The 72,089-nt window shown below is 37.4% G+C and overlaps 1 protein-coding gene and 1 pseudogene across 1 annotated transcript; both read left to right on the forward strand.

Annotated features, from left to right (window-relative positions):
• Positions 1–16,197: 16,197 nt before the first annotated feature.
• Positions 16,198–20,810, forward strand: LOC125877939 (uncharacterized). Its single transcript, XM_049559230.1, has 3 exons — positions 16,198–18,535; positions 18,737–18,881; positions 19,727–20,810. The coding sequence occupies exons 1-3, from the start codon at positions 16,628–16,630 to the stop codon at positions 20,371–20,373; spliced, it is 2,700 nt and encodes an 899-aa protein (XP_049415187.1). The 5' UTR covers positions 16,198–16,627; the 3' UTR covers positions 20,374–20,810.
• Positions 20,811–30,753: 9,943 nt separating this feature from the next.
• On the forward strand, positions 30,754–42,944 carry LOC125877497 (uncharacterized; annotated as a pseudogene).
• The last annotated feature ends 29,145 nt before the right edge of the window (positions 42,945–72,089 follow it).

Raw genomic sequence — 72,089 nt, forward strand, 5'->3', positions numbered from 1 at the left:
CGGGACGTTCCGGAACCGGGCACCACGGGCCGGAACCGAACCGGAACCGGGACGGATCGGAACCGGTAATTCTGGAAAAAAATACCTGTACCCGTCCCGGACCGGTAACGGACCGGACCGGAAACCGGGTCCAACCGTTATAAATTATATTTTTTTATTAAAATTAAAAAATTAGGAATATTACACTTAAAAATTTATACTTTTAAAGTTTTAAATACAAACTTTCAAACTTTTAAAAGTATAAAAGTTTAAATTTCACAATTTAAAACTTTGAAAATTTAAATTCAAACTTTAAAACTATAAAAGTTTAAATTTCACCCTTTAAAAGTTTGAAAATTTAAATTCAAATTTCAAACTTTAAAACTATAAAAAGTTTAAATTTCACAATTCACACTTTAAAAGTTTGAAAATTTAAATTTGAATTATAAACTTTAAAACTATAAAACTATAAAAATTTAAATTTCACACTTTAAAGTTTAAATTTTAAAAGTTTGAAAATTTAAATTCAAACTTTAAAACTATAAAAGTTTAAATTTCACACTTTAAAAGTTAAATTTGAACTTTTGAAGACAATAATAAAAAAAAATTAAGGCGAATAGCCTATACTTTTATTAATATTAATTAAATAGTACAAGTTGAGTTACAAAATATTAGTAGAGTATTAAAAAATCTAATCTACACAGCCACCTTCTAGGAAGGGTTCTGTTTGAATTAGACCTCGAATTATTATACTCATACTAATAGACATTTAAATTTAATAGTTCATGCTACCAAGGAAATCTTTTTTTAAATCATTTAACATTTCTCTAGTAACATGCTCTGGAATTGGTTGATTAGCTAGTTCTTCCATTGCATCAATGCCGTCATCACTAAAATCTAGCATTATTTCATCAACGTCATTTTCAAATTTGGTCGGTAGAGGTGGACGACCATAACTCCTTCTCTCGCCATTAATCCAATCTCTAAATAGTACGGATATCTCCAAGCTATCTGCTGCTAATGAATATCTATGCTCTCCAATTTGAAATCTTGCTGCACTAAAAGCGCCTTCCGAAGCTACTGAAGATGCTTGAATAGCTAACACATCTCGAGCAACCGGTTGTAGTTTTGGAAATCCTTTGCCGCGATTGCTCCACCATTCTAGAAGATCAATAGTAGTAGGTTCTGTATTTTGATTAATATATGCATCAAAATCATTTCTATCATTATGAGAAAGTTCAATAATACAATCTATCATATCATCAATATCATCTTCATTATTATATCTACTCCTAGAACTTTGAGGCTCTTCGTTATGTACTACATTCCTTATATTAGAATTATACAAGTCGTACAATTTTCTAGCTTCAATTTTTATACTATCTTTAACATCTTGACAACTAGGTGTTTCATCATCTTCACTATCAATACCCAAATTAAAATATATTTTATCAACCATTCGTGATGCACCTTCATCTTTGTAATGTGGGTTTAACAAACAAGCAGTTAAATAAATTTGAGGAATAGGAATAAAATATTTTTTAAATTTTTCAATCATTTTCTTAACAGATTGTTCAAATCTTGGTTTATTTTTGAATTTATAAAATTTAGTAGAAATAGCACAAATATTAGGTAAAACAGAGCAAATAGTTGGATAATAAAGTGCAGATATTTTTTTTGTAGTTAAATAAAAAACTTTTAAGAATTCTATAAGTTCTTTTATGTCATTCCAATCATTATCATCAAGTCTATATGTCATATTTGAATTATGAGCATTCCAAACCATTTGTAAAGGTTTCCTATATTCATAAGCAACTTCAAGCATTTCAAATAAAGAATTCCATCTTGTACACACTGATTTTGGAATTTTTCTAGGTGGAAGATTAAATTCACGACAACGATTTTCAAAATCTCTACGTCTAGACTTAACTTGACATTTAAAAATAAAATGACATGCAGTTTCAACTTTTGTGCAACCATCATCATATATTGCTATACCATCTCTAACAATCAAATTATATATGTGTGCAGCACACCTAATATGAAAACCATCAATATAAATAGGGCAAAGAGACGGTTTTAGTATTTCAACAGCATTACTATTATTAGAAGCATTATCTAATGTGACACTACTTATTTTATCACAAATTCCATAGTTTTGCAAAACATCTATAATTGTTTGAGCTATATAACTACCGGTTTTATGCATTTCACAACATTTATAACCTAAAATTCTTTTTTGCAAAGTCCAATTTTCATCAATCCAATGCGCAGTAATTGTGAAATAATCATTACCATTTACACTACGGCCCATATCAGAAGTAATAGCTATTTTACAATTGTTATAATAAAATAAACAACGAAGATATTGAAAATGTTGAGCTTGATAATCAAAGATAGCCTTTTTAATTGTATTTCTAGTAAAACCTTTAAAATGTGGATTATACACAATTTGAATATAATGAATAAAACCGGGATTTTCAGCAAAACTAAATGGCAAACCCATAACAACAATCATTTTAGCTAATTCTTCAAGATCTTTTTCTCTACTATATGACCGTTGTATACTAGAACCAGAAACATTAGAAGGATTTAATTGTGTTTGGACCATATTAGAGCCATCTACTCCTACATTTTCAGGAAGGGTGGTACCATTTTTTTTAGCTTCGGCTACAGCTTTAGCATGCAAAAATTCATTTTTACAACATGACATTAAATGATTACTCAAATGTCCCGTCCCACCCTGTTTTCCTACAGTTTTATGATTCATTCTATGTTTACATTTATTACAAATAGCTTGTGTTTTATCTTCATTCTGAGTCATAAATTGCCACACAACTGATTTTTTAGCGCGTTCTACCTTAGTCCTAGGATGCACGGGGGGAATGGGAGCAGGACAACGAAAGGGAGCGGGAGCCGGGGAAGAGGGATTGGGAGGGGGACTAGTAGCCGACGGTGGCTCAGTTTCATCATCATCATATTCATCAACATTATTATCAAAACTATCAACATAATCATTAACATCATGTTCATCATCTTCAGGTAATTCCTCTTCAAAATTACCAAATCTTCTTTGTAAATGTTCATGATAAGGATCTAATCCACTATTACTATCAATATTAAAAACAGTTTCATCAACATGCGTATAATCATCCGTATTTATTCTTAATTGAGAAGTTTTTTTAGTTTTAGATTGAGAAGTACTACCGGTTTTTTTATTTTTCTTGGATTTTGAGCTAGATAAATTAGTGAACGAATTAACTATGGTTGTTTTACCCTTTTCAATAATGTTTTTTCCAAAATCCATATTCAAAATATAAAAAGTGAGCAAATTATATATAATACGAAAATGATTAGCAAAGTTTTAAACAAATAAACAACTAAATAAGTAGAGACTAGAGATTAATTACTCACAAAATAAATAATTAAATGTAAACAAATAAATAATTAAATGTAAACAAATAAATAACTAAATGAAAAGTGAGTTGGAACGAATGTACCAAACGTCTACTTAAAAAAGTAGACGTGTATGACCGGAAGGCGAAAATTGAAAGTTGAATTTTGAAGCTCCAATTTCCAAAGATCAAATTCGTAATTTTAACGAGAAGTCGAGAATAAGAGAATTTAGAGAGTAGAGAGTAGAGAGATTATAAGATATTTTTGTGAGTGAAAAGAATGAAAGATTAGGGGTATTTATAGTTAAAAAAAAGGTTGAAAATGTAGTTTTAAGAAGTTTGGGGTATTAAAAAAAGTTTGGGGGGTAGGGAGGTGTAAATGGGGGGTTATGGGGTGAAAGAGCCGTTGGTGGGGCCCAAAACCCGTTGCCCAACGGCTCTCAACGGCTATTTTTTCAAAATTTCAGATTAAAAAAAAAAAAAAAAAAAAGTTCCGAACCGGACCGGACCGGGACGGACCGGTAAATCCCGGTTTCCGTCCCGTTACCCCTCCCGGACCGAAACAAGTCCGGATATAACCGGCACTATCCGGAACCGAGATGGAACCGGTAACGGACCGGAACGGACCGGAACCGGTACCGGTACCTCCCGATTCCGTTGCCACCCATACTTGGCGCATCACCCAAAAGACCTTCATCTCGCCCATGGGAAATGCTCCATGATGGAGCATTATAGAAAATTAGGCGAGGCAAGGGTCCATTAGGTGTGTCGCCTAGTGCCCTTGGCGAGGTAAGGGGTGCAATGGGCGAGCTAAGTCATGAAGGTTAGGAAAAAATAAGTTGTAACTTAAAGGGGTCCCTAGTTTTTTTCCAAAATTAAAACCACTTTATTCTACTCTTTTCCCAATAAGTATATAACCTTTTTAGACTTGAAATTCCTTCAATTTAAGTCACTTTTGAAAAAATTAAAAGAAGACCCATTTGCTCTCCAATATTTCTCTCACTAGAGATCCTCCATTGAAGAAGAACAAGAACTTGAAGATTAGGGCTCAAGAACTCACCTTCTCAACTTCAATTCATGAGGAAATCTTCAAACAAGGTATGGGAGTCTTGATTCATGGAAAGCTTTCTTCCATGAAACCCTTCAACTCTCAATTTCAAAATGGTAGATTCTTCAAAACCTAGGGTTTTCAATCTAGTCATGGATTCTTCCTAAAAATGATTTCAATGAGTTAATTGTCTTATATTATGATTGAATTGTTGTTTAATGGTGATTTTTATAGTAATGTCCCCCATGAACCCATGAATTTCCCCATGACCCAAATTTCATGAATTGTGATGGGTGTATTTATGCAAGATGATTACTATGAATTGTGTCTATGGTATTTTAGTTATTGAATCTTGTTTTATCCATGCCTAATGTAGTATTTCTAGGTGTGATTGTGAGACATGATTTATGACCTTTAAAAGGTAAATTATAAAGGTTTGCACATGTTGATGGAAGTTGAGTATGAACTAATGGTTCACTTAGAAAGTGAAAAGCCTATGACTATTGTGTAAATTGTGGTATTGTTGAAAGATCATTCTCTCCTTACCCTTACACATTACTATGTATGAATTGGCTAGGATGATGATAATGTTATTTTGTTGATTGAAAGGCTATTCTCATGAAACACTATGAACATGATGTGAAATGTTTACTCACATGTTAATGTTGATTCCTAAGGTTGATAGTCCATTCTCACCTACTTGAATCTATGAGATATTTTATGAGTTGTATTGAATGAAGGGCAACTTATTCCTTCACACATGTAAATGCAATTCAAGAATAATTATGTATAATTTGGGAAATAATGCTTAGCACCAAGTAGATATGGAAAATGAGGTAGAGTCCCTCCCGTCAATACAACCGGACAATTCATCTAAATTATTCTCATGAGATGGAAGCTCCTCCGCCAATACAATAGGTCGGGTTTCTAGAAGCAATCTCCTTATCCCATAACTATGTTCCCACATAGGTCTTTAGATAATGGATCCACCTAAAAGCTAATGCATTTAGTTCTACCTTAGGAAAGTAGGAGACCTTTTTTTGGTATGGGGTTACACGACACCAGATTCCATGTAGATCACATGGTCTATGTCAGTTATGGCTATTTTCCCTACATGACAAGATAATCAATATGACACGAACTATACTTATGACTTCTTGATGAGCTTTACTTTGTAGGAGTGGGGGTATGAGACTTCACTTTTACATTGCACAAATAGACTTTGAAAGGTATTATGGGATGGTTTCTTATGCTGTGATAATATATGATTGTATACATGTATGTTGAATGTATTGTTGCTATGGATGACTTCCCTTATGTTCAAGTTAATGTACATGACTATTTCTTTGTCTATGAGTATTAACTATGATGAGGTCTATGTATGTTATGTATGATTAGGGTGGCCTTAAGGAGTACTTAGTGTGGTTGGTATTATGGGATGCCAATCATACATGGCACAAGTACTACATAAGGTTACTAAAAGGATAGTTCTATTAAGTTACAATGTTCTTACATGATAAATGTGCTTATGACTTGTGTTTTACATTTAAAGTGCATGGCGATTCTCAAACTTGGCAAATGCATACTTTTCAACCAAAATGTCTTTTTTATCATATTTCAAGGATTTTTATGCATGCTTTCCATACTTAGTACATATTTGTGCTAACCCCTATTTCTTCTGCAATTTCGATAACTGTAGGTTCCGGCTAGGTGAAGTGTACTTCCTTTCTTGACAACGGTTTGGATTACTTATCTCCAAGACTTTTGTGAGTCCTCATGGTTCGAGGACAAGATGTCATTTACTTCTAGTTGCTTTCCATTATTCTATTTTGGGACTTTTGGTTGTAAAAGGCTATGACCCTTCTTTGGCATTCTATTGTAGTAGATGGTTAATGAGACAAGGTCTAGACTTCGCTTTTGATTTTAATAAAAAGATTTCGATTGTATAAATTTTAAGTTTCACATCATATCTATTTTCTTAATTTTATGTATGCTAAGGTCTTGTATGATACCCCTTTGGGGGTCAAGCATACCGTGTTGCATCAAGGGTACCTCTGGGTCGTGAAAAACTTGGTGAAATTGCTCTAATCGATCCCGAACTAGTTTATGAGGCCATTGAAAAGGTCTGGCTCATTAGAGAGAGGTTGAGGACGGCCCAAAGTCGGCAAAAGTCTTATGTCGACAATAGAAGAAGGGATCTAGAATTTGAAATTGGTGACTGGGTCTATTTAAAAATCTCACCTATGAATGGTGTGATGAGGTTTGGCAAGAAGAGGAAACTTAGTCCCCGGTACGTAGGCATATATCAAATCTTGAAGCGTATTGGGAAAGTTAAATATGAATTAAACTGGCCAAATGAATTGGCTCCGGTTCACCCGGTATTTCATGTTTCTATTCTCAAGAAGTGCATTGGTGATTCGGTAACTATCATTCCTTTAGAGGGTTTGGGAGTTGATGAGAACCTTTCCTATGAAGAGATTTCGGTAGAGATTCCAGACCGGTAAGTTAAGAGGTTGAGAAACAAAGAAGTAGCTTCAAGGTTTTATGGAGGAATCACTTAGTTGAAGGTGCTACATGGGAGGCCGAGGCCGATATGAAGTCCCACTATCTTCATCTTTTTCCTTCTACTCTTAACCAAACTCGAGGTAAGTAGTTTTCTTGAGTTTGGTGTTTTGGAAGTCCTATGTGTTGTTATGAGTGTTCTTTATGATTTCCTTATGATATGCATGTTCTTGTGAGAATTCATATTTAGCATAAATTGAGTTTTCATGATTTATATATGTTCCTCATGTTATTGTGCATTGTAGTATGATAATTGCATACTTGACTTCATGAGATGATTTGATGGACATGTTTTGCTATACTTGTGATGATATGGCGTATTGGCTCCATAATGTTTTGTTAAGCTTCTTTTAGATGGAGAAGATAATTCCTCCTATGCTTATGAGAAATGACGAGTCTTGTGCATAATGTGTTGTGGATGTAACTCCTACATCCTTGTGTTGCATTGATTATGTCTTGAGATGGAGTTGATGTTTCCTCCTTCAAATTGTGCATTATTTTGATGTTGTATGCATGTTGGGCTGCTAGTCTTGAGTCTCTTTTTCCGTAAGGTGTCTAGATCGTCATTCAAGGGCGAATGTCCCCGAGGGGGAGATAATGTAACACTCCGGAAATGCGTAGACTTAACTAGAGCTAAAATGAATGGGGTAAGAGTCTAGAGAAAGAGAAAGGGCCTAGATCACCTAAGAAAAATGGAGGAAAACAATTTTTCCTTTGGTCCATTCGACGATGGGGCAGTAGCATTGCCCAAGTGCCTTGGCGATTAGCCAAATGGACTCTCCTCGCCTAGTGGGCACCCTTCCATAGACCTAGCTACTGGAATTTTAGGCGAGCTAGGTCGGGGATCGCCAACCCACTTGGCGCATCACCAAAAAGACCTTCATCTCACCCATGGGAAATGCTCCATGATGGAGCATTCTAGAAAATTAGGCGAGCCAAGGGTCCATTAGGCATGTCGCCCCAGTGCGGTTCGCGAGCTAAGGGGTGCAATGGGCGAACTAAGTCGTGAAGGTTAGGAAAAATTAAGTTGTAACTTAAAGGGGTCCCTAGTTTTCTTCCAAAATTAAAACCACTTTATTCTACTCTTTTCCCAATAAGTATATAACCTTTTTAGGATTGAAATTCCTTCAATTTAAGTCACTTTTGAAAGAATTAAAAGAAGACCCATCTCCTCTTCAATAATTCTCTCACTAAAAATCCTCCATTGAAGAAAAACAAGAACTTGAAGATTAGGGCTCAAGAACTCACCTTCTCAACTCCAATTCATGAGGAAATCTTCAAACAAGGTATGGGAGTCTTGATTCATGGAAAGCTTTCTTCCATGAAGCCCTTCAACTCTCAATTTCATATTGGTAGATTCTTCAAAATCTTGGGTTTTCAATCTAGTCATGGGTTCTTCCTAAAAATGATTTCAATGAGTTAATTGTCTTATATTATGATTGAATTGTTGTTTAATGGTGATTTTTATAGTAATGTCCCACATGAACCCATGAATTTCCCCATGACCCCAATTTCATGAATTGTGATGGGTATATTGATGTAAGATGAATACTATGTAATTGTGTCTATGGTATTTTAGTTATTGAATCTTGTTTTATCCATGCCTAATGTAGTATTTCTAGGTGTGATTATGAGACATGATTCATGACCCTTGAAGGGTAAATTATGAAGGTTTGTACATGTTGATGGAAGTTGAGTATGAACTTATGGTTCACTTAGAAAGTGAAGATCCTATGACTATTATGTAAATTGTGGTATTGTTGAAAGATCATTCTCCCCTTACCCTTACACATTACTATGTATGAATTGTCTAGGATGATGATAATGTTGTTGTGTTGATTGAAAGGCTATTCTCATGAAACACTATGAACATGATGTGAAAGGTTTACTCACATGTTAAGGATGATTCTAAGGTTGAAAGTCCATTCTCACCTAGTTGAATCTATGAGCTATTTTATGAGTTGTATTGAATAAAGGGCAAGTTATTCCTTCACACATGTAAATGCAATTCAAGATTAATAATGTATAATTTGGGAAATAATGCTTAGCACCGAGTGGATATGGAAAATGAGGTAGAGGCCCTCCTGTCAATACAATAGGCCGGGTCATCTAAATTATTCTCATGAGATGGAAGCTCCTCCGCCAATACAATAGGTCGGGTTTCTACAAGCAATCTCTCTATCCTATAACTATGTGCCCACATAGGTCTTTAGCTAGTGGATCCACCTAAAAGCTAATATATTTAGTTCTACCTTAAGCAAGTAGGATACCTTCTTTTGGTGTGGGGTTACACGACACCGGATTTCATGTAGCTCACATAGTGTATGTCGGTTATGGCTATTTTCCCTACATGACAAGATAATCAATATGACACGAACTATAATTATGTCTTCTTGATGAGCTTTACTTAGTAGGAGTAGGGGTATGGGACTTCACTTTTACATTTCACAAGTAGACTTTGAAAGGTATTATGGGATGGTTTCTTATGCTATGATAAGATATGAATGTATGCATGTATGTTGAATGGATTGTTGCTATGGATGACTTCCCTTATGTTCAAGTTAATGTACATGACTATTTCCTTGTCTATGAGTATTGACTATGATGAGGTCTATGTATGTTATGTATGACTAGTGTGATCTCAAAGAGTACTTAGTGTGGTTGGTATTATGGGATGCCAATCATACATGGCACAAGTACAACTTAAGGTTACTAAAAAGATAGTTCTATTATGTTACAATGTTCTTGCATGATAAATGTGCTTATGACTTGTGATTTACATTAAAAGTGCATGGTGATTCTCAAACTTGGCAAATGCATACTTCAACAACCAAAATGTCCTTTTTATCATATTTCAAGGATTTTTATGCATGCTTCCATACTTGGTACATATTTGTGCTAACCCCTATTTCCTCTACATTTTTGATAAGTGTAGGTTCCGGCTAGGTGAAGTGTACTTCCTTTCTTGACAAAGGCTTGGATTTCTTATCTCCAAGACTTGTGTGAGTCCTCATGGTTCGAGGACAAGATGTAATTTACTTCTAGTTGCTTTCCATTATTCTATTTTAAGAATTTTGATTGTAAATAACTGTGGCCCTTCTTTGGCATTCTATTGTAGTAGATGGTTAATGAGACAAGGTCTAAACTTCTCTTTTGATTTTAATAAAAAGACTTTGATTGTATAAATTTTAAATTCCGCATCATTTCTATTTTCTTATGTTTATGTATGCTAAGAGCTTGTATGAGATCCCTTCAGGGTCAAGTACGTCTTGTTGCATCTAGGGGGTACCCCTGGATTATGACATAAACCCGCTCGCCCTAATACAAAAAGAACCTATCTAATAAAAATAACCCTAAACCCTTCGTTCCCAATATACACTTCATTTTCCCAATTTACTTCAATTTTCTTCCTAGTTTAGAAGATCAGTGTTCTTCTTCTTCGATTTGTTTAAAATGTCAGCATCTTCTTTGATTTCTTCTCCCGAAGAACTTCAATCCCGTACATGTAAATATGTATTTATGGCAAGATATTTTATTGCTACAACTCTTAAAAATAGTGGACGTCGATTCTACAGATGTCGTCGTCTTGGGTCAAATTCTTGTGGTTATTGCAATTGGATTTGACAAACTTCCAAGTCATGTGTCAACCATGATTCATAATAATGAAATGCATATACACCAATATTCCTCCATTCATTTTAATATTAAAATAAGAGAATTCACCAATTTAGTTGAAGGTAGACTATTATGCATAATGAAGGTGTGCTCTACATTGAACCTTCACTTAGAGTCAGTAATGGTCTCATACTTGAACTACTATTGCTTAAGGGAAAGAAAGTATCATTTCTTACATAAAACAATCAAGATGTTGACATAAGCTTTAATAGCCATCACATTACAACCTTGTGCTATCTCGATTTTCATAAGTATTTTTTGAGAACAAGTTCATTCTCATAGAAAATGGCCTACTTTCATACTCACATAGGTGAAATCTGTCATGGGTGCTCCTATAATTTAACACCCCACTCATACGAGATATAGGGTAGGTTTCCTCATATATGACTTAGTAATTTGGACTTCAATTTTCATCCCCCTTGATGGGCTTTAGACCCTTATGCCATGACCCGCCACTTTGCCCTTCAAAGTTGGCATAAAAATAAGGAGGAAGAATCTATAGTTATTGAGAGGTTAGTGGAAGGCTCTAGAATTCCGTAGATTTTTCCTTTGAAGACTCTAGAATTCCTTAGAAAATATCTTAGAAAGCTTTAGAATTTCCTAGAACATGTAAAGAATTCTAGAATAGGACTAAAATGTAAATATTCTAGGGACTTGTAAAGTAAATATTATTTACACTAGGCCCCTAGGAAGTAGTATAAATAGAGGGCCTCTCATTTGTAAATGATCCAACAAAGTGTAAGCATTCCACAAGCAATACAAAGCCTTCTTCCAAAACCTTTCTTTCCTTACATTCTCTTGGCGGTCTTAGTTTCAAAGGGCTTACTTGAGCTTACAAGATCTTGAAAGATTAGTGAGTAAGTTGTCAAGTGCCGCACAGAGGCTTAGTGACACTCGAAGTCCATGATACTTATCTTTCTAAGGCCTTAATTTATGAATTTTCAAGATTATCACAAGTTTTAAGACAATTAATATTGATGGTATACCAATGATCAATATGATCTCACAATATTGTGTTTTCTTCTCATGAGTCTGAATCTATCATTATAATAACGATTATGTATTGTACCAATAATATTGGTGCTATCACAATTAACCAAAATTAGAAAAATAAATTTCTCAAACTAAAGTGTTCGATATGATAAAATCAATCCTTTTTTCACTAGTTGAAGCTTAATGTTTTTTTTACTTCAACCTCCATAGTAGAATTAACAAATTATATAATTTTCTTTTCTCATTTCCAACAAATAGCACCAAGTTTTCTCATATGCACCAACAAAACTTTTAAGTATAGCATAATATTTTTTTCTCATAAAACAAGCCACCAAATATCGTACCAAGTAAATTTTCCTAATTTTGCTTGTACATATTATACTTAATACACAATGTCATATAAAGTGCAATTAGTCACATGTCTCATAATTTTTATTAGGCTAGCTAACTCCTTCTTTCTTCGTCACACCATTTTCACTATTGAATCAAAAGGAGTTGCAAGACTCACACAACCAATAAGATTGTCTTTCACAATTTTTTCAATATTATATGTGACTTGACAAGGAAATTTCATCGCATGGTTTATGTTATATTTTCATTCCAAGAACAAAAGTTATCTCACCATACATTTCATGCTAAATGGCTACCTAACATGTTTTTCATAATTTATTTATACCTCTCATAGAGTCATAAGTCATCCCATTATAACCAAACTACAACATGTGATTTATTTCAAAATAAACTCATAATACTCTTTTTAGAGCATTTCTCAAAGATATAAAAAAATCATCGTTTCAAAATGATTTTTTTCATTTTATAAACCTCCACTATTTTAAGAATTTAAATATCATTTTTTTCATGAAACATAGTATCACTTTATGCATGAAATATATCAGGTAAAAAGTGTTTTTGCTTTACCTTTTCTCCGCTTGAATTGAGTAAGTAGAAAAATATTTTACCCGTACATCTCTTCTCTTCTCTTCCAAATATTTTACCCGTACATCTCTTCTCTTCTCTTCCATCTTTTGAAGAGAGTGACGTTGAATGGAATGATGATCTCCTATCTTGATATCTGCACTGTAACAAAAACATGAATCTCCTTAAAATTGTTGGTGTAATATTCCACATATACAATAAATTACAGTTGAAAATAAAATGAATAAAAAATAAATAAATTATAAATCAGGTTGAGGCACGAATATCTCACTATTTTTAAGGAGATTCAAGCCCAATGCGGCATAATCTACATCGATCTAGCAGTATCACTCTTGACTTGTTCCCTCCAAGATACAACAACCCAACAACTTCATACAATTCAAGCAACTCCAGATTAGTTGAAGAGTCCAAAGCTCCACATAAGAACACCTTCCTTCAACATATAATTAATCTCTTTTATATAGTGAATATAGTTGAAGACTTACATATTTTCTTTGTCTCAACTCTCTCTTTTACTACACTAACCTCACTACAATAAATTTCCACACTTTTCATCTTTTCTTTAGATACCCTTCACAAAGGAAGAAACACCACTATTTATAGGTGAAAAAGTCTTTCACATAATCAATGGATAGAATGAGGGATAGTCATGTGGATAGATGAATGTGGTAGATGTTACATAAGTTACCCTGAGCGTTACAAAAAACTAATAGATATCTTTTACTACAATTTATACTCATTAACATATGCACTCAGCGGTTAAAATAGCTTTTGTAGGTAGTTCTTTTAAGGATACTTGTACTAGATATATTACTAACTGTTTTGCTAGATATATCAATAGTATATCTATGCTTTGGAGAAATATGAATATATTCATTCATTAATTTTATAATATTCCAGATTACTTAGAAAATTATGTGCAGTACAATAATAATTTAGCTACTTTCTTCTAGTAAAATGTGTCTAATCAAATTTAAAATATCCCAGTTTATTTATCCAAAATTATCTTGGGAACTAGGTGGGATAGTCCAAGCTAATTTAGATAAAGTTTAACATTCATAAAATATATTTTGTAAGAATTTAGCCGTACTACTTTTCGATAGGAATTTGGGTTCGTTAGCTAGGGGATTTTGTGAGTTTGGTTGGAACCTTGTCCGTTAATCTAAATAGTTGTTCTCTTGTAGTGATTCTACTTCATATACAACAATGAGAAAATTGGGAACCCCAAATAAAGGCATAATACATAAAACATGACTTTTAACATGATTTTAGCAAACTATGTACTCCAACTTTGAGTATCTACAAGTAGACACTTAAACTTGTACATAATACAAGTAGGATGCCACATATGATACAAAATTGCCATATATGGTGCCATGTAGGACGAATCTATCTATTTGTTCAATTTTTTGTATTCAAGTTTAAGTCTCTACTTGTGCACACCCAAAGATAAATGTCATAGTTGTCAACTGACGTCAAGTTATGGGTCATGTTTATGTATTATGCCCTGAGGATGGTTCTTGACTTGTTTTATTAAGTCACATTGAAGTTGAAGGAATTTCCGTTATTGTCCTCCCGTTTTTCTTTATGCAATTATGAAAGCGATGGATTGATGGTACATTTCAATCTTGCTTCTTTCTTCATTTAAATCATTTATAGGTTGGCCACCTAAGGAACGGTTGCGTTTACATTAAACAACTCTACATGGTACAACAATTCAAATGGTAATGCAAGTTCAAAAAAATAATTCCTTTCCAAATAATTATTGCATATTTCGTGTAACAATAAATCAATCTTTTTTGAATTATTTTTTGAAATAGGGGGTAATAACTTGTATTTTTAAATTTAAGGAACAAATAAAAGTGAATATATATTGCTTTGCCGACCAAGGCGTTCAATCCGACTATTACATGCATGTCGGTGGGAATTGAAGAAAGACTGCCGAAGAACTTGACTATTAAACAGGGTTGAATAAGCTTTTTATACCCCTCACAGTTATCAACCATTCAAGCTTTTATCTTTTATCTTAAATTACGTTATGATTTCTAATTACCGTTTGAACATGATTTGGAATCGTTTTAAAATTTCAAATTGTCTAAAAGGTGGAATTTTACATTCCAAATTATTTTTAAAATGTAATGTAATATTTCATATAAGTTTATATTTTATAAAAAGATTTTACATTTTGAAAAAAATATTTTTTTTTTGTAATTGATTATATTAAAGAATAGCTAATTATTGTTGCTGATTAGTGAATCTTTAAAATTAAGAGAATTTGTAAGTTTGTAGCTACAAACTTTTATTTATAAAAGGAATGCTCATTTCATAAGACTGTAAAATCGAGGAAATTTTAATAACTTTCATAAATTATGAAATTTTTATGTCTATAAATACAACTTAAAAAATCTAAATTATATGTGTGCATAAAACTTCAAACCAATTTAATTTCAAATCATGTTGAAATAGTACTAATGCAGGGAAAGAGAAGCATGCTACCATCTCTAGAATCAAATTTTTAATAGAGATTTTCATTTAAAAAAAATTGTTTGCATTGAGAGTGATGAGGTTCTTTTTTTTTTTTTTTAATTTACCACTCGGTGTTAGTAGCGTGCATTGAAGTGTCGACTAAATTTAGATTGTGCATTGCAGGGCTCATTCGGGACTGATAATTCCAACACGATTTTCTCTATATTCAGAGCTCTCAAACCTAAGACCTTTGATTAATGGTGAAGCAGCCTCACGACCCCACCGTTGCAGGACAACCCAAGAGTGATGAGCTATACACCCATGTAAACATAAGTTAGAATTATCACCATTCACTCATCGAGAAGTATTCATCATTCATTCACTCATCGAGAAGTATTCAGGGGGTGATGAATTCAAATTAATGGGGTAAATATGTTTGGGACTATCGAATAGTTAAAGCATAAACGAAAGCTAGAATTATTGAATAGTATTCTCTTTCTCCCATATTAGTTGATCATTTTTTATTTTACATGGGGATTAAGAAATCATAAACAAGAAGATAACTTTACTAATTCACCTCTTAATTTATTTTTTTGGAAATTTTAGAAACAAATGTGAATACTTTTATAAAGAATTAATTGCAAGGGTAATATAGAAAAAAATATTTAATGCTTTCTTGATTTATTAAGGTGATGAACTAATGTCAGACAACTACTTCCTCCGCCCAACAATATTTATCCATTATATTATTTTTGAATTTCCAATAATACTTGTCCACTTTATGAAATTAATGGATAATATTTACACTTAGGTTATCCTTATCTTTAATTATAGTCATATCTCTGTTTCATTTGTCAAGACATTGTATTTATCATATTCAAAGATAATATAGTAAAATTATCATCTTATTTATAATTTCTAAAAAAAATGTGCAAAGTCAACTATGAACAAATATTATTAAACAGAGAAAATATTTATACTATAGTAATCAACTAATATGAAACAGAGAGAGTATTACTCAGTCCCATGAAGGTAACAAAAGAATAAGGATACCGAATGGTTTTATAATTTTTTTTTAGAAAAAGAGTAGATAAATAATTGGGAGAATCGTCCTCAAAAAAACAAGAAGAGTTGGTAGCAGAGGGGAAAGGAAAGAGAGAATTTAATAAATTCACGGGCATTTTTCTCTTTGTTAGTAACTTGCACAGAGAAGCAGTGTAGGTGTCTGTGTGTGATCCAACGCCCTTCACCTCTTTTTCTTCAACTACCACATTTAAATCCCTCTTCCCCCTTTTCCTAATTCAACTTCATCCATATACAGGGAGGGAGCTTGGAATCTTTGTTTATTGATTATTGAATGTGGGATCTGGATTATAAGTTCCTTTTTTTCTTCATTTCCACTTTGATAAACAAGTTGAAGAATCAAGTCTTAACCCCATAACATTTGGATCAAAATTCCTTTGTCTACTTGCAACTTGTATTCTTTAATATATGGACAATGCCTCTAATCTGAATACTTCATTTGTCTAGTCATACACCCACCCCAACTACTGAAAATTTAATTTGGATATATATGCCTCCAGACAGTCTGAGATCAGCTGTGTACAGATCCTTTGTCACTTGTGATGATCCCAAAGGTGTTGTGGAATGTACGACAATCAGAAAATCACAAATGGAAAAAAATGTGTATTGTTCATCAGACAAGGAAAAAGGAAGAGAAACAGTCAGCAAAGATAATCACACATCTTCGTTCCAGCTAATGGAGGTGTCCAGAGAAGCTCAAAATCTGAACCAAGTGATCCACTCATGGTCTAAGGGTATGACCATAGAAAGACATTCGAATGATATCATCGCTAAAGATTTGTTGAAAGGAGCCCTTGATTTACAGGAATCACTTGTGATGCTAGGGAAGCTGCAACAAGCTTCACAACATATGGCAAAGTTGAAGAAGAAGAAGCAGAAAGATAAGCCTCAACTTGATGGAATACCCATTCAAAGAACCAAGTCTGAAAGGATTTCAGAACACAGGCTTGAGTTTCAAAAACCAAGATTTTCTGTTGATGGAGATTGTTTTGATGAGCTTAGGGAAGTCATAAGAGACAACTTTGCTAGACAAAATCTGCTGCAACCAAATTGTGCTTCACAAAAGTCTCGGTTTCAAACAAGTGAAAAGGCGTCTGTTGATACAAGGAACATGATTATATCATCACATGTCCCATCCACTAGTTCAAGCCAGTCCTCCATTGTTCAATCCCAACAAGTGACCGCTTTTGATTATTCCCTGCTGCAGGAGAAGCCAGACGGGCCAAATTTAATTGCCAGACTGATGGGTCTTGAAGAAATTCCTAGAAAGCCCCAGCACCAAACTACCCAGAAGCACTATGAGAAGGACAAGGTTGTCAAGCAGACCAGACCTATATTTGAAATAGATTTGCCAAAAGCAAAGAAGCCAACATTCATCAGTCACAAGGTGGATCCAAAAAGAAAAACATTGGATGAAATAATTGAAACCATGCATTTTAAGGGGCTTTTGAGAAGCAAGTCTACACATAAATCTAATAGTGTTTCAGGTTTGCTAAATAAGTTTGTTGATTCTCCACCCATTGTGATCATGAAGCCTCTATATTCACAGGGTGAAATGTTTCCTGCCTGTAACAATGAACAAAATCCATCAGGCTCTAGAAACAAATGGGAAGAAAGTTCATCTGATGATCAGAAGGGAGCATCGAATTTCACCATATATAGGAAAATGCAGACAGGAAAAGATCATAATAATAGATACAGCAAAGAAAAAGGGCGGAAGGACCATGGTGAAGCACCTTCAAAATCAAAGACTCTTCAAGTTTTGATTCAGCCTAAACCAAAGATTATAGCTTCTTCTCCTGGAAAGTATCGTGGTGAAGCAACTGCAAAATCAAAGACTTTTGATGTTCTGAGTCAAGAAAAACAGCCTAATACAAAGATTAGAGCTTCTTCTCTGGGCAAGGATCTTGGTGAAGCACCTTCAAACTCAAAGATGCTTAGAGTTCTTCTGCAAGAAAAACATCCTAATGCAAAGATCAAAGGTTCTTCTCCTGGCAAGTATAGTGGTGAAGCAACTGCAAATTCAAAGACTGTTAAAGTTTTCATTCAGGAAAAACAGCCTAATACAAGGACTAGAGCTTCTTCTCCTGGAAAGACCGGGAAACCAAAGAAAGAAGCAATTGGAAAAAGAGAGGACGTGACTCGACGAGTAGCTCCTGCTATCAGAAACTCTAAAGAAATGAAAAATGCCAAAATAGACGACAGTGCTAAATTTCAGGACCAATGCAAGATGAGCACTGTGAAAGTGAGAAAACCAGAGAGAAAACCATTGGTTGCACAAGCAAAAAGTACTATATATGATCCTCAGCACATCACAACCACTGCATCTCATAACTCCATTAAGAGGAAGAAGAATGTTAAAGCTGACAAGTCCATCAAGAGTACCCCCATTGCTACAGTGAGTACATAGTTATAAATTATATTTTTGAGTTTTAACCATCTTTCTTCTGGAAGCTATGTTTCTCGTCTCTGTGTTATTATTTATTGTACAAGTTCCCTTTTTTAACACACATTTAGGGGAAACTATTCTGTAGATGTTGGTCCTCATGTGGAGGATTTCTTTGGTATTGTCCCAGACTAATGGAATATATTGATACAGGTTGACAACATAGAACACAAGGATGAAAGTATAGAAATGGTGCAGGCAGTAGATAAAGACACAGATATAGCCATATCCGAAGTTACATTCTCAGAAGAGCTTCAGTTAGAAAAAGGGACTAATATCTTTGAGGATCTTGTCACCGGTAGGCACTTACTTCATTATTTTGCCAGTTTTATGCATACGTTCTGGTAACTATAGAAACATTTTTTCAATTATTCATCATACAGAGGCTTGTCGAGTAACTATAACGTTGAGTGTTGCAATGTGGTTAGATATATATGCTAGACATTGTTCAACAAACAAGAATGATATTATCTCCATATCTAAGAGACCAAATATGAATAGTATTTATATTCTTCTTTTGCAGCTTAGAATATTTTCTTTCTTCTTAACTTGGGAATAATGATATATATGATGATAATATAGTAGTTTAGTTGACAGCACAGCAGCTTTATATAACCAAAACATTAAATGAAAGATCTGGCGGACTCAAAAGCTTCCATAAAATCTTTAAGTATACGTGCAGTTGACAATGAAGATGTTCTGATATTCTTGAGAAGTTATAAGAAGTTGTTTTCTAGTAAGACTTATGAATATTTATATCTTGACAACTCAATTACTGTCTTTCTGTGAGGAAGTTCCAAATCTGTAATGAGATACAATCTACTAGCTAGACTCTTAAAGAACAAGTGTTGAAGTAACCTGCTAGAAGTAATTGAAGTGTTCTAACGCACTTCAACCTATTAAAGCCACACACGGAGTGTTATAATAATTGTACTTCCCTGCCTCTTTCTTCTTCCATACCTTAAGAACCACGATAGAAGATGTTACACATGGAAGTAGCTACTTATAGTCATCACTCAAGCTTCAATAGCCCTTTTGTTATCTTATAGGAAATAAATTCTTCACCCAACTTGTGGTTGATCCAAGAAGATTAATCAGTTCTCATTGTGAAAATATTCTAAAATATTACTTCTTCAATTGCAGATAATGCTGTCAATGGTGAAAGTGTCCCTTGTGAATCTAGCGTTCTATCAACCTATTGTCTCGGTGACATCAAATTAGTGGAGCAGATTAACTGTAACATCAATCTAGACTTCTCTGAGAATGAAAACTTAGACTCCGGAGCCACTACAAGGCATTTACTGTTGAGCAGTGAATTGTTCCTCTGTCAGTGCGAGGAGCTTTTTGAAACAGATGTGTGGGAACCAACTGTATGGCAGACAACTAGTGTAGATCATGAAATTGCTGATAGATCACTCTTACTTGATTGTGCTAATGAGTTATTAGAAAATAAAAGGTCCCAATGTGCACTGGCAGTTAATCCGTTATCACTGAAGGCCATTAAGATGAGAAAATATTATATATCCTTTGACAAGTTGATGAATGAAATTTGTGATGGGATTGAAGTTCTGCGATGTTACAATAAGGTGGCTGGCAAGAACCTTTCAGCTGATGCTCTTTATCCACTGCTAGAAAGAGATCTATGGTGCAAGGGGGTGGTCCGCAATGCATGGGATCTGGCTTGGAGAACTGGATTAACTAACAATGAAGTTGAACAAGTGGTAACTGACATTGAGAAGTATCTTTTAGCTGCATTTATCGATGATTTGTTGACCGACTTCATGCTATAACACTAGTACATATTCAGGTGGGCGATTTAGGAACTTGGCTTATATAATCTGTAAAGTTGGAGAAACTTTAAAGTTGTCTCCGTGTGACCTATTGGTCATGGGTTCGAGCTGTGGAAGCAGTCACTGTAGGTCTACATCACACCCCTTGGGGGGCGGCCGTCCCTGGACCCTGCTAAGGCAGAATGTTTTGTGCACTGGACTGCCATGCCCCACTTATATAATTTGTAAATAAGAATCCAATAGAGGAGTTGAAAAAAGGTTTTAAGAAGCTGAGGAGTAGAAGTTACTAGCTCAAATTACGTTTTAATGCTGAGTTGATCTTAAATTTGTACATTTCTTGCTGATATAGTTATGTAAATGTATTGAATCTAGATATGATTTGTTCTATTGCAATTTCGAAGCTTGATCAGCTTTGTAGAGTTTGTCAAAACAACCAAAAGCAGCACTTGGATCACAAACTTGATGAGAAACCACGTTTCTGCAATAAAATAATTGAATTACACTTTATTTAGAAGGTTGCAATATATGTTTTAGTTTATAAACTTTGTAGAAAAAAATTCTATTACGGGCGAGGCATACCAAGTCATACTTGTATGAGACATTATTTGATTGACAAATGGACAACTATGAGACCCGCATCCCAAGTTGTCAAAGACCCATTGTTCTTTTTCATACTAAAATTAATTCCCCTCCACCCCCTCCTCTTTATCTTCTTCCTTGTTTAATTCAACCGCTATTAGTTTTCTTTTTTTCTTGGGAAAATGACGCTTTTAGTCCTTGAGTTATCGCGTAATTTCTCTTTTAATCTCTGTGATATCTGACTAAGCACTTTTCGCGTTCAATTAAGAGATGACAAGCAATTATCTGTCATGATAAGCCTCAAACATATATGCAATTGAATACCCTATTTCTAGGAATGCTTCGTATTTATAGAATCTAATAAGGAGACTTTTCATGAAGTCGTTCATTTTCTAAATAGGCACAACCTTTAGTTGTTCTCTTTCTGAATAGACAAAACTTTTTTTTGCTTCCCTATCTTAACCGACAAAACTTTTTGTTTGCTCCTTTTATGATGAGACAACACTATTTGTTTAATTTAAAATTTAAATATTAAATAAACAATTTTTTTCAAAAATAAATTACAAAAAATAAATCTTTTAATTTAATTTTAAGATCCGACCTGACCAAAATAAAGAAATATACGACTCAATTAAATATAACAAATTCAAGTCCAATCATTTATATATATAAGTAGACTTAAAAGGACCTAAAAAATGGCTTCTTCCACCAATGTGAAAACTTTTTCTTTATATATACACCATTGTTTTCTTCTAGACAAGATTTCGTATTTCTGTTCTCATTCCTAAGATCACCATTTGTTTAATCATCAACATTACAAATAGGCCACAGAACATCCTGATCCCCTTCATTTCTCATCCTTGATCAATCTCTTGAACTCCTAATAAACTACTTTGTTTGAACTATTTCCTTGAACTCTAGAAATTACCTTGAACATTTGATAATTATCTTCGATAGCTATGACATATTAATTTCTTTAATTTAGTTAGCGTATGGTCACAAATTTCCAAGTATTTTTGGTAACTCAGTTTTGGGTGAAGTTTTGTCATCCGTTTGATTATATAGACTAGTAAATGGATCCGCGCTTCGCACGGTTAGAACAGTCTTCTATAAATTTTTGTAGAATATAACTTTTCTTGTATTTTGATGTTATAGTATTTTTATATAAATCTGTTTTTAAGAGTATAGAGGTTATTCAATTGTAGTTTACCATTTGTTTTATTAAAAGAAAAGGCAAAATTACAAATCATAACACTATTTTAATTTCTCCTAGTTTACATAATTTCATTTTACAGATTCATTAATTTGCTTTTGAAATTTTTATCATCTATATGCATGGTTACATAATGTCTTTAATTAGAGAGTCAAATAAATATTTTTCTCAATTTTCTTCTTTGCAAATTTCGTTAGTATAACACTATTAATTACTTTCAAAATATTAAATAATTTTAAAAAATATAGATGTATAACTAATGTGTTTATCAAGAGCAAAGGTTCCATAATCATATGATATACCAATAAGTAATATGTAGTCATTATGTGTTTTAAAATTAAAATGCAATCTTCCAAAATCCAAATTTCGTATGTAATATAGTTATGATAATGTTTTGAAATTGAAGTTGTGCACAAACAAAACATTATGGATCCTTGAAAAGGATGAAAGAGAAGTAAGGGATAATGGGAAAAAGTTCAAAAAAGTACTTTTGTGTGAGAGATTAGTCATCATTGTGTATCATATAATTGGAATTAATTGCTAGTTTTAATTCTATCATTTGACTTTCTATTTTTTTAACTCATGTTAATATTAACATTATTATGACAACAACAAAAAACATATAAATTTTTAGGCTTGATCTCTTGGAGAAGAAAAGATTTCTTTGCAGATTGTTGTAAATAAATGTATTATGTAAAAAGTTATTTGTGAATCTGCAGTAGTTGGATTTATATAGAGTCTGTACTAACACATACTTATAACAATATCTTTACAGAAACATAAACAACAAAGTTTAAAACATGTACTCAAAAATAACAATTAATATCATAAGCATAGATTATGACTGTAAAAAAAACATACTAGAATCTGTAACAATATAATGAAACAGAAAGAAAAAATAAAGTCCACTGAATGCACAGTGTCTCCTTAAGAAAATCACTCCCCTCTGGTACCTGAGGTTTATAGAAACCGATCCTCTCAGGATAAAACTATTTTATTCACCAGTGTATTGATACAAAAAATAATAGTGTCAGTGAGCCACTGAACAGGAGCAAAGTACACAAATAGAAGAAGAAGAAGAAGAAGAAGAAGAAGAAGAAGAAGAAGAAGAAGAAGAAGAAGAAGAAGAAGAAGAAGAAGAAGAAGAAGAAGAAGAAGAGGAAGAGGAAGATGAAGAGGAAGAGGAAGAGGAAGAGGAAGAGGAAGAGGAAGAGGAGGAGGAGGAGGAGGAAGAAGAAGAAGAAGAAGAGGAGGAAGACGAGGAAGAGGAGGAAGAGGAGGAAGAGGACGAAGAGGAAGAAGAGGAGGAAGATGAAGAGGAGGAAGAAGAGAATGAAGAAGAGAATGAAGAAGAGGAGGAGGAAAAGAAGTCACGACCCAAGGGTACCCCTGGAAGTAATAAGGCACATAGAACCCCGGAAGGCACCATGTAAGCCACTTAGCATATCATAACATAAAGCATTAGAACAATAAGTGTACAAGCGCACTTAAGTCCAAAAAATCTTTATAAAGGAAAGCGGAAGTTTAGACTTGTCTCAATTAGCCATCTATTACAATAGTTCAAATGAAAAGGGACATTGCCCATACAACATTGTTTGGAAATGAAATACTAGAAACGAAACTCAAAGTGAATCTCCCGTCCTCGAATCATGAGTACTCACCACAAGCAAGGAGAATAGTTGAATACAAACTTGAACCCAATGATAATCGACTCAAGAACCGGACCCTACACTTGGGAAAAATGTAGGAAAATATGGGTTAGTACAAAAATGCACCAAGTATGATAGCCATGCATAAAATCATGAAAACATGCTAAAAGGGACATTTTAGTTGAATGCATGCCATTTACTAAAATTCTTGTTCATATTAATGTGCTAGTGGGAATAAGCCTTAACCAACATAGACCATGTGAGCTAACATGGAATCTGGTGTCAACCCCACACCGAAAAAGGGTTACTATACTTGCCTAAGGTAGAACCATACTCTTAGCTTAGGTGGATCCACTAGCTAAAGACCTATGTGGGCACATAGTTATGGGATAAGGATATTGCTACTAGAAACCCAGACTCAACTAAGGTATAAGGTTTCCATCTCATGAGATGCATACCTTGTGAACCCGGACTCAACTAAGGAAGAAGGAACCCATTTGGGAAGCCAGACTCAACTATTGTATAAGCTTCCATCTCATATTCATATCCACTCGGTGCTAGGCATTAATTCCCATAGATTACATATTAAGTCTTGACTTAAGTTCATATTCATGGAAGAATTTCTTGACACTCAATCCAACATAATTCATACTATAGCTCATAGATTCAATAGGTGAGACTAGTCTTCCAACTTTAAAATCACTACATGTGACAAACCTTTCACATCACATCATATTCATACATAAGTGTGTACATGAGAATATCTTCCAACAACACAACAATTATATCATAATCATATTCACTTTACTCTCAAAGTGTTCATAAAGCATATACCTTAATCTTATATTCATTCATAATTCTCATACTTTGCCCTTCAAGGACCATAAATCACAATCCATCAACACATCTAGAATTACTACATTAGACATGGATGATAACATTATTCAAGTAATTCAATTACTAGATGCATAATTCTATCATATTCTATTTGCATCAATCAATACCCACCCTTTGAGATCCAAATTGGGAAAATAGGAGAATTTATGGATTCTTGGGGAATTCAAGATAAAACCATATAAAATCATCAATATATCCATAATAAAACATAATTTAGTAATTAAAAATGAATTTTAAAGGAATCCATGAGATTGAAGTCAAACCCTAACTTTTGGGATTTCTAGCTTTGAGATTGGGGTTTTTGAAGGGGCTCCATGGATGAAAACTATCCGTGGATGAAGAGATACCATACCTTGGTGATGAATCCCTAAGAAATTGAGTGAAAAAGACTTCTTCTTCAAACCCTATCTTGACTTTCTTCTTCTTCTTCTTCCTTGGAGTTCTAGAGAGAGAGTTTTGGGGGATAGTGGGTTTTGATTTGGGAGATTTAGAATCACGAGGAAGATAACTTGATTTGGGGGCCTTAAAACTATATATAGTTAGTCTAAATTAATACAAAATGATGTTACTTAATATTAACTTAAAAAGGAAAACCCTATAATGCCCCTAACTAAAACTGCCTTTTGGCAGTTACAGGCCTCACCCACGACACACGACCACGGTCTGTGGGTGGACTCACGTGGCGTGCTGTCCATCCATGGAATGGGGTTCTGGGGCCTGTTTTGCAGGCTTGACCCATGACCCCTCACTGACGGACCGTGGTTGGACCCACGACCAGTTTTGTTGAGGCGTGGTCTGGGTTTAGATATTGGCCTCTCAGGGTCTTGACCTATGCCCCACACCCACGAGGCGTGGGTGCCCTTTGTGGGACACTGCCCAGGCAGCCTCTAATGGTCTTCCTCAAGGACCCCTGTTTGGTCCTTGGGGTTTGAACCTTGACGTTTCTAACACAAAAACAATTGTTTTAAGGTACATGGAGGTACATTCAAGGCTCTAACCCTAACGTCAAGCTCTAGTCTAACTTACTAGTTTCCAGGGCGTTACAATATCTCCCCCTTGGAAACATTCGTCCTCGAATGATGATCTAGACACCTTACATAAGTAAAGACTCAAGACTAGTAGCCTATTATGCATGAAACATCAAAATAATGCACAATTCATAGGAGGAAAATTCAACTCCATCTAAAACATAATCAATGCAATATAAGGAAGTAGGAACTACATCTAACAACCAATATGAATGAAACTCAATATTTCTCATATTCATAGGAGGAACTACCTTCTCCAACTGAAATCATGCTCAACACAACATCATGGAGCCAATATGCAATTACTAAAGGACTAAACATAATACTGAAAAAACACTCATGACTATTGTCCTCGGAGAATGATGACTCACCACTGATTCTACTGAACTGGAGATCGGGAACTGATCTAAGCGTGATCTGGATGCTGATAACCTGAACCTACATCACGAGAAGATGTAGTGCACGTATGCGTTAGTACTTGAAAGGTACTGAGCATGAAGGATATAATACAACTTAAATAACATATAATTGAACATAGCAAATAAGCAATGATATAATCTGAACAGGATATAGATACTGAATGCAGTGACCAATTTATAACATACTGAAACTGAATACTGACTATACCGATAAATGGTCAATGCAATAGAATCTGACTGAACCGTGGGAGCTACTAATAACCAATAATAAAACCACATGAGCTAAATGTGGAGTCCGATGTATACGCCCTATCAAGAGGACCCAATATACCCTGCCAGAGGTATAGAGGCATGCTGGCGTGATCACTAAAATGATGCCCACAGAGGGTACTTACAACCTACTTGGCTAGTAGTTTTGGGACTATTTGGGTATGCTGAACCCTAGTCCAACTCGGTATTATGCTACTCCCAATGGATTAAGTAATTAACACATTATGACTAAATTTTTGCAAGTTACTGGATAGCTCGAACTAAACATGCAAACTGAGTATGCAACAATTAAACTGATATTGATGTATTAATAACTGAGGCATGTATAAATGAATAACTGAAATATCTGACCTAACATGTATAATTCAAGAACTAAAGAATTACATAAATAGGGTTCTGAAATTCATGCAATAAACTGAATATTAACATACTAATCTAATTTAGATCATTCTAACAGCTAAGAAACCAATAATTCTAACATTCAAGAAACCCTAGGTCTAGTCATAATAAGAGAATCAAGAAACTGACTGAAAACTAGGGACCTATGGGTGAAAGGAACCCACTAGTGAAATCCCACATACCTGGTGTCGAATTTCACGGAGAAATCCTTTGATTTCTAGGCTGGAACTGAAGAAAACTTGCTATGTTCTTGAACTAGGGTTCTTGACTTCTTTCTCCTCTTAGCATTCTAATTTTTCTAAGTTTTGATTAATGATTTGACATAGGTAAGTTCTAGTTATGTTTCTAGGCTTAAACTGACTAAAACGTCATAATTTAGAGTCTAAACGACGTAGCTTAGGGGTCCAACAAAATAGGAAAAGGACCATAACAAACCTAACTTAATTCTAGAGAAGCCCATCCACGGAAGGAACGACGGTCCGTCGTTTGATCTACCGGCCATCATTTGGGTCCTTTGGTCAAGTCTATCCGATAGGTCTTCACTAAAATGAGCATAACTTTTACTCGGAGGTTAGATTTTAGTAAACTTGGTGGTGTTGGAAAGAAAATTCAATTATATATCATATCATAGGTCATGTGACACAATTCATTTTGTGCTAAGAGTTATGACCATTTAAAGTTGACCCAATCAACAATTTTCCTCTAATTGGTTGCTGGCCCTCATCTACGATCAGACCTACGGACCGTGCTGGTTGACCGTAGTTCATGTCCGAGGCTGGGTAAAGGAGTCTTGATCCACAGACACAGACCACAGACCGTGGTCTGACTTACGGACCATGGGTCTATTCATGGATCGAGACTTAGCCGATTTTCTGAGCTGGGTTTGGGGAGGGGTTGCAGTGGTGAACCATGGAACACCAACACGGGCCGTGGTTTGACTTACGGTTCGTGGATGGCAACCGTGGGTTGCACCTACAATTTCTCAAAATCTGCATTTTGGTCTATCTAGGATACGGGGTGTTACATTTGAGAATCAATTATCCGACTGCCCAATCATTCCCCCATTCCCCCAATGATCATCCACTGAAGCTCTAGACATCCATCGCCTTTGCTTAATGTCAAGTTCAGCCTTCATTCAAGAAAGCACTTTTCCTCCTCATTTCATCTTCATTCAATGTCAAGAGGTTGTCCCGTATCTACATATGAGAAGTGGTTCATCTTTATGGTGTGCCAGTCTCTACTATATAATATTGGGGATGCTTAGTTCACTTCAAGCTTTTGGAGGACCTTTTTGGAGGAGTTAGATATTCATGTCTACCTTAGCACAACTTTCCACCCATTGATTAATCATTAGAGCGTACTATTTAGGTTTTTGAGGATATGTTCCAGGCCTATATGTTGGAGTTTGGAGGTAAGTGGGACCATTTCTTACCTTTGGTAGAGTTTGCGTACAATAACAACAATTACTAATGTATTCATATGGCTCCGTTCGAGGTCCTATATGGTATGCGTTATCGATCTTCGGTTGGTGGGTTTGATTCTACAAAGCCTATACCGTATGGAACAAACTTGATTCAGGAGTCTTTGAACAAGGTGAGGGTGATTCAGGATAATCTTCGAATAGCTCAGAGTAGGAACCATAGTTATGCTGATCGTAGGCATTGGCCTTTGTGATTTTAAGTTGGTGATCGAGTATTGATATATCGTGAGTTTACGATATTTTTAATACATTTCACTTAAGAGTTGTGTGTGTCCAAGGCCATTTTGTATTAGAACTACGGTGTATTGTGCTAAATTTGTAGGAAATAGGCTTGGATGAGGTTGAGAGAGATACAACTGAAATTCTGTAGAAGTGGCCACCTACGGAAGTGATCTACAGACCACAGGTTTAGTCATGGTACGTCAGAGGGTAGGCGTGGATTGATCATTTGGGAAGTCTGACTAAGTGTGGAACTACAGAGGTGAGTGAAAGACCGTAGGTCAACCCATGGGCCGTCCTGCACGTCCGTCAATGATCACTGAGAGTTGAAGTTCCAGTACCTGATGAAAAGTTCTAAGTGTGGAGCCATGGACCGTGGATCGACCCACGGTCCGTACTGCACGTCCGTCGATTGCAGTTGAGAGTTGAAGGTTCCAAACTTCTGAGATATTGTCTAAGTCTTGAGCCATGGAAGGGACCCACAGACTGTACGTCAGTCCACGGTCCGTAGGTCAGTATCGTCAATTGAGGCCGCGTCTAGAAAAGTTTATTTCCTTATTTCATTTCTTTTTTGTTTAGGACATTTTTTTCAATAAATAGGGCATGTAAACCTCATTTTTGGGGGTTAGACACCATAGTATTATTTTAGTTCTTGGTATTTCTTTTAGAATTAACTTGCAAACTTTGGCAATTTGATTTCCTAATTTCGGTTTATAAGATTTAGATTTTTGCTTTGAATTTCAATTGGAGATTACGGGTTTCTTCTACTCAATACGTTCTTCTTCTACAATTATGAATTGTGTTCTTTCAAGCACGAGTAACTAAATCCACAACTAGGGTTGTGGGAACCATGATCAATTAACAACGTATGAATAATATCTAACTAATTCTTGACTAGTATTGATGCATGCATTGATAATTCTTTCGTTTAGAAGTCTTTTTAACGGTGGCCAACGTTAGAACTCACCTTGTTGCTACTTGTCGGACCAATGAGGTAGTTAATAAGAAAATAATTATCAACAGAGATTTAGTGTGATACTATCTAATAGTCTAATGTCAATTGGTGTGAGGGTGAAAACTAAGCCATACATTGATGTGATGTCTAATCTGAGGTAAAGGTAAGGGTTAGTAAATTATACACACGTAGCCGGACCAAGGTGCGAGGTGAAATTTTCTATTTGGCGGACCAAGCACTTAGGGATACATAACTTACCACTTTCCATGTGACACACTACGAAAGGATTACTATTATTAGGATTACCGCTTTAAGAGCTTATGGGGAACACATACACCCTAGTTTTTCTCTCTCACTGATAACAACAAAGTTCGAATCTTGCTCTTTTGTTACTTAAACAATAATCAGTTATTTGTTTCACAAACCCCCCTTTTACTTACTTGTCTCATAAATAAGTTGACTAAACGAATATAATCATAAGTTAAGTTTAAGTCTAAACCATATTCCTTGTGGGATCGACCCCAACTTCCAAGTTGGGTTCTTTACTTGATAACGATCGCTTATACTTCTTTAGGGAACTGTAATTTGAGAGTATCAAATTTTGGCGCCGCTGTCAGGAATAAGGCTTTTAGATTAAGTTTAATTACATTATTGAACTTTAGTCAATTATTTCCTAATTTTACTTTTATTTTTGTTTTTGTTTTCTTCAGGTTTCCACTCTAGTTTATGCGAAGTACACGGAGTCAAGGCAAACTATTGACCCCATACGATCCAGAGTTGAGGAAAACTTTGAGAAAGATGAATAATCAAGGGGTCTTGGATAATCCACTCATAGAAGTGCTTGAGGAACAAGTGAATAATGAGAATGCTCAGGTTCATGGTGATAATGTACTTGGAGATGCATTGAGGGTGCAGGATCCACCAGAACGAAGACTGCATGATAATTATAGGGTCAAATTTAATACTGTTGAATCTGAAGGACCCATTGTTCTCCCTCCACTACCTTCGGGGCATACATTCGTGGTGACTAGCAGTTTGATGCAGATGCTTACAGTGAGGGGTTTGTTTTCTGGTATGGCTTCGGAAGATCCACATGTGCATATTGCGAAGTTGAGAAGTGTTTGTAAAAGTTGTGTGGGGAGACCGTAGTTGGATATGAACATCATAGGGTTGAGAGTCATCCCTCTATCATTAATCGGTGAGGCTGATGTATGGTTTTCTGAGCTTCTGTACAACTCTATTCATACATAAGATCAATTGCACAAGGTGTTCATGGCCAAGTACTTTCCATTGTCAAAGAAGCTGAACCACAAAGATAAGCTCAACAACTTTGTGGCACTACCTGGAGAGTCTTTGAGTAGTTCGTGGGACAGGTTCACTGCATTCATTAGAAGTGTTCCGAATCACAGCATTGATGATGAGTCACTAAAGGAGTATTTCTACAGAGGTCAAGATGACAATGGTAAGGCTGTGCTTAATACTATCGCTGAAGGATCATATGATGAGTGCACTTTTGTGGAGATCACTGAGAAATTGGAAAAGATTTCCCAAAACAATAAAACATAGAGCACTCAAAAGTCTGACACTGGAAGAAGCACATTTGTAGTTCAAACTGCTCCTAGTCAATCAGCTGATGACATTCGTGAGGAGATGGCGCACATAAGGACAGAACTTGGGTTGGTATTGGAGCATGTAAGCGGAGGTCCGAAGTAAATGCAGTGAATTACTTGACTAGGACTCCACCACCAACGGAGGAGGAATGTTACTATGAGGAGGATGCTTGCCTCGTGAATGATCAGACGGGGGGTTTCCGAACCAACACTCAAGGTTCCAATTCGGATAATTGGTACCAAGGTCAAAGAAACCAAGGTCGAAACTATGGTAACTACAATCGAGAGGGTCAATATGTCCGGGATGGGAACTACAATCACAACAACTACTACAATCGGAACAACTATGGCAATAGGAACGATAGAGTTGAGCTTTACGTTCCTCCAAAAAGATGGGAATCTGGTAATAGGGAAGCTGGAGGTAGTATGTCACGGATTGAGGATATGATGTAGAAGATGATGAAGAGGTTTGATTCGACTGATGAGAATGTGAAGGAGATGCGGAATGACTTGTCTTGTTTAGGTTAAAAAGTTGATTCCCATGCAGTGTCGATCAAGCAACTTGAGCAGTAGATGAATCAGTTGTCCACAACAGTAAACCCATGTCTACCTGGCACATTTCCTAGCAACACCATCTAGAATTTGAAGAATGATGGGCATTGTATGACAGTCACTACTCGAGGGGGTAAGCATACTATTGATCCACCTATGCCGTCTGGGGTTGAAATTGTACTTGAGAAAGATGATGATGAGATTGAGGTTACTGGAGAGTCCAAGAATGCTACAGAGAAGAAAGCAGAGATAACCCAAAAAGTTGTCCCTATGCCTAGACCTCCACCTCCATTTCCACAGAGGTTGGTAAAGAAAAATGAAAAATGGAAATACCGCAGGTTTATTACTATGTAAAAACAACTTTCCATCACTGTTCTATTGATAGAAGCTTTGGAGCAAATGCTTGGGTATGCGAAGTTTATGAAAGATCTGGTGACTAAGAAGAGGGCCGTGAGTTTTGAAGATGATGATAGGTTGCAACATTGTAGTGCTATTTCCACAAGGTCACTTGTGCAGAAGAAGGAGGATCCTGGTGCTTTCACTATTCCATGTACCATCGGGTTGTTGCATTTCGCTAAGGCGTTGTGTGATTTGGGTGCTAGCATTATTCTGATGCCATTGTCTATTTACAAGAAGTTGGGTTTAGGGGATCCAAAACCAACTGCGATGCGATTACTCATGGCGATAGAACTTTGACGAGGCCCATTGGTGTTCTCAAAGATGTGCTTGTAAAAGTGGAGTCGTTTATTTTTCCAACGAATTTTGTGATAATTGACTATGAGGTTGATTTTGAGGTCCCCATCATCATAGGGAGACCATTCCTTGCTACTAGGTGCGCCTTGGTCGATATGGAGAAAGGGCAGATGAAGTTCCGATTGAATAGTGAAGAGGTAACTTTAATATCTATAGGTCTATGAAGCAGGAAAGTGATCTCAAGTCAGTGTCCGTGGTGAATCATATTGTGGGTCAAGGTTCTGATGTGTCTATTGAAGAGCGGTTGGGTGTTGATGCACTTGCAGCGGTGATGATGAATTTTGTGGGTGATGGTATTGAAGACTATGATGAGTTAGTTGCCGTACTTGATAGGTTCAAATTCCATTCCAAATCGAAGAAATTGGAGTTAGATATGAAGAATCGCGACTCACCACCCACAAAACCGTCTGTTGAAGAGGCTCCAAAGTTAGAGCTTAAGGCCCTACCATCACATTTGAGGTATTTATTCTTGGGGAGAGATGGTACTTTACCGGTCATCATTGCGACCAATTTGAATGCGAAGCAAGTTGAGGCTTTAGTTTCTCTATTGAAGAGGTTCAAGAAGGCTATTGGGTGGACTATTGCAGACATTATTGGGATTCCTCCTAGCATATGTTCTCATAAATTCCAACTCATGCCAGATCACAAGCCTAGTATTGAGCACCAAAGGAGACTAAATCCGCCTATGCAAGAGGTAGTGAAAAAGGAAATCATCGAGTGGTTGGATACTGGAGTCATTTATCCCATTGCAGATAGTAGTTGGGTTTATCCTGTTCAGTGTGTGACCAAGAAAGGTGGGATTACTGTGGTACCGAATGCGAAGAACAAGCTTGTTCTGATGCGGCCCGTGACTGGATGGAGAGTATGCATGGACTAGGAAATTGAATGCTTGGATAGAAAATGACCATTTCCCTATGTCGTTCATGGATCAGATGTTGGACCACCTTGCTGGTAAGGGTTGGTATTGTTTTCTTGATGGTTATTCGGGCTACAATCATATCAACATAGCACCGTAAGACCAAGAGAAGACCACATTCACTTGCCCTTATGGGACTTTCGCCTTCAAATGGATGCCATTTGGGTTGTGTAATGCTCTAGCGACCTTCCAGCATTGCATGATGTCTATCTTTTCTGATATGGTGGAGGACACTATTGAGGTATTTTTGGATGATTTCTCTGTGGTAAGTGACTCATTTGATGGTTGCTTGGATCATTTGGACGAGGTACTGAAATGGTGTGAAGAGTGCAATCTTGTGCTCAATTGGGAAAAGTGCCACTTCATGGTGAAAGAAGGGATCGTTCTGGGTCATCGGATTTCTGAGAAGGGTATTGAGGTTGATAGAGAGAAAGTCGAGGTAATAGAAAAGCTTGCACCACCTATCTCTGTTAAAGGTGTTAGTAGTTTTCTTCGGCTTGCAGGCTTTTATAGTAGGTTTATCAAGGATTTTTCCAAAATTGCACACCCATTGTGCAAATTGCTCGAAAAGGAGTGTAAGTTTGATTTTGATGATGCTTGTCTGAGAGCATTTGGAGAGTTGCAGGAAAAGCTAGTTTCCGAACCTATCATTATTTCACCGGATTGGGGGTAACCATTTGAAGTGATGTGTGATGCGAGTGGAGTGGCTATTGGGACAAAAGCGAGAAAAGATTCTTTATCCTATTTACTATACCATCAAAGCTCTAAATGTGGCTCAAAAGAACTATACAATGACTGAACAGGAACTCCTTGCTGCGGTTTTTGCATTCGAGAAATTTTGATCTTGCTTGTGTGGTACTGAGGTCATAGTGCATACAGACCATTCTGCATTGAGGTATTTGATGGCTAAGAAGGGTGCAAAACCGAGGTTGATTAGATGGGTATTGCTGCTGCAAGAGTTCAATTTTGAGGTGAAAGAGAGAAAGGGGACAGAAAATCAAGTTGCCGATCATTTGTCCAGATTAGAGGAGGAAGCTATGCTCAAGCTAGGAGATGGGGCTGAAATTAATGATGCGTTTCCAGACGAATAGGTATTGGTGGCTTCTCATGATCTTATTCCTTAGTTTGCAGACTTTGCTAACTACTTGGCAAGTTATCTGGTTCCATCAGATTTGTCTTTTCACCAAAGGAAAAAGTTTACGCATGATGTGAAGAAGTTCTTTTGGGATGAGGTTTATTTGTTCCGTATTTATGCTAATGGGATTATTCGTCGCTGTGTTCCCGAGGTTGAGATGATGAGTATTCTAGAGGCGTGTCAATCTTCGCCTATTGGTGGGCATCATAGTGGTATTCGGGCTGCGTATAAGATTTTGCATTCTGGGTATTACTGGCCTACCATCCACCAAGATGCTCATGAATTTGCCAAGTCTTGTTATCGTTGCCAAAATGAAGGAGGAATTTCAAAGAGGCAAGAGCTTCCTATGAATCCGATATTGGTGATTGAGTTGTTTGATGTATGTGGTATTGATTTTATGGGTCCATTTGTGAGCTCACATGGGATGACTTGTATTCTCGTTGTGGTTGATTATGTGTCAAAATGGGTGGAAGCAATTGCACTTTCCAACAATGAAGGTAAAAGTGTCACCGCATTCCTGAAAAAGAATATCTTCTCCAGATTTGGTACACCTAGGGTGATTATCAGCGATGGAGGTTCCCACTTCTGTAAAAAGTTGGTCAAGGCGCTGCTTGAGAAATATGGCGTCCGCCACAATGTTGCCACTCCTTACCATCCGTAGTCTAGTGGGCAAGTTGAAGTGTCCAACAGAGAGATCAAGCAAATCCTTGCTAAGACTGTAAATGCTAATAGAACCAACTGGTCTAGGAGGCTTGATAATGCTCTATGGGCCTATCACACCGCATTCAAGACTCCCATAGGTATGTCCCCCAACCAACTCGTATATGGGAAGTCTTGCCATTTGTCGGTAGAGATAGAGCATAAGGCTATGTGGGAACTAAAGAAGTTGAATTTGGATTGGGGCGCCATATCGAATCAGAGAGTAAATGACCTGAATGAGCTTGATGAGTTTCGCCTAAAAGCTTATGAAAGTGCAGCCTTGTACAAGGAGAAGATGAAGAAGTATCATGATCAAAAGATTGAAAAGCGTGAATTTGCTGTGGGTGATCAGGTGCTTCTATTCAACTCTAGGTTGCGCTTGTTCCTAGAAAGCTCAAGTCCAAGTGGACTGGACCATTCATAGTCACTCAAGTGTTCCCACATGGATCGGTCGAGCTCGAGAACAAGGTTCAAGGTGAACGGTCAAAGGATCAAGGTCTACATGGGCAAATAGGAGAATGTTCAAGAGGTGGTTGAGGCCTACTATCTTGATGAAGTATGAGTAATCAAGAGGCCTGCATCGTGCCGCGACGTTAAATCAAGCGCTGCTTAGGAGGCAGCCTAAGATGTACAATCTAGCCAACTATATGTTTTTCTTTTCGATTTAAGAGTTTTCCTTGTTTATTTGATGTTCTGTAATTCCTTAGATTGGTATTTTATTTTTGTTTTTGTGTTGGCTAGATATAGAGTAGGGTTTGTGTCTAAAAAGTGTCCAGAAAATGTAAAAAGAAACTCCTAACGGATGCTACATGTGCAGGGATGAAAAGCCAAATCTGCAGAAAATGTCTATTGCAGAGGTCTACGGACCCCATCGATGTTCCGTGGTTCAATCCACGGCTTGTGAATGGTATCCGTAGATCCCCAGGTAAGTCCTCAAATTTTGGTGTTCGTCGATCCCCAGGTAAGTCCTTAAATTTTTCTAAGTGTTGAGTGGCCTACAGACCCTACCCACGGTCCATAGGTCGACCCACGGCCCGTAGGCGAGGTCTCGTGGGTCCAACCTAGGGTTAATGGAGACCCGACCCGGACCCTTCTAATAAAAACTCTTCTTTTTTAAATTCATCCCCCACATCCCATATTCCCTCCCAACCGTTTCTAACCCCTCCAAATCCCAAAACTTCTATATTATCTCCCTATATCACTCCCATTTTCCATAATCATTTTCCCATCTCTATAATCCTCTTCCTCTCTCCAAAATCACTCCCATTCTCCCTTTACATAGAGAGTTCAAGGTCCGGGTTCGATGTCACAAGGTCCAATGATTCTTTTGCATCACACAATCACCCACTTCCAATACTTGTAAGGTAAATGACTTCACCTTAACTCTGAATTTTGATATTCATTGTTCAATACATGAAGTCACGAAGTGAGTCTTGACCTTGGGTTTTTTTGTATGAAATTGCATGATAAGCTATAGTTAGAAACACCCTTAGAATGATAAAATGTGATTGTGTTGTCTTTGTAATCAAATAACTCAGGGTAAATAGTCTAAATGTAAGTTTCGACTTAGGTTCCTAATTTGTATGCTACAAAAGTTGAATAATAAGTAACCGAAACCCTAGGGATGACAAACTATCATAAATTGTGTTGAAATGCATGATTATGCTTAGGTTGATTGATTTAATTGTTGAAAAAATGGTTTAAAAATGAGGCATGTCTGATACCTGGCACAGACCTGACCCACAAGACCCGGTCCACGGACCGTAGGTCAACCAACAGATCGTAGATCAGGCCCGTTAGTATGTTGCACATGAAAAATCCTCTCAGTGAGGAACCACAGAGGTAGACTACGGTCCGTAGGTCAACCTACAGTCCGTTCTGCACATCCGTGGTTCCCATCAGATCCCAAATTTTTGGGATCTCTGACCTACGGAGGGGATCCACGGATCGTAGGTAGCCACCGTAGGTCGCCACTGATGCTACTGTACATAAATTTTTTTAGTTTTTGTTTTGGTTCTTTCTTTTGTCTAAATTTTTTTTTAGTGTGGTATTGGTTTTATTTTGGTACTAACCATGCTTACACAGGTACCATGGCTCTTAAAAAGGCTTCGACCTACGCCGTAAAGGGCAAGTCAAAATTGGTGGCACTAAAATTTTGGCTTATTGATGAAGATACTGATGCGGAGAAGGATCCCGCCTATGTCCCACCTATTACTAGGACATCCCCAACAGCACCACGCACCACAAGAAATCAAGCCCGGCAGGTGATTTCTGATGTGGTCACTGCCTCCTAGTCTGATGAGAAGGATACATCGATCGGTTCATCGGCTGGTTCTGAGTCCGATTTTGATTCCAGCTCTGGCTCCACATCTGGCTCTAGTTCTAATGGCGCCAACACCTCATCCTCTGAGGCTAATAGTGCAAATGTCATTCCAATGCCTCCGAGTACCGATCCTGCACCAGTTCGTGAAGAGCCCAATAGATTGTTCATGAGTGGTCAGTTCCAGATCTACCGAGACTCCAAAATGCTGAATGAGAAAGAGAAGATGGCATGAATGGTCACCGAGGAGCACCAAGTTTTGACATGCAGCCTCCACACTGCACCCGCCATCCATGATCTTTTCAAAAGACATAAGTGTGAGTGGATGGCCCGTAGCCCAGGGTCTTTCAGTGAGGAGATCGTCAGGGAGTTCTATACTTCCCACGTAGCAACCCTCTGAGGTTCCATTGACAGACGGGCCAAGCCTGCCGCCCATCCTCCCTTTACATCGAAACTGGTGCGTGGGTTTGTTGTTGATATATTCGAGACCACCATTCGCAATCAACACGGCCGAGTATGATTATCGCTGGGACACCATTAGGAGTGGGGAATTTCAGAGGAATGCCGAACAAATGGAGACTTTATTGCGCTAGTTGGCCCGTCACCTTGCTACAGACGGAGAGCGCGCCGAGTGGGTCAGCATCTCGAGCTTGGCTACAAACAAGGCCACCCTGACATTTGTGGCTAAATTTTTCTGGTTGTTGGTACGGAACCGGGTGTCTCCCACTCAGGCTGATAATGTACTCATTTGGAACCGCGCAGTCTTGGTTGCAGGGTTGGTGATGGACTTTTCCCGTATGCTGATTGTGGAGATACACGAGAGGTCCTTCAAGGACACCACCACCTATCCCTTCCCATGCCTCATTTTCCAGCTGTGCAGGGATGCTGGCATACGGGGCTGGCATTGTGACAAGTTGGTTCAGGCGAACAAGACCCTGGATATCGGCTTGATTCGAGATGAGGCCAATGTGGCTGCACCGTGCAGAGAGCCGCATATTGAGGTGCCACCATTGGGAGCGGAGTTGGTTGATGATGTGGTGCATTTGTAGGGTGAGGAGCCTGCCATTCCAGCCACTACTGAGGATGCCCCGTCTTCCCATTCTCCAACCGCCAGTCAGTCCCCTAGAGCCTCCAGAGCCACTCACTCTTCAGGGTCTGCTACCGTGCCTCTAGCCCGTGTTCAGAAGTTGGAGGTTCAGATGGCTACACCACTTCAACATGTGCGGCCTTGGATGCAGCGTGCGATTGAGGAATCCGCGACTAGGGTTGAGCATTGGATGGAGCAGATGATGGACCGTAAAGTTCAGGCCATACACCAGCGCTTTGATGCATTTAAGCTGCGTGTCTTAGAGTGACCAACCCCCACCACTGATGTTTCTTCCTTCCAAACGGAGTTAGCTAGTCTCCGGGCTGATCTTGATGCCCTCCTCGCTCAACCTGAGTCTGAGCCTGAGTAGCCCCCACAACAGTGGGTTATAGTACAGTGATGGATGCATTATTCGGCGATGAGATATTGCCATTGGCTTCTTCCCATCATGCTGGGAAGTGCCATCGCTCTAGGCGGACTTCTGATGACACTGAGGGTGGGAGAGCTCGCAAGAGGGAGTGCCAGGAGCTTGAGGTGGCCCGGAAGGCATCCATAGTTGATGAGGAGATGCGCCAGCATCGGGCTAGGAAGGTAGGTGTTGGTGCCTCTAGCAGCGTGAGCACTACTAATGGTGCAATGACAGTTGGCGTGAGCACTATTGATGATGCGGCGAGAGTTGATGCTAGCACTACTAATGGTACTGAGATGGTAGATGCGGGTACTACTGATGGTGACCCAAGTGTTGATCCAGCGGGCATCGAGAAACCGGACCCACCCGCTTGTTGATAGGTCTTCGGCGTTATTCGCTACAGGTTTGCTTCACCCGATCCTTTATTCTTTAATTTTTGTGCATCGGGGACAATTGCACTCTATTTTGTTGTGGGTGGGGTAAATGGGTTGTGAGTGATATGAGGAAGACTAAGTAACCCAACTCATAATTCTCTCTTGGGGTTTTCTTGCCTGTGTTCTTTTTCCCCAAGAGATTGCTTTTAAATTTCTGTTGAACTGGCATGTGTTAGGGTTGTATGTGTAGAAGCATGAGAGAGAATGATGCATGATGGCATAATTAAGAAAAAAAATGATCTCTGTCCAAAAGTTGTGATATGTGCTAAAATCTATAGGCTAGAATGAGTTGAATGTGTTGGCTTTGAGTATGACATGATAAAGAACCAATTTGATCTCATTACTTAAAGCTAAAACTTGAACTGGGTAATCGGATAATTTGATAATGAAACAATGTGCCAAGAGTGTGTGAGGAAAGTTGATTGTTCAGACAGTTTGTGCCAATCTAGAACTTGCCCCATTGGTCCTGCTAAGATGATCTAGGCTAGAAGTTGGGAAGTGATCATAGATCCTTGTTCAAATTAGTCCACATAAGCCTAAAAGAATCTAACCAAATGAAATCAATGTTCCCTTTGATCCAAATAATTGAGCCTAAAATTGACCATTTCTTTTGTTTCACCTTACTCACCTTCTCTAAAATAAGTGTTTTCGCCCCGGTCCCTCCTTGGACATGTGCACCTTGACTTAGGCCAAAAGCCTAAGTTGAGGGTGGCTAATGCTAAAAGTGACCTCAATCTTGGCCCTGGTCTGACAACGGATATTGTGCACATTTACTAATAGAAAATCCATAAGTTGAGGGAGGCTATGAAAGAGGAATCCGAAAGAAAAATGGGTATGAAATGAGTTTTATGTTGAAAAGAGAAAAAGAGAGGATAGAAGAGGATGTGACTTTGTGCCAAAGAAAAAAAAGATAAATAAAAGTGCTGAAAAATAAAGAAAAATAAAGTGAAGAAAAAGAAGAAAGTGAAAAATAAGAGCTACGAAGTCAAAAGTCACATCCATGGTGAAAAGAGTCAAGGGAAAAGAGGTGAAAAGCCAATGTAATGTCAAGGAGGGAAGAAAGTAACCAAAAAGTACCCAAATGAACCACACCTGACCCTGAGCCTACGTTACAAGCTAAGAAAGTCCTATAGTGATCCTAGCAACTAGTTTGGAGAGTCTAAGCAGTGAAAATAAGGACAAGCCTGTGACATTGAGCACTAACTGTACTTGAAGTTACTTCTGAGCGTGAGTGTTGAATGAATCCTTGTACTAAAAATCATATTCATTGTGTGAAAAAGGGATTTCATTTGAAGTAAGGGCACTACTTACATTGTCAGAGAATTGGTACCTTGGTGATAGTGAAAAAGTGCATGTTGTGTGTCTATTGGTCGATCTTTGTCATATCTTGATCCACATGAGTTAGCTTGCTGAGTCTAAGAGAAAAGATTTACACTTGAAAAGGGAGTCGGAATAGAAAGCCACACGATTGCTTGTGTTTGAATGTGTGCTTCTATACAAGTGTCGTTTAGAGTCTTAGTGCGTCGCTCGAGGACAAACAATGAATTTAAGTTGAGGGTGTTGATACACCATGAGTTTACATTATTTTTAATACATTTCACTGAAGAGTTGTGTGTGTCTAGGGCCATTTTGTATTAGAACTAATGTGTATTATGCTAAATTTGCAGGAAATAGGCATGGACAAGGTCGAGAGGGATACAACTGAAATTCTGCAGAAGTGGCCACTCACGGAAGTGACCTACAGATCGTAGGTCCAGTCACGGTCCGTCAGTGGGTAGGCATGGATTGATCATCTGGGAAGTCTTACTAAGTGTGGAACTACGGAGGCGAGTAACGGACCGTAGGTCGACCCACGGGCCATCCGACACGTTTGTCAATGATCACTTAGAGTTGAAGTTCCAGTACCTGATGAAAAGTTCTAAGTGTAGAGCCACGGAAGAGGACCCACAGACCGTGGACAGACCCACGGTCCGTACTGCAACGTCCGTCGATTGCAGCTGAGATTTGAAGGTTCCAAACTTCTGAGAAATTGTCTAAATCTTAAGCCATGGAAGGGACCTATGGACCGTAGGTCAGTCCATGGTCTTTAGGTCAGTATCCTCGATGAAAGCCGCGTCCAGAAAAGTTTATTTCCTTATTTCATTTTCTTTTTGTTTAGGACATGTTTTTCTATAAATAGGGCATGTAAACCTCGTTTTTAGGGGTTAGACACCATAGTATTATTTTTGTTCTTGGTATTTTCTTGGGAATTAACTTGCAAACTTTGGCAATTTGATTTCCTAATTTCGGTTTATAAGATTTTTGCTTTAAATTTCAATTGGAGATTACGGGTTTCTTCTACTCAATACGTAAGTTCATGAATTCTTTTTCTAGAATTATGAATTGTGTTCTTTCAAGCATGAGTAACTAAATCCACAACTAGGATTGTGGGAACCATGATCAATTAACAGCGTATGAATAATATCTAAGTAATTCTTGACTAGTGTTGATGCAAGGATTGCTAATTCTTATGTTTAGAAGTATTTTTAACGGTGGCCAACGTTAGAACTCTCTTTGTTGCTACTTGCCGGACCAAGGAGGTAGTTAATAAGAAAAGAATTATCAAAAGAGATTTAGTGTGATACTATCTAATAGTCTAATGTCAATTGGTGCCAGGTTGAAAACTAAGTCATACATTGATGCGATGTCTAATCTGAGGTAAATGTAAGGGTTAGTAAATTATACACACGTAGCCGGACTAAGGTGTGGGGTGAAATTTCCTATTTGGCGGACCAACCACTTAGGGATACATAACTTACCACTTTGCATGTGATACACTAGGAAAGAATTACTATTATTAGGATTACCGCATTAAGAGCTTATAGGGAACACATACACCCTAGTTTCTCTCTCTCATTGATAACAACAAAGTTCGAATCTTGTTTTCTTGTTACTTAAACAATAATCAATTATTTGTTTCACAAATCCCCCCCCCCCCCCCCCCCCCCCCCCCCCCCCCCCCCCCNTCGGAAATAAGTTGACTAAACGAATATAATAGTAAGTTAAGTTTAAGTCTAAACCATATTCCTCATGGGATCGACCCCAACCTCCGAGTTGGGTTCTTTACTTGATAAATATCGCTTATAATTCTTTAGGGAAGTGTAATTTGAGCATATTAAGTATTCCTCCGTGTGTTATCCTTGAAGGGCATGATGAGATTTGCGAGGCGGGTCAAACTTAGCATCAGGTATATTGGTCCTGTTGAGATCCCGAAGACAATTGGTGAGGTTGCTTATGAGCTGGCTCTACCTCCAGCATTATGAATTATCTGCCTTGTTTTGTATGTTTAGATACTACGTCAGTATGTTACTAATGAGTATCATGTGCTCCAGTATGATGCAGTAGGGTTGGATGACCGTTTGATGTTGGTGGAGGAGCCAATTGCCATTCTAGCAAAAGATGTGCAGTGGTTGTGCTTGAGAGCCATTCCTATGGTTAAGGTCCATTGGAGGCATCGTCCAGTTGAGGAGGCTACTTGGGAGACTCACAGAAGATATTTGAGCCTTTAGGTACTTCTTCGCTCTTATTTTCACAGACGAAATTCTTTTTTATTAGTTGATGTTGTAATGACCCTCTAGATCATTTTTGTGTTTATGATTTCTGTTAATCATTTAGACCACTCCTATAGCGACCTCAAGTAATTTATGACTTGCTGGAACTGACACTCCGTCCACCTAGTAGTTCGTTTAGTTTAGTTTTATGCATGTTTTTATGTTTTGGAGCTTTTAAACCTTGAACGGTCATTTTTATCAAAAGTTTAGAAAGATGACCTTAGAATCAAAATTGGCGATTCTGTCAGCTCTAGAAGGGTCATTTTAGGGTATTACCATCATCGACAGAACTTTTTGAGTCTTTTAATGCGAGTCAATGTGATTAGACATTTTAACTTTCAAGTTAAGGCCAAAGTGTGACTTTAGACAACATTCTGGGTAAACGAGCTTGGATAAAAATTCCATGAACACAATTAGCTATAGAAAGTCTAGTTTGGTCTAGAGCGACCCTTTATGCAGATCTTGATGCTTCTGGGCTAATTCTCCCCTTTATGGTTTTTGTTCAAGATGGAGTTTGAGGGTGGGAATTTTGTTTCTAAGATGACATCGTATGGGAATTTCAAAAGCTTAGTTAAGTCTAGATTAACAAATATGGTTGGGTAGCATATCTCGTTTGCGTGCACGACGTTCAGAATGATTTGGAGTGCCCTATTGGAGATTTGGAAACTTGCCAAACCAGTTGATATGCATCAGCTGTTGCATATCAAAATTGATCTTCGTGTTCGTGGACCTTGGGTTGCGTTTGTAGAGACCAGGAGAGTTGGTAACCACGTTCGTGGGGTCATGCCTATATTCGTGATGTGTAGGACCTTTGGCCTTCACATTCGTAGGGGCCGACCGCGATGGTGCACCCCAAGTTTCTTTGGTCTTCACATTTTTGGGCTCCTTGCTGTATTCATGATGGGAAATTATCAAAAGCTCTACAATCGCGGACCCGATGGGTCCCCTTTGCGAAGAGTAAATTTGTCTGGTCTTTTATTTAAAGACCATACACGAGGCATCAAAGTCATCAATATTCAAATAGCGATTTCTCCTATGATATAGCTCAAAATTTAATGATTCAAAGTCTGGTGGATCTGTGAAGGTTGTGGCTACACCGTGGAGTTATTGGAAGTCATTGGAAAACCTTATTTTGTTGTACAATCACGTTATATCTGGTCTTTTTAGCTTATTTATTGCTTTTAAATTATGAATTTTTGTATGTGTCAATTGTTAGATGTTCTAAGCCCAAAATTGTGTTCCATTTCGGGACACAAGTTTAGGTTCTATTTAGGACCTTTTGATGGAGTCAATTTTGGAAATTCCAGCATGTGTCCCGTAATTCCTATTTGATTCCAAAATTGGTGATTCTCTAGTTTATGTGTTTTGGTGTCTAAACGACTGTACTGACATTGTGTTCCTACTTTTGATAGCGTGGAAGCATTTGGAGGCTGTTGATAAAGCAAAAACTCCAGCCTTGCAATTTGGAAGCGTGTGTGGTCGGCCTACAAGTAGGCTACGACTTACTTCTATTAGATTGAGCTTGAATTAGTAAATGTATGTTGATTTGAATGAATTAGGGGCGGGTACCTAGATGTTCTTCTTTTCCTTTTCTTAGAAACCATGCTCAGGCTTGACTAGCCACATTTTTGGTGTAAAACTATGCTACTTGGGGATTGTATGTGTTCCAGGTTGTTATCATTTGATTTGTTTTTGAGCTTGTTCGACTTTAGTCTCGGATTATATTAGTGTTGCCTTAGACTTGTGATCCTTTTGGCTTGTTAGCCTTGTTTCTTCTTTGACGTCAATTTTGACGTACTAGATCCCTATAGACTGGAGTAGCAGACTTGAGTCTGATAGTATGTGCCTTAGCTTAGGTGTTTTCAAAGCTTTATTGATCTTCCGTTCTCTCCCCTATTTCTACAACTCTGATGCGTTACTAGAGATTTTGTGCTTCCTCGAAGGCATGGGATTGTGTTATTTTAGGCTTTGAGCCTTTTAGTTATTCTATGTGACTGGATGTCATTCCACATTTTCTTGGTATTAATATTTGAGATCTTCTTCAGAGTCGACACACCTTCGAGTCACTCTTGCTAGCTCGATGACTTATGTCTTGGGAGTGGACTGGCTGGTTGGGTAACCTTGATAAATAAGATCCTCTTTGGAGTCGACACACCCCTAAGTCACTCTTGCTAGTTGGACTGGGAGTGGATTGGTTGGCTGGCCAAGATTTATCGTCATTATTGCTAGCTAGGCTGGGAGTTGACTGAATTGTTGGATATTTGTGGTTACTTGGGCTGGGAGACTAACTTTAACGTCGTGGTATTTTTCTCAGTAGACCTAGCTATTTTGTGTACCTGTCAGGCTTAGGAGGGTCCATTGGGGTTTTATTTAAACTTGCACACGAGTGTAACTTCTGGGCTTAAGGGGTCCAGTTAGGTTTAGTTTAGCTGTATTTATATTTACTTTTTGTATGATCGTGTGCTTTCTTTCATATCAACTTTGACCTTTGTTTCTTTATAGATTCTGTCTTTTCTTATTGTTTTTACCTTCCTTGCTCAGTTCGCCTATGAGGCCTACTGAGTACCTTTATTTTGGACTCATGCTACTCTCTCCATCTATTTTGTGATGCACGTCCTAGTACCAGCAAACATCGGTGATTGTTCATGCCATCTTCTATAGCTTTTGGATTGGAGACGTGGGTGAGAACTTGGCGTCGTGGATCAGCCTATCTTGTTCTTTACTTATTTAGCTTGTCTTCTGCTTTTTGAGACAAGCTTTGTTTGGGTCCTCTTTTGGGGACTTGTAGGTTCATGTTAGACAACGTTGTACTTATGACTTTTAGGTTCTAGGAGTAATTCTCTTGTATAAGGTTTTTGATTTGCTTCCATTTTTGTTTGGTTCAGTTCTTATAGTGTTATTAATGATTAGTTCTACCCTTATATCCATTACTTATTGTTCTAGGTTATACGTTGGCTTAACTACTTATGGATTATAGTAGGTGTCATCATGACTTGAGGAATCGGGTCGTGACACATCCTCTCGAAACACTGCTTAATAGGAGAAATGATTTCCAATGCCATTTAGCATGAAGTTGTACATAAAACTATTGTTACTTGAAGATTAGAGCATAAAGGAAAATGACTAACAAGATCCCCTAGATATATAGTTTATAAAATAGGTGCTTTACATAGGGATTGGTTGTTCTATCTTTCAAATAACAAATAAATTTTTTCAACCCTTCTGTACCAACTAAGTTTTCAACCTTTAAATATCTAAGTGAATCACCTATGCATTGTATATCATGAAAGTTGACCCAAACACAACCAAAATTTCACCTTAAGTTTCCATGTCAATATTTTTGCCCAAGATTTTCATACTTGACTTGATCCTCAAGATACTTGATGGTAAGCTTTTTTGTCCAATTTTACCTGGGCTTGTCAATAAATTTGTTAAAACAAGTACCTTTTCATTTTTAAAAAAATTTAGCTAAAAATAATAAGGGAATAGACTCAAATATGCCACCGAAGATTGAGGAAAGATTCATCTATGCCATCCGTTAAAAGTTTGGATCATCTATGTCATTTATGTTTGAGAAAATCCATGCCATTATATGTACCCTAAAGATATAATTTTTTTGGTGCAAATTAAAGAATGTAGCATTTTCTCTATAGGCTTAGCCTGCTTTATCTGTTTGTAAATCTGCACTGTCTCTCTGCTGTTTTGCAAAAGAAGTAGAGAGATGCATATGAAGTTCAATTTCGAAGAGCAACCACACTTTATTAGTAACTTGTTCTCTATTCTTCTTATGTGTCATATACTTAATATGATTATGTTCTATTTGTTCAATGAAGGGAAGCATTGGAGCAACACTAAATTAAGTTCTCTTTGTGTGATCTATAGATCTCATATTTGAGTCGTGTTATCGACCATTTGTGTAAGGGTGCGTCAATATTGTTTGTGTTAGGGTAGATCACTTCCTGCATTACACTCCATTGGGTTTCCTTTTGTTTTCGTTTTCAATTTGTTACAAAGTAAAAATAAAACCTTGAATGACATTATGTAACGTGCAATGTGTGGATTAGACGCACGTCACAACTTCGAACTCTGTTTCAAGAAAAAACTCTAGTATTTAAATAGAGAAAGATAAACTAACGAGCTCATTATCCTCCACAATTTCATTGGAATGTATGACTTCTAATAATTTTGCCTATAACATAACTCAGTAATTCCTTGGGAATGTTAAACTGAAGAATCAAAAGCTCATTAATGATGTTGTAAATATATGAAATGGACTTAATCATTTGATAACTTTGGGGATTTTCCAACTCTATAGAAATTAGATAAAGTTATAGAGTAATCAGTGCGACTTGAATCTTCTTAAGAAAAAGTTATGCATCAACCTGAAAAGTTGTTCTTATTTTTATTGTACTTATACTTTCACCAGCATATACAAATATGAAGATTGATTTATGATATGTTCACTCAGCTAATATTTATTATATCAGAAAATCATCTTTCTTCTTGATTCTAATTTTCTTCAACAAAGAAAACACTTTTATGTTATAATTAATTAATAGTAACAATTAATTAGTTGAGTGACTATCTGAAAAATTTAAGATATGGATAAAAAGACAAAAAATATACTTCGAGTTTAGCCAGTCAATAAACTTTAGTCAAATTCAATTAAATTGTTGTAATCATTTACATCAAAATGCATATGACACGTCTTAGCTTAAGCTAAAGAGAACTTTCAATTAAATGTTTTACCTCTACCAAAGAATTGAGAAAATCAAAACTCAGATTTTGTTTCAATAACACAAATTCTTAACAAAAGAGATCTCTTTTTACACTCAAAATAAAATTATGCAAGCAATCCTTGTTCTTGAACGTTAAGCTTTATTAACTCGTTAAAAAGCCTTAATGCAAGAAATTACTTAAAAATAATTTTAAAACTTTAAGCTTTATTAACTCGTAAAAAACCTTAATGTTTTATTCTTGTTCCTGAACATTGTCTTCATTACGAGAATAAATTGAGTTGTTTGAAAATGTAGAATTGAGAGTCAAAACTTTGTTTGATCTCCTTGAACCTAGCTCTTGGGATCTCCACTCTGCTAGGTAGAGTTACCTCCATGATGACCTTTCCTAAGCCTTAAACTCATTCCCTTAGATGATATTTCAACCCTCTCTCTAGTTATGCCTTTCTGTAAATGGATCCGACACATTATCCTTTAAGTTTACATAGTCAATTGTATGATAATTTCACTAGAGTGTAGTTTTCTACTAGTATTATGTTTATATCTTATAGGATGGGACTTCATGTTATACATTATGCTCCCTGCCGTACATATTGCATCTTGACTATCAAAGTGTATCCATAATGATGCCAAAGGTTTGGTCCGAAAAAGAATATCTTTCAAGAAATTTTGGAGACATTCAACATATTCACCTGCCTTATCTAGAGTGATAAACTCAGATTCCATTGTAGAGCTAGAGATACATGTCTGTTTGGAAGATTTCAAAGAAACTACTTTTCTACCAAGAGTAAATACATATACCCTTGTGGATTTTACTTCATTTGACCTGGTGATCAATTTGCATCACTCTATCCTTACAATATTACTGGATTTTTGTTATGATGCAAAACATAGTTTTGAACGCGCACACACGCGCGTGCACACACCCGCTCACACACACACGTGCACACGCTCACATGTGCACGCACACACACACGCACACACGCACGCACGTGCGCGCACACCCATACACACATATATATTTCTGTTGTAACCACAAATGCATCAGAGGGAAATACGATCATAGTTCCTCGAGTTCTTTCTACTCTCTTATTTTACATGGTATATGAGCCTCTATTTTTTCTCTCTGTCTCTAAACAATGACAAATCCAAGAGTTCTTGCAACTTCTTCTACTCTTGCAACATCTTTTATTTCTACTAGTCCCATATCTACTGTTTTCTCCTCAACCAATTCCTTTTCTTTGAAACTTTCAACCAAAAACTACCTAGCATGGAAAACTCAATTCATTCCCATATTAAACTATCGAAATCTTCATGATTTAATAGATGGTACTTGTCCAGCTCCATTGAAAACCAAACCGTCTTCCACTAATCCATAACTACAAGAACCTAATCTGATTCCGGGTTAAAAAGGATCAAATGCTTATTTCATGGCTCTTCTCCTCTTTAACGGAAGAAACATTTCCTTATGTCATTGGATTATCTTCCTTGCATGAAGTCTGGCAAGCTCTTGAAAATTCGTTTGGTTAGGTATGCTCACTTTCAAGAAAAGATTTTTCCATATATTGATGCAAATGCCAAGACTTCAGAGACTGAAACTGTCACAACTCCTAGGCTGCAAGTCTCCAGCATAGAACACTCCTCATTGGACTCTGCCTCAATACCATCTTCAGGTAATTATCTTAATCTCTCTCAGATTCCCTCTTATTCTCATATTATTGATCATTCTTCATCTGCTTCCTTAAATACTCAACTAAATTTATCACCTAATTCTACCCCATGCTCAACCCCAACAACAAATAGAGCCATAAATCTTCCTGTTGATCTCAACCAATATTTGCCCGAACCACCTCAACAATCAAGTAAATTCATGACATGATCTTGCATCCTACCACCATGTCCAAATGACGTGCCTTCATAACTATAACCATTCCAAATTACCTGTACACAAAGCCAACAACATTAGCGCAAGAAAAACAAATTTTAGAATGGAGAGAAGCAATCCAAGATGAGCTAAATGCACTCCTTCAAAATAAAACATGGACTTTAGTTTCACGACCACCTGGTAAGAATATTATTGGGAACAAATGGATATTCTGAATCAAGAGGAAATCCAATGGTGATATTCATAGGTACAAAGCTCGCATAGTGGCGAAAGGCTACTCCCAACAATGTGGTGTAGATTATCAAGATACTTTCTCTCCAGTTGTTAAATTTACCACTGTTCGCACTGTGGTCTAGCTAGCAACAATTCATCAATGGCCTATAAGACAAATTGATATTTCAAATGCTTTCTTGCATGGACATCTGGAGAATGAGATTTACATTGAGCAACTAGCAGGTTTCGTGCTCTCTTCCTATCCGGATCATGTCTTCCAACTACATTAGTCACTCTATGGCCTCAAACAAAGTCTGCGAGGTTGGTTCCATCTCTTATCAACTTTCTTAATACAATCAGGATTCACTCCATCAAAAGCTGATAGGTCCCTTTTAATCTCTGCCAAGGTGATTTGAAAATTTTCATTCTCGTTTATGTTGATGACATATTGTTAACATGTTTAGATCCTAGCAAGTTGGACTCCTTCACTGGTTCTATGAAAAAGGTCTTTTATGTTAAAGACTTGGGTACACTACATTATTGTTAAATATCGTACTGCAAAATCTATTTTTCCAACAAAATAACTTCAAACAAATAATGAAATATAACATATGAAGTTGAATAAATTTTGGAAACAAAAAATCATATAATGACAAGATGAAAGGAATATATCCTTCCAGGATAAAATGACTCACGACAAACAAATAGTGGTACATCAAATTTGTTGTCCAACGAACCACTCAATGGCTTGTAATCACACTTGAAGGTTTTTTTGGAAAAGGAGAAACTTTTTTCTTACTATGTAGTATTTTTCTTCTTGTAAACTTGTTTCAAAACTTGTTCCAATATCTGAGTAAGAATTAGATATTTATAGCCTATAGGTGAGCACAATGATTCATGCATGATATGTGATAAGGTAACCTAGAAATACGAACGGTTGCATGAAAATACGAAAGGTTGCATTCAACTGTCATGAGTATTCATGAATGGAATAACTCCATTCATACTTGCAGCACGTTCACATTTTTAATTAATCAATCTTTATTCTATGTACCATTATCCATTCACACACATTATACAATGAACCCAAAAATCCCCAGCATGAATGGGAATGGCTATAACACGAAAGATAGATATACACGGACTGGTGTGTGATTACAAACAAAGACTAGTTGCATTGGGATAAGTGGTTTTCCCTTTGAACTTTCTGTAGTGAACTTATATCGGATGCACTCGATCAATCGGTAGATGAGATATCTTTGAACCGTCAAACTTGAATATACACCTAGACAGTATAAGTCACACAACCAGCCTTTTATCATATATGGTTCTCACGATTTTGTTCGTTTTAGTCATGAACACTTCCTGGTTTTATGAGAGCTTAGAGAATTGACCTTTACTAACATTCTCCTTGAAGCGGCTTCCACTTCACTCCCACATAGGTGATTCCTAAATGTTTACTCTTGTAGAGAAACTATTTGGTCATGCCTTGCCAAACTTAGAAACCATTAAAATGCTTCAATACAAGCTTTATCTGTGGTTTCTAAACATTGTCTTCATCGTGAGAATGGGTTATCTTATTTGACAATGTTGGACCGTCGAACACAACTTTGTTTGATCTTTTTAAACCTAGCTCTTGGGATCTCCAGTCTACTAGGTAGAGTTACCATCATGCTTGACTTGTCCTAGGCCTTAAACCCTTCATCTTAGATGACCTTTCAACTCCCTCTCTAGTTAGGCCTTTTGTAAGTGGATCCGATACATTATCTTTTGACCTTACATAGTTAATTGTGATAATTCCACTAGAGAGTAGTTCTGTAACGGTATTATGTCTTAGTCTTGTGTGACGAGATTTACCACTATACATCATGCTCCCTGCCCTTCTTATTGCAGCCTGACTATCACAATGTACATACAAGTGCCAATGATTTAGGCCAATACAGAATATCTTCCAAGAAATTCCAGAGCCATTCATCTTTTTCACCGGCTTTATCTAAAATGATAAATTCAGATTCCATAGTGGAGCGACCAATACATCTCTATTTGGATGATTTTCAAGAGAGTACTCCTCCACCAAGAGTAAATACATATCTACTTGTGGATTTTACTTCATCTGATCCGGTAATCCAATTTGCATCACTATATCCTTCAATTACTGCTGGATATTTGTCATAATGCAAAGCATAGTTTTGAGTATGTTTTAAATACCCTAAAACTCTCTTCATTGCCATCTAGTGAGTTTGATTGGGATTGCCCGTGTACCGACTCAACTTACTAATAGCAATGCTATATCTTATCGTGTACAGTTCATGGTATACATCAAACTTCCCAATACTCTCACATAGTCCAATTGTGAGTCACTTTCACCTTTATTCTTTTGAAGTGCAAAGCTCACGTCTATTGGAGTCTTCACAATATTGAAATCCAAATACTTGAACTTGTCAAGTACCTTTTCAATATAATGAGACTGTGACAAAGCCAAACCTTGTGGAGTTCGAAGAATTTTTATCCCCAATATAACATCTGCCGCTCCAAGGTCTTTCATTTCAAATCTAATAGTAAGCATTTGCTTAGTAGCATTTATGCCAGCTAAGTCTCTACTAATGATTAACATATCATCCACATACAAAGAAACAATGACCTTATGATTTGGAGTGTCTTTAATGTAAACACATTTGTCACACTCATTAATCTTAAATCCGTTTGCCAACATTGTTTGGTCAAACTTTGCATGCCATTGTTTGGGTGCTTCTTTCGGTCCATAAAGTGACTTCACAAGTTTGCACACTTTTCTTTCTTTACCAGGAACCACAAACCCCTCGGGTTGTTCCATATAAATTTCTTCCTCTAACTCTCCATTTAAAAAAGCTATTTTTTACATCTATTTGATGGATTTCAAGATCATATACTACTGCTAGTGCAACCAACATTCGAATAGATGTAATCCTTGTCACTGGCAAGTATTAATCAAAGTAATCAAGACCTTTATTTTGTTTGAAGCCTTTGACTACAAGTATTGCCTTGTACTTGTAAATAGTACCATCAATCTTCATTTTCCTTTTAAAGATCCATTTCGATCCTTAAGGCTTATTTCCCGGAGGAAGATCAACCAACTCCCAAGTATGGTTATTCAAGATTGATTCAATCTCACCATTGACAGCTTCTTTCCAAAAAGATGAATTCGTAGAGGACATTGCTTTTTGGAAGGTTTGAGGCTCATTATCAATGAGAAATTTTACAAAATATGATCCGAAGGAAGTAGCAGTCCTTTGACGCTTACTACGCCTTGGATTTTCTTCATTTTGTGTATTTTCCTTTGGTTCATCTTGAGGTCGTTTAGACACCGCCCCCACTAGACTCTTCTTATCTAGCTTTATGCGGGTATATGTGTTCAAAGAATACAACATTATCTGATTCAATTACCATATTGTCATGAGTATCTGGATGTTCAGATTAATGAACCAAAAATCGACATGCCTTGCTATTTACAACATATCCAATAAACACACAGTCCACAGTCCTTGCTCCTATTTTCAACCTTTTGGGTGTAGGAACTTGGAATTTTGCTAGACACCCCCACACTTTAAAATATTTCAAGTTGGGTTTCTTTCCTTTCCATTTTTCATATGGAATAGATTGTGTCTTTCTATGGGGCACTCTATTGAGTATTCGATTTGCTGTAAGGATAGCTTCGCCCCACAAGTTTTTTGGTAACCCTGAACTTATAAGTAAGGCATTCATCATTTCCTTCAAAGTTCAGTTTTTTCTTTTTACAATCCCATTGGATTGTGGTGAATAAGGGGTAGTCGTTTGATGGATAATTCCATTTTCCAAACATATTTCTGCAAAAGGAGATTCATATTCTTCACCCTTATCACTTCTTATCATTTTTATGTTTTTATCTAACTGATTTTCAACTTCAATTTTGTATTGCCTAAATGCTTCAATTGCTTCATGCTTACTTGATAGCAAATAAACATAACAATATCTAGTGTAATCATCAATAAAAGTTGTGAAATACTTTTTCCCACCATGTGTTCGTGTTGATTTCATATCACAAATGTCCGTGTGAATCAAATCTAAAAGATTGGAATTCCTTTCAACAGATTTATAAGGATGATTAGCAAACTTAGCTTCCATACATATTTGACATTGTGTTTTATTGCCCTCAAAATTAGGCAATACTTCCAAACTAATCAGTTTTCGTAAGGTCTTATAATTGAGATGTCGCAAATGTTCATGCCATAAACCACTTGGCTCAAGCAAGTAAGCAGAACACAAACTCTTATTATTAGCAATATCTATTCCATTGAGCTTAAACAAGCCCTCGCAAAGGTAGCCCTTTCCAACTTACACTTCATTTTTACTAATTACAACTTTGTCAGAAACTAATACACATTTGAATCCATTTTTAGTAAGAAGTGGAGTAGAAACCAATTTCTTTCTTAAATATGGAACATGTAGCACATTCTTGAGAGTCACCATCTTGCCATATGTCATCTTCAAGAGAACTTTGCCCGTTCCTTCAACCTTTGCAGTTGTCGAGTTTGCCATGTAAATTATGTCATCACCTTGAGTAGGCTCATATGATGCAAAAAGTTCTTTGTTGGCACATACATGGTGGGTGGCATCAGAATCTATCCATCACTCTCTTGGATTGCCAACAAGATTGCATTCAAAATGCATAACACATAGATCATCATCTTCAAATTCAGCAACATTTGCTTGATCTTTCTTCTTCACTTTCTTGGGAGCCTTACAATCTGCAGCCCTATGACCATTTTTTCCACAATTAAAGCTACTACCTTTGAATTTCTTCTCAAGTTGACTACTTTGCTGTGCAGAGTTTGCCTTTCTCTTTTTAGACCTTCTATCTTCAACAATGTTGGCTTCTTATATTGTTGAATTTCCACGAGGCCTCTTCTCCGTAGCCTTATTATCCTTTTCAATTCTCAATCTTACAATGAGATCTTCAAGGGACATCTCCTTTATCTTATGCTTTAAGTTGTTTTTGAAGTCCTTCCACAGAGGAGGTAACTTGTCAATCATAGCAGCTACTTGGAAGGCCTCATTAATCACTAGATCTTCCGCAAGGAGATAATTGATAATCAATTGCAATTCCTGAACTTGAGTAACAACATATTTGTTATCTATACCATCTCTAAGTCCAAAGACTTTGCCACGGATGAATTTCTTCAACCTGGCATCCTCCGTCTTATACTTCTTTTCTATAGCATCCCAGAGATCTTTGGAAGTTTTCATATTACTGTACACATTGTAAAAGTCATCATGAAGCCCATTCAGAATATAGTTCTTGCATAAGAAATCAGAATGCTTCCAAGCTTCAATAACCATAATGCGTTCACTTTCTGGAGTAGAATCTGCTAACTCAGGAACACTTTCTTTGATGAATCTTTGTAGACTCAAAGTAGTTAAATAAAATAGCATCTTTTGCTGCCACCTCTTGAAATTCATGCCAGTAAATTTTCACGTTTTTCAGCCGGTGCAACGCTTGTATGACTCGACGAAGCAATATTCATATTAGCCATGACTTCAGTTTCGTTAGTCATCTTGCTGTCAAAAAAGACAAGCACACTTAGTGTCTTCAAATAAAGACTTGATCTTTATTTCCAGTTTTTTCTAGTTTAACGATGAAGTTTATAACTTCCAATCGTTCACCGAATGAACTTTGATTTTCTGACAAACTTTTTAGGTTCTCCAAGTCAGTGATTTCACGTATCAGGACACTACCTCCAGTTCAAGTGCCAACGATCATGTGTAGTAATATAACCAAACTAGTGAGTTAGGGTCGAGTCTCAAGGGAGCGGTTCAAAATTGAGAATCAATAGAAAAGCATAAATGTGTTCAAGTCAATTATATCTATAAACATTTGCAAAGAAAAAAATGATAAATTAAAGGGTCACATAAGTGTCAAGTATTAAAACGGGGTTTCGTAATCAATTATCAACTAAAACGACAACTAAAAATGAAAATACAAATATGGAGATGGGATTCTTGGGATGTGATAGGATTATGGGCTAAGGTAAACAGCTGGGTAATTGCTATTGATAGTAAATTGCTATAAATTGGTAACTAAGCTAGATTATAATGGGGGTAAACTTTCTCTCCAACAATTTACCCCGAACCAAATCGGTTCCTCCCGAACACCAATAAGTGGCAATGAAGCACATCCTTCGCCTTAGTCCATTCACTCTCTCAAACTAAATGTGTGGGAGAGGGTTTAGGATTCACTCTCTGGAGTTGAACCCACGACAACCTAATAACCAGAGACCATCGATTCAATAGTTTTGGTTTTAAAACCTCTCTCTTGAGAAAGCCAAAAACACTAAGTTAAAATTGTATTTGAAACTACAATCCAATTAAATTCAAATACAACCATTGAACGAAATCACCTTTAAACAGAAAATGAACTATCATTAGTAATACCCAACAGTAAATTCATCCAATATTCACATAATCACACCCTAAGAATTAGGGTTTTAGCTAGACATAGTAAAGAGAAAGAAAACGATACCAAAAAGTGTTTCCATCAAGTGGGTACGATTGATATGGCCTTTACACATGTCTACGATGAATAATCTTCAATACCCACTTCCAATTTCTTCATAATGGGGATTTTCAAATTCTCCAAAGCTAAGGGAAAAATGTCTCCAAAAACAATGTTCTAAAACTGAGTAATTCTAAAATTTCATAAACTGGTTGCATACTAAACTAAAAATTCAAACAAGTATTTATAGTTGTCAAAAAGTATGCTGCAAAGGTCCACTCGGTGTAGTTAGTCGGGATCGCTGATCCCCTCGGCGACCCACCCTTTGGTCTGGTTCATCGCCTTTCTGCATTGGCCTTCAGCAAATTCAAATTCTGTAACTTTGGGCAATATAACACTGCATCGCGAAACTGTTCGACGACTCGCTGACTGCTCTTTTCTATCATCGACTTGATTCTATCCTTCAGGGCTCGGCACACTTGAACATTAGGCGATACCAAGGCCATTCGACGACTTGCCCAATGGTCAAGGCAATCCTCAAGCCTTCTTTTCTCGTTCTTTCAGCTGCCTTATTTCTTTTTGCTGAATAGTGTCCATGCTTTGTCCCTAAGTTCAAATACCTGAAATTCAAGAATTTATATCAGTTATTGAGACAAAATATGCATTCGAGGACACTAAATCTATAAATATTAAGCCCTAAATGAGTCCAAATCGTGGACTCATCAACACCCCAACTTAAACTTTTGCTTGTCCTCAAGTAAAACTCAAGTTCAACATTTCAAAAAGGATGTCTCAAATAGTGCTACACAAGACTCAATCATGAATACACACAAAAAGACTCAACTTACTCATGCAATGATCAAATGTGCACTCAAAGTTTCCAATTTTGACTCACATTTATCAAACAATCTCAAGCTCACAATACTTGCTTCAAATGCAAGTTCAAGCTCAACAAAGGAAATCAAATGCTCTCACACAAAGAATGATTCCATGTTCACACTCAAGGGTTCAACAATTTAAAGTTTCGGAATCAAATGCAACGCTCACACTCACAAAGATGAACACAATGTATGATTTCACCCATAGGTTTGCCCGTATTTTCCAACCAACATTTGTTTCAGCTCACTCAAGATCAAAAAGGTCTTTTTAAGGCTTGTAACGTGGCTGATTGCAATGGTATGATCATTTAGGATCATTGGCTATAGTCCTCATGAAACGTGGTGTGCACAACACTTTCTTTCCTTTTCTTTATCATTTTTCATTTCTACTTACAAGTCATCCCATTATTCATTTTCCATGGATTGCTGGTAACCCCATTTCATTTTTGTATTTTCACAACTTTATTACACATTTCTTTTCTTTTTCTTTTTCATTCTTTTCTTCTTCTTTTATGTATAGAGGGGTTCCATTTTTTTTTCAGAACATGGGTAAAAGGGGATTTTCTTGCAATTTCTTGATTTACTTTCTCTTTTCACCACACCCCCAACTTAGGCGCAAGGACTAATTGGCTATTAAAACATGCCACAAATTATGAGGATTATGAGTAATGGATTAGGAAAGGTTATGTTTTCAGCAAGCTTCTTACAAGAAAAGGGTAAGGCTCAAAGGGTGCTCAAAAGGGGTTCACACACTCACAAGGTAGGCCACAAAAAGAGGTATAATGTCAAATTGTTTCACACTCTTTAAAGTTGCCTAAGATCATATCAAGAGTTCACATCACTTAGTCGGCCGGACCAACAGGGTAAATTTTAGGTGCTATCACACATGGTTCATGGTAAGCTCATCACATAAGGCATTGACACCAATGTCAAACAAGACTCCACACTTTCGCTAGTGTGCAATGTTCATCACAAGAGACTCAATTCGATATTTGGTTAGTCACAACAAGATGCAAAGAGTTCATATATTGGATATGCAACTTCATTTGGCCTCATCGTAGCCGCACATTCATTTTTGTTCGTTATGAGAAATATTCAAGTCATCAATATTGATCAAAACCGATACTCAAATTTGCACAAGAACAACTAGATTCAAAACAAACAAGAGGTGGCAAATTTTTTTTGGAAGGGTCAAAGATCATTTACAATTAAAAACAAGGAGCCACAAGCTCAAACATCCACAAAAAGTAGTGTATGACACAAATTTAGCTCAAAGCCCAAATATATAAACAAAACAAGAATTAGGAATGTCACACAAAAGGTGGGCCTCACCCCACCACAAATAAAAGTATTTGTCCTCAAATGCAAACAAGCTAATAATATCCAAAAATTAAAATAAAAGTAAGGTAGAGAGGATGGTAAAGAGGGGATCTTGTCTACTCAGTCGCTCCATCTGTCTGGGCATCAATACCCGATGCATTAGTCTAGTCTCAGGCCTCAGTACCCGGGGTCACCTCAGAAGGAACAACAGCTACACTAGGAGCATCCAAGGGAGTATCTGCTAAGGAAGCATGCACAACAACATCTACCATGGTCTCTTCAGTCCCCATAAGGCCATCATATGAAGCTTTCTCATCCACCTCGAGCATCTCCTCATCACTCTCCCCCTCAGACTCAGGATCAGCTGCTTTCTCAACTCTACCTTCATCTCCGGTGGTAGCGGGAGGCATCTCTGGCACATCTCAGATCTCCACCATCCCACAGATCATGGACATATCAGTGGACTTCAGCTGATCCACATCGCTCCGCAACATAGCTATAGTGGCCTTTAAGGCCGTCACCTCCTCGGTGGCCCCTTGGCCATGCTCACACACCGATATCCTTGTCGCAAGGGCATCAATGGCAGCGCTCATTGGTGTCACACCGTCAGGGTAGTTTGAATCATGCTTGGAATTGAGGCCTCGAGTTTGGCAGCTCGACAATCAGTAGAATGGGAAAGTTGCCCCATCTGGAGTAATGAAGCCTGGGTGATTAGAGTCTGAGAGACAGCAGTAACAGCAGGTCTATGGGGCAGTGCAGCAGCAGAAGAACTAGGAACATCAGAGGAGTAGCAATAGAGGTACCTAAAGTCACATGGGCCAGAGTAGGAAAAAATGCCTCTGCAGGTATGGAGTTTGTGTCCACAACCAGGGAAAGGTCCACCGGGGCTTCTTTCGACCCCTTCTCTGCTTGATCCTTAAGATATTCAGCTTCGATTCTCTGGATATTAGTGGAGGATGTGAGAATCACTTCCATATCCTTCTTTGCATCTCTGGGTACCCGAGCCCATCTGCACAACTCGATGATCAATACCGGGAAGGGAAGTGAGGTCTAGCGCTTCTTTGCACGCATGAGAATCTCAAAAGTAATGATCATCCCCAAATTTAGCTGTGTTTTATCAATAATGCAACCTAGACAGGCTGCTTTGGTATGTCAGAGAATAGACTCATTTTGGGATGGCATGATAATACTGCTGATGAAACCAAACTAATACTGAGCTGCCACGTTGAGGTCATTCTCTTCAATAACAACACTAACCTCAAGCCACTTGGGACTGTCGTCTGAGATCAACGGAGGTAACCACTTCTTCATGTTGTTCAATATTTTAGTCCTAATCATGCACTGGCAGTCATCATCAATGTCATCAGGAAGATCTAGGATAGCATTAATAACGACATGGTCACACTTGACATTCTTTCCCCGGACGACTACATAGTCAACTAGTTTGAATGTTGCTGCTTGTTTCTTCCTCTGTGGTATGAAGTTCCCATAAGAAGCATAGAACTCCCAGACCCAATTTGGAATGTATGGGCCATGGGCTTGGTGAAGATCTGGAAATCATGATACTTGAGGCAACTCATAATCTCTGGATACCTATCAATCATTCCATCCATGGATAGACGCTTTTCCTCAATAATTGTCCTTATCCCCTCAGTCTTTAATCTATTCATTGACTTTGGAGGAGGGCCCTGTAATGGGGGTGCCAGCACCACTGCTTGTTCTGGGACTAGAGGAGGAGTGATAGCCGGAGGAGTCCGGATCCTAGATGGATCATTCATTCTTTTTGAACGTAGCTCTACCCTCAGTGCTACTACCAGCTCATCATCATCAGATGCTATAGTTTGAGGCTCCTAATGCTCACCCTCACTTTCAGATGTGGTTAGGTAAGTGTCATAGATGTTGTTACTATCGGAGCTTGCCTCCGGTGACGCAGGTGCTTTGCCTTTACTCTTGGCTTTCCCACTAGTTGTGGTGAGTTTTGTGGACTTTCCCCTAGATGCAGCTGAATCCTCATTGAGTGTAATTCCTTTTGCTTTCCCACGGGGTGGCATGTTTCTTCCTATAACTTTAGATCTAGCCATGTCTTTGGCCTTTTAATGAACTGTCCGGTTCTCGCTCAGTCGACGACGTTAGTTATGGTCGCCGATCCACTCCGCGACACGCCGAGTGGTTACTTACCTCGGTGAGTGTTATAGAGTCCTTAGTTTATTTGGGGGTCCAAACGACGATCTAGGTCGGGATCGCCGACCTTTTTGGTGATTCACTGATTGGAGTTTTTGCTTGCCAACCTGCACCTTTCAACAACTTTCCCACTTTGACCTACTCAAACAACACACCATTTTTCCTTAAAGTAAAAATAGAGCGATAAGGGGTCATGGGTTGCCTCCCAAGCATCGCCTTAGTTAACGTCATGGCATGACGCAAGTCCAATCTCAAACCTTATTTTTGGGGCCATAGTATCACTAGGCAAACCCTCTTTAGACTGTGAGTAGACATATGACAACACTTGATCTATTTGGGCGTCTTGCAGCTGATTAATCATGGAATGATAGGTTATCATCTGATTAATCATTAAGACATTTTCTTTCAGTTCATTCAACACTCTATCTTGTTCTTCGATTTTGTGTAGATTAAGTGAGAGAGCCTCTTGATTTTGTTCACTCTCCTACTGCTTCATCTTTTGACACTCATGATGAGGAAGGTACTTGTCCTTCTTGTTGGACCTTGCCTCTAACTCCATAACTTTCTTAGACAAGACATCCAGCTGCATCAACAATGTTGCCCATTCTCGGTCTTTCTCTGTTTTCCCTGTTGATTTTAACCATCCCATCAAGGAGTTGGTCTACTACATCATAAGGTTATTGGATCAAACAACCTGCAAACAGTGCATCAACAACGCTTCTATTTTCGGGACCAAGACCTCTATAAAAGCACTCTAGTAGTAATTTATCTGGCATTCCATCAGATTGACACTGCTGCAGTATTGCTTTAAATCTCGACCACATCTCATGGATAGTGTCACTTCCCAATTGTTTGAACATTAGGAGGTTATCCCTAATATTCAACACTCTCAAAAGGGGATGGTCCATTTGGTAACAATTGTCACCATTCACACTCATTCTTCCTGTTTCAATACAAACGAGCAAAACAAAACTAAAAATTAAGTAAGTAGAACTATAACTAACAAGGACAAAATTTACTTAACTAAAAATTCTTAACTAACACCACTCCCCGGCAGCGGTGCCATTTTGATTTCACGTATCACGATACTACTTCCAGTTCAAGTGCTAATGATCGTGAGTAGTAATATAACCCAACTAGTGAGTTGGGGTCGAGTCCCAAGGGAGCAGTTCGTAATTGAGAATCAATAGAAAAGCATAAATGTGTTCAAGTCAATTATAGCTATAAACATTTACAAAGAAAAACATGATAAATTAAAGGGTTACACAAGTGTCAAGTATTAAAAGGGGGTTTTGTAATCAATATTGAACTAAAACGATAACTAAAAACGAAATACAAATATGGAGATGGGATTCTTGAGATGTGATAGGATTATGGGCTAAGGTAAACAACTGGGTAATTGCTATTGATAGTAAATCGCTGTAAATTGGTAACTAAGCTAGACTTTAATGGGGGTAAACTTTCTCTCCAACAATTTACCCCGAATAAAATTGGTTTCTCTCAAACACCAATAGGCGGAATAAAGCACAGTCTTTGCCTTAGTCCATTCACTCTCTCAAGTTGAATGTGTGGGTTAGGGTTTATGATTCACTCTCTCGAGCTGAGCCCATGACAACGCAATAACCACAGACCATCGATTCAGTAGTTTTAGTTTTAAAACCTCTCTCTTGAGCAAGCCAATAACACAAAGTTAAAATTGTATTTGCAACTACAACCCCATTAAATTCAAATACAACCACTGAACAAAATCACCTTTAAAAAACCAATGATCTATCAATTAGCAATACCTAGCAGTAAATTCAACCCATATTCACATAATCACACCCCAAGAATTGGGGTTTCAGCTAGACATAGTAAAGAGACAGAAATTGATACTGAAAAGTGTTTCCATCAAGCGGGTATGATTGATATGGTCTTTACACACGTCTAAGATGAAGAATCTTCAATACCCACTTCCAATTTCTTCAAAATAGGGATTTTCAAAATCTCCAAATCTTAGGGAAAAATATCTCTAAAAACTAAGTTCTAAAACTGAGTAATTCTAATATTTCATAAACTGGTTGCATACTAAACTAAAAATTCAAACAAGTATTTATAGTTGTCAAAAAATGTGCTGCGAAGGTCCACTTGGTGCAGTTATTCGGGATCGTCGATCCACTCGGTGATCCACCCTTTGGTCTGATTCATCGCCTTTCTGCATTGGCCTTCAGCAAATTCAAGTTTTGTAACCTTGGGCGATATAGCACTGCATTGCGGAACTGTTCGGTGACTCGCCGACTGCTCCTCTTTATCGCCGACTTGATTTTCTCCTTCAGGACTTGGCACACTGGAACATTAGGCAAGACCAAGGCCATTCAATGACTCGCCCAATGGTTTAGGCGATCCTCAGGCCTTTTTTTCTTCGTTCTTTCAGCTGCCTTGTTCCTTTTTTATCAATAGTGTCCATGCTTTGTCCTTAAGTTCAAATACTTGAAATTCAAGGATTTATATTAGTTATTGAGACAAAATATGCATTCTAGGACACTAAATCTATAAAAATTTAGCCCTAAATGAATCCAAATCGTGGACTCATCAATCATTATCAAGTTCAAACAAAGCATAAAACCACAAAGGTTTTAATCTCCAGAAACCAATTATAAATAAAGTATTGTCATATATTTCTTCAGATTTTAAACATTAAAGTTCCAATAAACAATTACACAATAAGATAATCATTATTTCCTTAAGATTGTTAAATAACGTACTGCAAATCTGTTTTTCCAACAACATAACTTCAAACAAATTTCATACAAATAATGAAATATACAATATGAAGTTAAATAAATTTTGGAAACAAAAAATCATATAATAACAAGATGAAAGGAAGAAGAGTCAAGTCCTCTGAATTCACAGAGTTTCCTTAAGGAAATTATTCCCTCAAGTACCCGAGGTTATGAAATATATACTCCCAGGATAAAATTACTCATGACAAACAAATAATGGTACCTCAAATTTATTGTCCAATGAACCACTCAATGGCTTGTAATCACACTTGAATTTTTTTTTGGAAAAGCACAAACTTTTTTCTTATTATGTAGTGTTTTTCTTCTTGTAAACTTGTTTCAATATCTGAGAAAGAATTAGATATTTATAGCCTATAGGTGAGCACAATGATTCATGCATGATATAGGAAAAGGTAACCTAGAAATATGAAAGGTTGCATGAAAATACAAAAGGTTGCATTGATCTGTTATGAGTATTCATGAATGGAATAACTCCATTCATACTTGCAACAATTTCACATTTTTAATTCACCAATCTTTATTCTATGTACCATTATCTATTCACACACATTATACAATGAACCCAACAATTATTTCTTGGGCATTGAAGTAAGGCCCCACACTGTACGCTTCTTGCTCACTCAACAGAAATATGTAGAAAATTTGATAGTTGAAACAAATATGTTGACATCAAAACCATGCTCCACTCATATGGCTATCTCGCCGAACTTAAGAAAATTCATGGGTACTCTATTTGCAAATCTAGAGAAGTATAGTAACGTCATTGGGGCACTCTAATATCTCACTCTAACCAGCCCCTACATTGCATTTTCAGTCAATAAGCTTGCTCAATTTATGCATTGTCCAACAGATGTTCATTGGCAAGCAATCAAACTAGCCATTCGTTACTTGTGTGGCACCAGCGCTCATGGTTTACTCTTCAAGAAAAATTCAACCTTGCAACTCCAAAGTTTCTTGGATAGTGACTGGGATGGCTTCCCAGATGATAGATGATCCTCCAACAGATATCTAGTATATATGGGGTCCAATTAAATTTCATAGTCATCGAATAAGCAACCTAGTGTTGCTCCTTCATCTACTGAAAGTGAATACAAAGCTTTGGCAAACTTCAGATCTGAAGTATTGTGGCTCAATTTCATAATTAAGGAGCTTAGAGATTTGAATACCCTTCCAAAAACTCTCTGGTGTGACAACATTGGTGCAATCTACCTTTCTTCAAAGTCCATTTTTCATGGTCAACCAAACTTGTGGAGCTGGATTATCATTTTGTTTGTGAGCAAGTAAAGCTTGGCAATTTTGTTGTAAAATTCATCTCAAGCACTGACAAACATGTTGATATCTGACAAAGCAGTCGACGTCAAAATCATATCTCTATTTTTGTGACAAGTTCCTTCTTTACTACATTCTGTCATCAGCTTGGAGGTGGGGGAGGGGGGGGGGGTTAGTTCCCTGTATTTCTCTACCTCTCATTATCTATTTCACTAGTTTATTATCGGTATATCTCTATCTTATGTATGTTGGAGAAAAAGTATAGAGAAATTTGGAAGTAATAAAAAATAGAAGGAAAACTGTTGCGTTTAATTTCAAATTAATTGGAAGTACTAAAATAACAAAATATGCCCACATGATATATGGTCTAAGAGATAAAACAACTAATCCTAAAATATAGGTCCTATAACCCACTATGACACTTAATCAACAACACTAATGAAACTTGAGTAAATATAGGAAACTACTTAGCAAAGACCCAAAGACTAGTTATACTAAACTACCCATGTCCCAATTCAGTCAATCGTTTTGAATCACTCTTTAACATTCCCTCTTGATTCAAAACTACAGACACCAAACAATCTCCTGAAGTAGCAGAATTTCTCCTTCGATAAAGCCTTTGTCAATACATCAGCCAATTGCTCTTGTGTACTGCAATATTCCAATAATATTTCCTCCTTTGCTACCAAATCACGGATAAAATGATAACGAATATCAATATGCTTTGTCCTGCTGTGGAATGTTGGGTTCTTTGTCTTGGAGATAGTTGCTTTATTGTCGCAAAATATCTCTGTTGCTCCTCTCTTCTCCTGTTGAAGATCAGCTAACACTCTCCTTAGCCAGACGGCTTGACAAGCTGTTGTACTCAACTTCTGAAGTAGACAATGATGTTGTAGCTTGCTTCTTTGAACTCCAAGTCACCACACCTGAACCTAGAGTGAAAACATTCTCTAAAACACTCCATCTATCGGCCAATGAACTTGCCTAATCACTATATGTGTACCCGTACAATCTGAAATTATCAGTTTGAGTATCAAATACCGTCCAAAGTTCCAGCAATGTACCGCAAGACTCTCTTTGCTGCCCCATAGTGTACCTTTGAATGTTGTTGCATAAACCTAGAAATAACACCAACATGATATGCAATATCGGGTCTAGTATGCGTCAAATATATCAAACCTCCAACCAAGCTTCTGAAGATCTTTGCATCTGTCAATTCTTCTTCATTTATCTGCTGTAATTTCTCACGGATATTCATTGGAGTAGCCGCAAGCTTGCAATTAAGAATGCCAAATTTGTTGAGTAGATCTCTAGCATATTTCCTTTGTGAAAGAAATATTCCCTCTTTAGTTTGATGGACTTGAAGGCCAAGAAAGTAATGTAATAAACCCATATCTGACATCTCAAACTCATTCATCATTTGAGACTTAAACTCTTTCAGAAGAGAACGTGAAGAACTAGTGTAAATGATATCATCAACATAAAGGTATAAAATAACGAAATCATTACCTTCCTTATTCACATATAAGGTGGATTCATTCTCACTTCATATGTATCCATTTTTGTGGAAGTATCCATCAATCTTGGTATACCACGCTCGAGGGGCTTGCTTCAAGCCATACAACACCTTTTTCAACTTGTACACCTTTGTTTCATCGCCTTTGTGAAACCTTCAGGTTGTGTGACATAGACTTCTTCTTGTAAGTCTCCATTGAGGAATGCCAACTTGACATCAAATTGATAAACTACACATTGCAACTGTGCAGCCAATGCTAGAACCAACCTCACTGTCTCAAATCGAGCTACTAGAGAAAATGTTTCTTCAAAATCAACACCATATTGTTGTGTATACCCTTTTGCCACAAGACGAGCTTTGTGCTTTTGTAGGCTACCATCAGTTGCAAACTTTGTTTTGAACACCCACTTCAATCCAATTGCATTTTTTCCGTTTGGTAACTCCATCATTTCCCATGTTCCATTCTTTTCGATAGATTTCATTTCTTCCACCATTGCTTTCTTCCATTCTTCTTTTCCAGCAGCTTCTTCATAATTCATGGAATCTGAAACAATAAGAGCAAACTGAAAAGACGTATAAAGGTTATTTGCATACTTGGGATTTGGATTTTTAAGCCTTGTTGATCTTCTTAATGGAATAATCTCATCTGAAGACTCTTCATGAGTTGCTGCAATTGGCGAGCTTTGTGACACTAATGAGTCCACAAATTGGACTCATTTAAGGCTTTATTTTGATAGAAATAGTGTCCTTAAATGTTTATTTTGTCTCAATATCTGATGAAAACTCTTAAGTTTCAGTTATTTGAAGTTTTAGTGGAAGCATGAACACTTAGGGGCAAAAAGGAACAAAAAGGATGAAAAGAACGAAGAAGCTGAAGCCTGAGCATCGCCAAGCGATTCACTAAAGGGATACACTCCGCCTTTTATTCCAGTACGCGAAACCCTAAAAGAGCAAGATAAAAAAAGGTGATGAAATGAGCAGTCAGCGCTTCGCTGAATAGTTCCGCGAAGCAATACTATGTCACCTAATGACACAGAACACAACAATGCTAAAGGCTAGTGCATGACGACGACGAACTACACCAAAGGGCGAATCAACGATTCCAACTAACCTGCCGAAAGATCCGCCAACACTATTTTCTGAAGTCTATAAATACTAAACTTGTTATTAATTTTTAAAATAGTCAAACATTTATTTTAATTTACACAATAGAACAGTACTTTTTTGGATATTTTCTCTCAAGTTTGGAAAGGGTTTTTTGGGAGACTTGAAGAAAGAATGATTTCATCTTCCCCAAGTTGGAAGTGGGTCTTCTCCATTCTTCTTCCTTTGCTTAAATCAAGGTTTAATTCCTTATACCCATTTGATTTTAGTATCATTGTACGTGTATTTTTTTATTTCTTGATGTGTGGCAAAAAACCCCATTCTTGGTGTGTGATTTAGCAAATATGTGTTGATATTGTAGTTGGGTCTTACTTGCTGATAGGTTAGATGTATTTTAATGGTGAGTTCACCTAGTGGTTTTGGTTTAATTTAATGGGTTTGTAGTTGCAAATACAAAACCACCCATGTGATTTTGGCTTGCACGAGAGGGAGGTCGCGAAACCAAGATCGTTAGACTGATGGCCTAAGGAGTGGGTCAACATGAGGTTCAGCCCGAGAGGATGAGCCCTAGTCATATATCCTAACACTCAGCTCGAGAGAGAGAGCGGGATAAGGTGTACGCTGGCCTTCATACGGCAAATGTGTGTGTCCGAGAGGAACACATTTGAAACGGGGTAAGTTGCCCGAGAGGGAACTTATTTACATCTAAAGCTTAGTCTAGTCACTATTATCTTGCAAATTTCCTATTGAAAGCATGTACCCAACGATTTATCTCAACTTGTATTGCGGTCACACCCCAAGAACTTGTCCCCATACTTGATTTTCTTGTTATTTTTGTTGTTTTTAATACTTGTGACAGAACCCCCATTTGATATTTGACACCTTTGTGTCACCCCTTTTAATTTACAATGTTTTTAATCTTTAATGTCTTTAGCTACGACTAGTTAGAACTTAATTTTATTTTTCTATTAATTCTCAAAACCACTCCATTGGGACACGACCCCAACCTTTAGTTGGGTTACTATATTATTGACGATCGTAGACACTCATACCGTAGGTTAGTGTCGTTGGTCACGATAAGCATCAAAATGACACCGCTGCCGAGGAGTTGTTTAATTTAAGAATTTTTAGATTAGTAGAATTTTTGTTCTTCTTAGTTGTAGTTTACTAATTTAATTCTTAGTTTTGTTTTGTGATTTGTCTGAATCTAAATAGGGGAAGCAAGCATGATAAGAAATATTCGGGAGCTAATGGAGTTTACTCCATTAGAGGTAATGATGTATCAGGATCGTATCCTAACCTTCATGCAATTGGAGGATGAGCGAATCCATGAGAGATAGGTAAGATTCAATCAACTGCTAACTCAATGCCCCACATATGGAATTCTCGGTACGATCCTCCTTGATTTCTTCTACCAAAGTTTTGGCCCCAGAAACAAGATGTTGGTCGACCAACTCCTTCCTGGCGGGATATTAAATTAGCCATATACAATAGCAGTCCAACTTCTTGACAATATGGCTAAAATGAGCCAAGAGGTTGAAAAGGATTTCTTGATGACCGCACTTATGACTTAAATGGATGAGTTAAAAAGAAATATGGCGAAGGTCGAAGCTCATTGCAAAAGGAAGGATAAATACATTCCCCCTCATAATAGAAGAAATAATGAGAACAGGGAGATCAAACGCATCAAGGGAATGCTCTCAATGATTCTTCGCAAGGTGACTGAGCAAGACAAAGAGCTGGAGAGATTGAAAGAAGACATCGAAGAAATGAAACAAATTATTTGGTCTCATTCTAAAGTTGTCTAACTGCTCGAGGACCTGATGAGTCATGCATTGCCTCAACTCCATTTGCAGAGAAACAGGGGGTGGCCTAACGAGGACATGGCTAACCCCAACAACGAAACTTGAACAATGACGTAAATAAGGCACTTCTTGGAAGGCAACCCAAGGTTGTAAATGACTAGGTTTTTTTCTTTTATAAATAATGGTGCGTTGATGCTGTAGGTTAAAGTAAAAGAGTTGTAGAAAAATGAAGATTGGCGAGTAGAAGTCCATTCCGCACCTGACTGGATTCTCCGTTTGGCTCAATGCAAGTTCTATACAAGGCTTGTAAAACTCGGTAAACTCGAATAGTAGTTGGCGTATCGCCAACCTAATCCCCAAGAAACTAATGCTTTACACAAATGGAGGAATAAATGACCACTCATCGAATCACCGATTAGGTTGGCGAGTGCGACTAACGTTGCCAAATGGATACAAATTGAACTTCGTATATTGCCAACAGTCACACTTTTTCATTCTTTCTCACTTTAAAACTCCATAACTTCACACCAAGGTAGTAATTTACATTTTCTCACCTTAAATTAGTACTTTAGTCACGGATTAGCACTTGGAACTCAGATTTTCATTGCCCCCTAACATTACAATTTTATTTACTCAGCACAAAGGTTATTTTCTGAAAAACCCCCGTTCGCTTTTGAAGAGTTCAACCTCATCTGCAATCTAGGTGTCCATTAATGCATGTTAGATCTCTCTGATATGAGTAGAAATTTTCGAATGCCTGCTTCTGATTTGTAAATTGGGGCCTAATTGTTCTTACCGTCTGAATTCCTTTTTCACCCTACTTACCTTAAAACTAAATGTGGTGAGCTATGCATAATGGGTGTTGACCATGATTGGGTGTTGTGAGTTTGGGTTGAATTTCATTAATGCATAGTTTAATTTTCTTTTTGTGGTTTGTACGATCGATTTTGAGAAGTGAGTTGAATCTCAGGCATGTTAAGTCAGTCGGCGAGCTGAGTTGAGCTCGCCGAATCACTCGGTGGTTTGCCTACTAACCCTAAATTGTCCTTAATTTCATATCTTAAGTGTTGTGGGCTCTATAACCTTCGGCGGACATATGTATGATCGCCAAAGAGGTTTGGCGATTCGCTGAGTAGATCAGCGAGTCTGTCCGCAATTTTGTGCTACAATGTAATTACTAACTAATTTCTCTAATGTTTTATAGATATGGCCAAACAACTGACCAGAGGAAGGGAGAAAGGAATTGTGATCAGTGAAAATGCACCTCCACCTAGGGGCAAGGCCACCACAACTTTAAAAAGCAAGGGGGAAGAGCAAAGCCCTCGAGTTATCCGATGCAAGCTCTGACAGCACAGACCTCTACACCGCTGAGCCTCCCACGTATAATAGTAAGAGTGCAGGGTCTGATGAAGAGTACCAAACAGAGGCAAGGAGGGATGAATTACGATCCAAAATGATACATGATCCATATCGGATCAGAAATAGTCAATCCACCACTCCAACTCCTCCTGCTCCAGAGCAAGCAGTAGTGTTGGCACCTCTAATACAAGGTCCCAGCATGGATCAATGAATAGATCAAAGACGGAAGGTCTGAGAACTATCATTGAGGAGAAACGACTTTCCATAGATAGGGTTTTTGATAGATATCCAGAGGTAAGGAATTGCCTGAAACACCACAAAATCCAAATCTTCACAAGACATCGTGGCTCTTACATAACAAGCTGGGTTAGAGAGTTCTACGACGTATACAGTGCATTGGTACCTCAACGAAAAAGGCTAGTCTCATCTTTTAAAGTTGTTGACTACATGGTTGTCAGAGGAAGGAAGGTAGCCTGTGACAGTAAGATTATCAACATAGCTTTAGGTATGTCCGATAAAATTAATGACCACTGCCAGCACTTGATCAAGACACAGAAGTTGGATGCAATAAAAAAGTGGTTAGCTTCGCTAGTCTTAGATGATACTGCTCTGACATGGTTAGCAGAAGGAGTTCCGATTGAGAAAAAAAATCTGAACGTAGCTTCACGATACTGGTTCGGATTCATCAGCAGCACAGTTTTGCCATCACAAAATGAATCAATACTTCGCCATGCTAAGGCAGCTTGTCTTGGATGCATCATGGAGAAAACCAGGATAAATCTCAGGATAATCATTGCCTCTGAGATCCATATGTGTGCGAAGCAAAGCAAGACATCTCTCCCTTTCTCGGTATTAATCACTGAATTATGAAAAAGAGCTCGGGTGCCTAGGATGCAACGAAAGATGTGGAATGGGCTTCCATTGCCTCCACCAGTATCTGAAAAATCGAAGCCGAATATCTTAAGAACCAAGAAGAAAATAAACATAAGGAAGCTGTGGCCACTAGATCTATACCTTCAGAGGCATTTTTGCCTACTCCGGGCCCTAGGCCTTCAGGTATATTGGATGCCATTACCACTCCTTCTAACCCTACAGGTCCCTCTGTTGCTTCATTACCACCCAGACATATGGCTTTCGTTGCCTCTTGTGAGCCGATCACTCAGGCATCCTTGATCCGAATGGGACAACTTGCCCAATCTGCTAATTGTCAAACTGCCAACATAGAAAGCTCCATTCCAGGCATGATTTAGGTTGCCCTCGACAATGCTGTGAAACCACTAAGCATTACTATTGATGCTCTAGAGGCCAGGATAGTAGTGTGTGATCACGATCAAGGAGCCATCGAGGAAGTAATAGCCTTAAAGGCCGCCATTGCAGAGCTGAAGAAATATGTGGACTACCTAAAGTCCACTAATATATATATCCATGATCTTTGGAAAAATGGAAATTCCATATGTGCCCGAAATGCTTGCAGGACATGGAGATGGAATGGATCATACAGTCGATCCTGAATTAGAGGCAGAAACTGATGAAGAGATGTTTGAGG

Source organism: Solanum stenotomum, chromosome 9 (genome assembly GCF_019186545.1).
Source record: "Solanum stenotomum isolate F172 chromosome 9, ASM1918654v1, whole genome shotgun sequence".
Taxonomy (NCBI): Eukaryota; Viridiplantae; Streptophyta; class Magnoliopsida; order Solanales; family Solanaceae; genus Solanum; species Solanum stenotomum.

Excerpts from the sequence above, each read along its gene's own strand:
- LOC125877939 (XM_049559230.1), top strand. The coding sequence starts at position 16,628 with ATGCCTCCAGACAGTCTGAGATCAGCTGTGTACAGATCCTTTGTCACT. Across the intron at positions 18,536-18,736 it reads AGAGTACCCCCATTGCTACA|GTTGACAACATAGAACACAA; the intron begins GTGAGTACATAG and ends ATATTGATACAG. Across the intron at positions 18,882-19,726 it reads CTTTGAGGATCTTGTCACCG|ATAATGCTGTCAATGGTGAA; the intron begins GTAGGCACTTAC and ends CTTCAATTGCAG.